Raw genomic sequence first — 60,948 nt, forward strand, 5'->3', positions numbered from 1 at the left:
TTGTAAGATGATTTTGGTAAATCTTCCCAATGGATGATGTCATGCGAATAGTATGCAATAGTACATTCAATTAGTTTATCAGCCCATTCCTGAAATAAATAATTGTTTATAAAACATTTAAAAAGGTAATAATACAATCCGGAGCTCTACTCGACATTAAACCCGACATTAAACCTTCATTAGTAACGATCAAACTTAAACATTTAAATGTAGTGATGCGTATATACACTGTTACTTTAGGAGTTACCAGGTACGGGTATATATGAAAATATTAAAAACCTAAACAGAAAAGCCAAATTAATTGATTGTCATCTTGGCATTAGAACTTGGAACCGTTGTTTCTGAATATTTTCTGAATACATGAACTAGGGTATTTTATAATAAGTAAATGTAACTACCCATGCAAGTACCAAAGATTTGACTTCCGAGCTGATGATATCCACGGAAAATAACGAACCAGCACACCAGAATCAAACCAGTGGTAGTAGATGCAATACAAATTTAACACATCTTGTACATTTTGCTATCGATATGCCAAAACAATAAATATCAACTGTTATCACACGGAAATGTCTCTCTGGATAAAACTATCACACAGATCTCTCCTGTGTTGAGGTATTACACATGCGTCACTTCTGTGCAGGTATTTGACACAGATATGTCCCATTTGTGTAAACCCATTTCATATATAATTATGTCTCTACTGTGTAAACATTTAACACAGATGTGTTTCACTTGTGTTAACCTATCACCCATTTATATATCTACTGTGTGAACCAATCACAAATATATGTCTATCATGTTTAAACCCTCCCTCAGAAATATATCTCGTGTGAAAACCTAGCACACAAATAGATTTATCTTACCTCCTATACATTTCTAGGAATATGATTGGTTAAAATCGTCCTCATGGAAACCGTGTATATTTAATATTAGATTAGTTGGGAGGCGGGGCTTATTTAGGTAGAGGAGTTACGTCCCTTTATGTTCCATATAAGGTGATAAGGAGGCGGGGCTTATTTCATACACGGTTAGTACTGGTGTTACGTCCCTTTAGAAAAACAAAACAGTACTGAGAAAGAATCTTGATGGTTTCAACAGACGAAGAAAGTGATGATAAAGTGAAATAAATTCATAAAACACATTTATATCTAACAAGTTGTCATTGTTGGCATCTGTTTTTGTAGGATCAAAAGAAGTAGTTTCTTAATCATGTATCATGTAACTGTATTGAAGACTTGCTCATTTTCTCTAAATTTTACACGTTAAGATAGTAGGTAAGATAAATTCGTTACATAGTGTGCTAGTGACGTAATATGGTATATATGGGGTCAGTAAATTCCAAATGGGGATTCGAGCTTTGCTCTCACCCCATATGGAATTTACTGACTCCATATATACATGTACCGTATTAGGTCACTAGCACACTATGTAACTAATAATGTCATTCCTAAGTTAACCTTCCACAGAAATAATTCTTTCATATGAAAACCTATGACATAGCTGTGTATACATATAATGTGTAAACCTACTACACATATGTGCTTTCCCAATGTTAACTTATCACACAGATATGTCTTTGGTGTGTAAATCTATCACACAGATATGTCTTTCCAATGCAAACCTGTTATACAGATATGTCTCTCCTGTGTTAAACTATCACATAGATTTGTCTCTCGTGTATACCTTTCACATTTACCACACATGTATGTCTCTTTTTTCATAAGCCTAGTATCACAATATTTAACAATAGCCAATTTGAAGCCACAATTGCAATAGCAGTACAATCATGAGGCTGAAATTTTAAATACAGAGCTTAAATAGGTTACAATAAACCATAGCAACCAATACAATTATGTATCTCGTAACCAATTGTTGTTTGCTATTTCATAAGATATAAAACAGTCTATTTTAAACAGGCGAATATTACCGTAAAAAAGAACATACAAAGTGTAAGTGTAGATGCTCGGACATTCAAAGTTATGCTTTTAAATAAAATTCTCAAAGATGTATGCCTGACACCATGAAATCATTTATTGTATTGACATAAAATTTTGAGGTCAAGTTATGAAATGTTTTTGTCAATATAATTGGGCCTATTTCAAAGTTACTTGATAAACTTTTGTTACCTTCTTGAAGATAACGGAAACAACAGAAAAATGAAAAGACAAATTAGCTAAATATTTATGGATTTGTACCTCAAATGCTTCGTGATTCTCTGCGAACCCTGAAAACTTATTTCGAAGATAAAGCAGGACATATTCCTAAAATTAAATTAAAAAAACGTTGGTATAATTTGTCAATAACTGCATGTTGTAAATCTTCAATAATATATTGTATATTGCATGTATTTTTCAGAGGTAGTCGCTTATTGGTGTCGTTCATATGTGTTTCTCGTTGTTGTGGGTTTTTTTATAAATAAGACCTTTGGTTTTCCTGTTCGTATTATTTTATACTAATTTTTTGAGGACTTTTATAGCTTGCTGTTCGATGTGAGCCAAGTCTGCGTGTTGAAGGTCGTACTTTGACCAATTACTGTTTTTTTAACGTATTGTGACTTAAATTGAGAGTTGTCTCATTGGCACTTATATACAACACATTTTTATTTCTACTTGAATAAATATGCAAGTACCAAATACTAGAACATAACGTCGCTTCAACGATTTGTAGGCATTTTGTTGAATTATTTAAATGTTCTGCTTTCTGATTTTGCCAAAACTTTCCCCATATTTGATAAATCAATCATCTTTCAAACTATGATTACGGTCAATGAAACAACTTTCAAGAAAATCGTATTCCCAGGATTGTCATTAATTGTTCCAGTTGAGGCTCAACACGGAGGTTACACCTCTAGTAACAATTATCTCATTTGAAAACAATGTATACCAAGATGATCAACAAAAACGTATATATATATATGATAAAGGATTGAGTCTGTAACTATATAGTAACAACATATTTGAAATTTAATTGTTTTTTGTTTTGTTTTGTTTTTTTGCTTTGTAATTCATTTGAAAAGCATTGTTGAAAATGTGTTCTTTTTAATGTTATTGCTTATTCTGGCTTTCCTCTTAATTAAATTTTAATTCATTTAATAACAAATCTGATCCAACTTACCTTACATGGCTTTGTATCGTAGCTAATCAAAACTAAATTTGGTCGGGTTTTCCGTCCACACATCTTTACTTTGTTAATTTAAATATAATATATGTAAGTTTAATTTTGAAGATAATGCAGTTAGTTTTTGCAATTTGTTAACTTGTCTCTCATATCTAAATGTTGTAAACATTATAGGCAAACTTTTATTTGACATTGATTCCAAAATATAAAAGACATCTAGCGCCTAAGGATCAGTAACTGTTGTTAACTCGCATCTTTTTTCTGTTATTTCGAATTCAAATATGGAATATAGGTCAAATATAAATTTGATAATCAAATAAAAATTGGTCGTCTCTTAATTTACCTATAGCAAGATCAAAACAAATGATTTTGTGATACATTTTCGAATCAAGTCCAGTGAATTAAGATAAAAAAAATGTCCAGTGAATGCAATATTCAGTAATTAACAGCGTAATCATATATAGGTTCAAAAGGATACGGGCGAACAACCAACTGGTACATTATCGTAAAACATCAAACATTTCGATTTCTTGTAGTGTTGTTTGACTATTTTCCACAATGTTGTCTCGATATATTTTCTTGTCAACTGCAAACAACGAAAAAAATACAATAAAAAAATACTAGAAGGCTAAATTATTTTACATTTTTGACTTTTTTAAGAAAAAAAAAAATCAAAACAGGAAGATCGACAAGAATTAATATAGAACTTAAAACATTTTTCTGATGAAGAGAAATAAGTAATTTCTCTGTACATGTAGGTTTGGGACTTGTATCTTTGTGGTTATTTAAGAGGTATTTTTTGCTATCAACTAAGACGAATGCGCGCTATGTGTTGATGGGATAGAAAAAGGGGTCGAAATTAGCGCAGGTCTGGTTGTCCGAGACCAGTAGAATTTGCGTCGGACCAGTAGATTTTGTCAGCTGGTGGTCATGCAGACCAGAGAAATTTGTCCATAAAAACCACAGATTGCATTCGACTCTCGTTTTTATTACCTGCGAAATCAATTACATGGTACTGGGTGGTACTATGTACTACACATGTTTCAGTTAATTAATATCTCGGGTAAGCGTCATTCACAACAACATAAAATGTGGAAATTTTTGGAAGGAGTTAAACCGCCGGTCAAATAAACTAAAACAAGTGACATTCAAAAGGAAGATTGGAATACAGTTTATTTAATTGCAAAAGGAAACGTTAATATCCAAATATTTTGGAAAAAGATCGCAAATGGTTAATATATATAGTCGATCGCAATGTAACGAATTGTATACCATGTGAAAAATTTGCAGTTACCCATCTAGATAAGATAAGAAATGTATTTTTTGTAATTGGATCTTCAAATGTTAAGTTAAATTCTGTACTTGCTCATAAACAATCAGAACAGCACAAACAAAATCTACGGGAATGTTATTTTGTTTGCTGGACCTTTGTAGATTTTCAGTTCACTGGTCCGACTGGCCAGTACACCAACAAAAAAAGCTTAAATGCGACCCCTGATTATTCATAGAAACCAGTACAGCTTCATGACAAATATTGCTTTATAAATTTAGAATGTGTTCATGGGCCACAGACAGACGATGCTCCAACTTGCATATACTAGTATAAAGGTGCAACACTTGAGAACGGAAAAAGTGACGCCACCCAAATTCGAACTCAATCTGAGTTTTGAGGTAATACGCATTGTGTATAAGTTTTCATACCATATATTTTGTCGATATTTTTATTAAGTTAGAGAACAGAAACAAAAACAGTGAACCATTTTACATCATTTTAAGTGTCTTAACTTTCGAACTATAAACGAGACGCTACCGAGTTCAAATTTGATATTTGTTGATTCATTCAGCATGTTCAGCATTGTGTAAAAATGTAATAATATTTGGTTTATCCTAAAGTTATATAACGGAAACTAATTTTGGGACATGCAGACGTACGGACATGTACACGGTCAAAGGTAATCAGACTTTCAACGAAACTATAAATTAGTTTAAATATAAAATGAAATGTACTGCACTGAGATTATATCGTGCTTAAAAATCTTACTTTTGAACCTATATAGCCAGCAACTAAGAAGTAAACAGTCGGAAGTAATGATACCCCTACAATGATAGGAACATACACATCCGTTCCATCGAAAGATCGGTTAGTAGCTTGTACGTATGTCAGATATATCCCAACGACCAAAGCGCTGTATATTAGACATGCAAGGAAAACTCCTATAAACTCCCGTCGCTGTGTAAAGTACCCATAAAATCTCATACCAGGTTTAGAATTTAGGGTCTCAGTGGCATCGAAACACATTTCTTCAATCTGCAAAAATATAAATATCGTTAAAATACATATTTTATAGAAAAATAACTAGACACACTCGTGATCTTCAGTGCTGTACAACTTTGTACTTTTTTCACTTTCGATCTTTTATATCTGGGCGTCACTAGTGAGTCTTGTGTGGACAAAACGCGTTTTTGGCATATTGAATTTTAAACCTGATGCTTTTTGTTATCTATTAATCATGCTTTTCTTTGTCTAATATGATCTCCTTTTTATTTGTATTGTAGTCCTGTAATATTATGTTGTCATTTCAATGTTATATTTAACTTTGCCATTAAAGTGCGAGGTCTTTCCTTAAAACCAGGTTCAACCCACCACTTTTATTCCCCTTTAAAAGTGTCCTGTACCAAGTCAGGAAGATGGCCATTGTTATAATATTGTTCGTTTCTGTGTGTGTGTTGCATTTTAACGTTGAGTCGTTTGTGTTTTCTCTTATTTTTGAGATAAGACGTGGCACGGTACTTGTCTATCCCAAATTCATGTATTTGGTTTTGATGTTATATTTGTTATTCTCGTGGTGTTTTGTCTGTTGCTTGGTCCGTTTCTGTGTGTGTTGCGTTTCGGTGTTGTGTCGTTGTTCTCCTCTTATATTTAATGCGTTTCCCTCGGTTTTAGTTTGTTACCCCGATTTTGTTTTTTGTCCATGGATTTATGAGTTTTGAACAGCGGTATACTACTGTTGCCTTTATTTATCGTGCACATTTTGTTTGTGTTTAGTTGACAAACGAGGGTCGAAATGTAACCAAGCCACATTAATAAGCATCATTCAAAAAATTTACTGACGGCATCATAGCATCTGCTACTTAGACTTAAAATAACGTGGTTTAATGTTGCTTTTTGTGTTTGTTTATCATGACATGTATTGTTTATTGTATTTTTGGCAATATCCCTTTCAGGTAGCTCAGAACTTATACAACCCATAATTGTACGGGGCGCCGAATGGGACTTATGTGATTTTGTACTCGAAATTCAATTTTGTACGGACAAAAGTGAGTTTTGTTCAACAAAAATTAGTTCAGTTTAACAAAATTTGTAGCATACTAAATTTTGTCATGCAAAATTATCTTTCAGTGGACAAAAGTTACTTTTGTCATGACAAAATTCATTTTTGTAACATAGACTTTACTTTTGTTACCTAATTTGAAAGTTGGGCGACAAAAGTCAATTTGGTAGGCAAATTAGTTTAGTTTGGATTCTGTGAACTAATTTGCATACAAAACTGATATTTTGTCACAAAATTCAATTTTGTGTTTACTTTTGTGTAGACAGAATTGAGTTTTGTTCAACAGAAGTGAAAATTTAACACAAAAGTCAATGTCAGTGTGCAACAAAAGTCAATTGTAATGACAAAATTCATTTTTGTAGACAAAATTCATTTTTGTAGACAAAATTCATTTTTGTCATGACAAAATTCAATTTTGTGTAGACAAATTTGAGTTTTGTTAAACAGAAGTGAAAATTTATTTTTTGTGTCCCAAAAGTCAATTTTGTATGCAAATAAGTATATATTTGCATACCTATTTGACAAAATTTAATTTTGTCATCACAAAATTGAAGTTCTCATAAAACAAGTTTGTATCACATAGTTTTGTAAGTCAAAAATGATTTTGTTATGACAGAATTGAATTTTGTACAAACCCACAAGAGTCCCATTCGGCGTCCCGTATAATTGTGCTTTGCTTCATTTATGCTTATGATTTTTTTTATATATTCCATTGTTTTTACAGATAAAGTTGTTTGTTTTGTATAATGATTGAGACAATGTTGACTTCTGTACCTCTATTTTGCTATTTAATCTCGTTATTTAGTTTTTGTTCACACATTGTCATCCCTATATGAATTATGTGCGAGGTTTGATGTGTCAGTAGCACATTAGATTCTACATGAATAAAATAATTTAACTTGCATGTTGCTTAGTATCTTCATCAAAGTGAGTATAATTAAGATTGAAGTCTTCAAATTTCCAACGACAACCACAAACGCACAATGAACTGTGATGGCCCTCTACGATACCAATGCGTTTTCCATTATCGTCACCTAAAACATATTTTGTATAAAATATACTCAAAGATCGACGTTGATATTTCAGACATGTCAATACTATTTACAGGTGCATGATAATGACATTGCTATCATTTCAGAACTTTGATATTTGTTTTTCTTTTCGATCGGTGTTTTATTTTGACATTTGATAAGCGACTTTCCGAGTTTCATTTGAGGTTTTTTGTTTAACTTTTGCAAATGAATTACTGTCATTTAATCATAATTACGAATTCGGTATTTCAAACCAGGACCGAACTGATTAAACTTGTAATGAACAGAAGTATAAGTTGTGTACGTGACGTGTTTGTTTGTTCAAAGCGTATTTTAATTTTGTATTGTTATGGTAACAGTACGCTCCTTCTTTTTTGTTATTACATGTACAATAGTTTGCATATGGTCGATAAATTATTATTACGGGTATTATTCATGAAATATATACTATAACAGTAGTATATTTAAATTCATTTAATCGATTTTCTTATACCAATGGCGTAATTATAATTTGTCTCTACATACCTCCAATATGACATAAACTTGGAGAAAGGCCAATCTGATGAGCTGTAAAAGAAATGTATACACAGTGTGAACTCTTGAAATCAATATTGATTATAAAAATGTGTTCATACTGTTTATACTATATTTCCTATACATATATATATAGGAATAAGAAATAGTTAGAGCTTATTGTTCTAAATATTTCAACTCATTATTGGGTTTACAATATTAAATTAAAGCATAGGATTTTATATCTATTTTGTAATGTAGATTTATTGGATTGTTAATTATTTGATCATATTCTGTGGTGAAATTCTGTTATCAAAATGTGTTTCAATGTTTTGCAACGTATCCTATTTCTGTCGTAATATCCATATGATTTATTCAATAAAGCATTATATACTAGTATAATATACATAACATAATATTGTTTTGAAAATATGTCCTAAGTCAAGACCATTTCCCCACTAAACCGTGAACTTCGTAACTTTTCTATCGATTAATTATTGGGTCTATTCCAACACAGACGAGGAAGTACAATTCGGGAAGTTCGTTAGAGTTCAGTAATATTTGTTCTTTAAATCAAAAGAAATCAAATAATAGACGTCCGTTAACAAAGTTCAAAGTACAGAATCTACATTTGTGTCATGTGCGCTATTGTTTGTCTGTTTGTCTTTTTCATTTTTAGCCATGTCGTTGTCAGTTTATTTTCGATTTATGAGTTTGACTGTCCATTTGGTATCTTTCGTCCCTCTTTTAATGAATTTGGCGGTCTTTTATTTCTATTCCTTTATCCTCACAAAGATTGTTCATGATTGTTTACTTTAATTTCATTTTTTCTTGTTAAGAGTTGTCTCATTGGAAATGATACCACAACTTCTTATCCGCATATTATCTGCTATTTCAAAATTAACTTAACATTTTCTTACATGTTCATATATACATTACACATTATCAGAGTTGAAGACTTGTATATGGTCCTTTATATGCACTTTATAGTATATTCTACTTAAATATATATCAAGGTGTCTTTATTTGATTAAAAATTTGATTGAGTCTGAATGTATTTATGATGATGGCATCTTTTGTTCAACAGTAACATGTAAAAAAAATCTTCTGTCATTTTTTTCATTGTATTTTTATTTATTTATTCACTTTAGTGGATATCATATTTTCTAAAAACAAAAATACCTGTCCTACAGTAGGCTTCACGAATTTGTGCAACTACATCTCCTGGTAGTCTTGCATCAATATATGTCATGTGACGTAATACTGGCGGCAAAGGTACGTCTTCCAATAAAACAGGAATAATACAGTTTTGTCCTGCTTCATCTGATAAGGATATAGCAAATGTTTCCTCAAGTTTGCAGTAGTAACTTTGAAAGAATCCGTTGCTCAGTAACAGCAATACTTTGACACTCTTGTCCATATATTCTCTCATATTATCAACAATCATTGCACCAGGACGGAAATCCCGCTCATGATAGACACAGCGAAAAGGGTATCGGCTTTCAAGTTGTTCCATTAGCCATTTTCCTTTCCTACTATCTAGTCCACAACATGCTATAAATATGTGGTATTCTTTTCCAGCTGGTAATTCATAAGGATTAGGGCCTGTACCTTGATTACCAAAATTTTGCATCGCCATCGTTATTTCTGTGAAACAGAGTAGACTTTGTTACCTTTAATTCTAAAAACCCATAATAATTTCAATTTTTAATAAATACATATGATTTCACATGGCTTAAAAACCATGTGTTATAATAGTTATGTATGACGTGTTCATTTGAATCGTACATGTATTGATTGTTTTTAGGAAACACACTAAGTATTAGGATAATTATGCTAAGCTTCACTTAGTCCATCAGCCGAAATTGACCTTAGATGAAATTGGCTTTTCTTTTTAATATGTAAATCTTGTTCGTATAGCTCAATACCGTTCCTAATTAAAAATCCCTGGCTTACATATGGTGGGAGCTGATAAATCGCTTTACCAGTTTGGACGCACGAAATAAGTCAAATTTGTGTATCATTAACTAACGTGTTGTGTTATAAATATCATTGAGGCAACTATCAGATATGGAACAAATAACGAAGATAAATTACAGTTCAAGAAATATTTTTAATATTTTTTTACACGTACGTTGGGTGTCTTTAATCATTGTTGATGATTATCTAGTAACAACGTGATGTTGATTGATTGGCATGCATTACTTCATAAAAATTACAAATATCTAATTACATATTCTTATATCTTTAAGCAGTCCAGTCATATTTAATTTTTGCCCAACAAACGTAAACAATTCCTATTCGAAAAACAAGCCCTGAGATACATGTATTCATCGACTGCTAAAATGCTCAGAAACTATATTACCAAAGGTGTTGATACATGTAGGCAGTAAAAGGACTTCAAAACAACTCCAACTAGAAACCAACAATGTAATAGAATATGACCCAGTTCCTCTGCAACAAGACTGGCCAAAAAAAGTCGATGATAAGGTATATATATTAATTCATACGCCTGCTAAGTCTCAGTTGGTACGTTAAATTTAATGCTTAGTATTTCTCTATTTGATGCAAACAATTATATAAATCTATCAAGCCAGTTTTAGTATTTTACCACAACATACATGTATCAATGCCCGCATGAAAATTTTCATTCAACTTTTTATTAAGATAAATGTTGAAAGGAAATATATAAGATGGTTGGAATTCGTGGATATCGGGTTCTATTTGAATTGAAACAACTATTCAGGGTTTTTAAGTTAGCCCATCACATGCATCACAACACGAGATTCGTGTCCCTTCAAAAAATTCAAATATGTTTATCCAAGTCCAAAATGTCCGCCATTCATTTTTGTCAAACAACTTTGCTTGCATATATATTCGATAAACTATATATATATATTTTTTAAAATATTCCCGCTTCCGGCATTCGGAAAAGTAATCTGTTATATTTTCCACACCGTTTTGTTTTGTAAACATTTAGAAACGAAAAGGCGATTGCATGAGCGTTTAAGTCAACGCATAAAGTGACATTTTAAACTGTTTTTAGTAACACACAGATTTCCTATCAAAGTCAAAGACGGTTCTTCACAAAATCATGTCATTTTTTTATAGAGAATAAAGAAAGACAGGTGGATGAGAAGTGTTGCTTTCAACTGCATTATCGTTTGCCGGCGGAATAAAACTATATATACCCGCTGCATTTGTATCCACCTGTACTAAATAAGGAGTCTGTTATTCAGTAGTTTGTTGGTGTTTCTGGTTTTGCATGTAGATTTATAGTATGCCTAGGTCACACATTAACGGATCACCTAGCCGGATCCGCTACGGATAAAATCTCACGGATGATCCCGGAAATGCAGTTTCCGTAGTCTGATACGGATCCAATACGGATGCACAACGGTATGACCACGGGTTCTTACGGTAAAACACGGTTAAATACGGAAATGACACGGTTTAGTACGCAATGGTACGTATCGTGACGTATGTACTGAGGATAAACAACGGTTGGCTACGGTATAATTAAAGGTTAGTACGAATGAGAACGGGTGAAACAAGATAGTTAGTTTATTTTCATAAAACCATGATAATACAAAGATTACAGAGAAGTTAAAATAATAAAATACATAATAACAAAAAATAAAAATGCATTAAAATGCATAAAATTTCGGATGAGATAACATATAAAAGAATATATATATACTTAAACAGTCAAATGTGAAAGTTAAAATTGTATAAAGAAATACTGTTTGTGTATAAGTATGATAAATAAATTATGGTTGTTCAGAATGAGTAATATTACTATTAATACATCGTATTATATATCGTACGGAATAGTACGACCGTCACATTTCTATAATTTACTTGTTATTCATTATTTCTATATTTATTCGTAATCCTCAGACCAACGACATATAGCAGTTCTTGAAAAGAGGGACGAAAGATACCAAAGGGACAGTCAAACTCATAAATCTAAAACAAACTGACAACGCCATGGCTAAAAATGAAAAAAACAAACAGAAAAACAATAGTACACACGACACAACATAGAAAACTAAAGAATAAACAACACGAACCCCACCAAAAACTAGGGGTGATCTCAGGTGCTCCGGAAGGGTAAGCAGATCCTGCTCCACATCTTGAAACATATTTAGGACTACTTTCAAATTTCTGAAATGTAGCTCATTGTCCCGCACACATTTGAGTCATGAGGGCTCAAACTGGCCACGGATAGGGAAGTCAATCTCTAGTCTACCATCTACTCTGCCTCCTGTCATCTCTACGTCTGTCATCAAGAATCTCGCCCCTGCTCTGTCATTTTGTGCCATATCAATATCCAATTCCAGCCATTTAATTGCAAGCAGCAGTAGATGTATCTAGACGTTGGCAGAACCACGAAATCAAATATCCATGAAAATCCCAGGTTTCCGCAATCCACGAAAATTGGTACCAACGAAAAATAAAAGAATCCAAAGTATTCGTGTTGTAACGTACTAAACCGTTATAGACTTTCAGAACCCTGTCTGAATACCTAGCAATCCGTATTGCAACGTAATAAAATTGTGCCGTTACGTGACACATTCGTCCCAAATCGTATTGTATCCTTATCAATACGTGGTGTAACCGTACTAGTATGTAGTTTTCCGAAACTAGCCGTAGAAATCATTCTGGCCTACGAATACGGTTTAATACGGTTTTGATAGGGACTATAACGGATTAGTATGGTCTTATACTGTTTAGTAAAGAGTTACTACGGTCGTTTGATCCGTGGTCAAATTTTGCGCATGTTCAAAAATTGTCAAGGATATACAAGTACTAATGCGATCTACTACGTTTGACTACGGCAACAATATGGATATCTACAGACTAATACAGATTGCCACGAATGATGACGGATCGTATCCGTAGCTAATCAAGCGTCAAATCCGTGAATGTGTGACCTAGGCATTAAATTGTTTTACACTAGTTACTTTGGAGCCCTTTATAGCTTGCTCATTGTTGTGAGGAAAATTTTTGGGTTGAAGTCTTTGACCTATAATTGTTAACTATGAATACATTATGACTTAGACGGAGAGTTGTTTCATTGACATTCACTCCTCATCTTATTTATTTAAAAGTGCAAAAACGACAAAGAACAAAGATGTTCCAAAAAAAACAAAAACCATGACTAAAACGACTGAAATACAGACAAACAATCAATATAACACACAAACCTAAAAAGTACACACATAAACAACAAATAGCACAAACCCCCAAAAAACTATGTGACGTTAATACAAGAAGTCATAAATATGCTGCAATTAAAAGTGGACATTACATGTGTTAATTAACAGGGGGAAACACGATGAATTAAGGGAAATTCAAAGTTTCATACTATCTGGTTTTGATTATTTTGTCAAAAACCTAGAATATTATGTTTAAAAAAACACAAATATAATCGCTCGCCTTTACTTTTCAAACTTAGCCTAATTAGTTATAATATATAGTTATCAAAGGTACCAGGATTATAATTTAGTACGCCAGACAGGCGTTTCGTTTACATAAGACTCATCAGTGACGCTCATATCAAAATATTTATAAAGCCAAACTAGTGCAAAGTTGAAGAGCATTGAGGATCCAAAATTCCAAAAAGTTGTGCCAAATACGGCTAAGGTAATCTATGCCTAGGATAAGAAAATCCTTAGTTTTTCGAAAAATTCAAAATTTGTAAACAGGAAATTTATACAAATGACAACATAAACAATTTGCTAGTTTTTTTTTAATTTAACTTTGAAAATCGCTTGATCATCCCAATTTATGTAGTAGAAGAAATTATATTGGTGTGGCTCAATAGATTTAATAAAATTTAAAGAGCATGCTTTAAAAAGTTATTGAAATCTTAAATGAATGGTGAAAAGAAAAATGTATGTTATCATGAAAGTATTTGCATGCATTTGAATGAAAAACACATTTGATTAATTTGTTGATTAGGTATTGATATTTTCATCTCACTTTTTCATATTTTTGAAATTCAACAAATTTGATAATAATTCAGATCTTATATTTTGTTTGATTAATTTCGAGTTGGCGAACAATACTGATAATAATTACATCTAAATGAGTCCAAAATTATATAAACCTATATATATTTTTAAAATGTTGGCATGTTTAATATATATTTAAATACTGTTTGAAAATGCTTAATACACATATCGAAATGTCGGTTAATGTTGAAGGCACTTCCCTAATTTGCCCCAACAGCAACTTATTAGTCCGTTCCTACTGCCAAAATAAAAAAGGTACTAACGACCAACAAGAAAACAAAAGGTATACTCACAACTTGTTTTTAATATTGTAAATCCCTTTTCACAATCATATAGTCATAGATAGACAATACAACCTACATATACATATGGAGTAATGGATTATTAGTTGAAAATGTAAATTCCCATTCATATGATTTGTTTATCAATTACATGACTACAGACATTTAAAATTGATCTGAATTTAACATTACTGTGACGTGGAGTTCATTTGCTATTTTTGGTGCATTAATTGAAATATACTAAACGCGTTCCACTTCAATAGTTATGTTACATTCAATTCATATTTAAATGTCTGTAATCATATTACTTTCAAAGTTTACCGACTCAGTTATATACAGTTCTGTTCTGCAACATTAGATTATATACTTGGTAATTGAATCAGAAATGACTTTGTGTAAAGCGGAACAATTGACACTGACAGTGAAATTTTGAAACCGAAGGTTGCTGATCAGCTACATTATTTAAAAAAAAAGAAAATAAACTATAATATATATATATATATATGTATAGATAATTTGAAATCTGTGAACGAAAGTTATCTTATTTCATCGTATTTTTATAACACTAGATCTACTTTTCGTAACCAGTTTGTGGATTATCGAAAATTACTAAGAAAAAAAGCCAATATTAAGCCCAATTATTAATCCAAATTCAAAAGTTACCATACATGATTGCATATTTTCCCTAACAATACTTCGATAAAAGGTGTTCAGCAAAAATTAATGATAATAAAAAAACAACAACACATCATTGAATAGCCATGGAAACAAACATGAAATGTGTTTTAATTACAAGAACTTCTTATTTTGCTTCGTTTAACATGCTACCTTGGAATGATATTAAAAAAAATATGAAAGTATGAAATATGAAGTATGCGCGCACTCAATAAACAACTTTTTTTGTTTGAAACAATTAAATCATCTTTATTGCACTAAATGCTGTTTAACAATTTACTTAGCTTACAGAATTGGGCTAAGTATCCCTGTACATTATTTATTAAACATCCAGGGAGAATATATAATAAAATATTACATTAATGTTAGTATTTTACAATTAAACATAATACATTATATAGATAAACATCAGTATAAATTGATTCATTCATTTTTTATTTTTTTTTGTGTCTGTTTACAAATCGGGCAAAATAACGGATCTACGCCGTACCGTTTTGTGATTATATTATGTGTGTTTACTTTCTCACAGGTTACCTGTGTATTGCAATTAGACTAACTTATTCTTTTATGATATGAAGGATTTATTTTTCCAAGCTAATATGCTTGATCGTGCTTATCGAAATAAACATATAGGTAAGTGTATACAATTATTGTTGTGAAAGTACAATTTACACGACGTAACGTTATATTTATTGCCGTACTGAATTTAAAACTTTTTAAAGCTGTTTTAGCTTTTGCTTTTACGTTCACGTGATCCTTATTTTCTAGACTTTGTAGGGCATATTTTGCTTTGGTCTATGAAATTTGTCCTTTTGTCCCGCGTTTCCCGCGTATCAAAACTTTTCAAAGCATTCATTGGCTTTTGGTTTTGACCCTTTCCCCTTTACTTCGCGTTATTTTGATTTCAACCTCAAACATATGTTCCTCCAGAAACTATACAACCAGATATAGGGCCAGAATATCCAGGAGCAACTGCTGATAATATGTACTCGAGATATGATAGACCTCGTTGTCCAGAAAACGCATATTCCAAGGTATCAAATATGAGTCGTATGTCATCAAATGAACCACAACATAGACTTCCTGTTTATAATGGCAAAACTGAATGGGAATCATTTTGGTGTCAATTCCAGATAATTTCAAGAAGTTACGCTTGGGACAATCGGAAGCAAGCACAGCTGTTATTATGTTTGCAAAATGAAGCTTTAAACTTTGCTTTAAGGCTCCCACATGCAGTACAGACAGACATTTTTAGTTTGTTTGTTGAGTTGAGGAAGAGGTTCCGGGACAATGTTTTACCATTAACACACAGAGCAGCACTTCAAGATCTTAATAAGTAGAACAAAGAAAGCCTACAAGAATTTGCTTATAGAGTTGTAAACCTGATGAGAAAAGCTTACCTAGAAATCAAAGGGACTCAGCTAGTCGAAGAATTGACTGTTGAACATTTTCTGTATGGTCTTAATGATGAAAATATGACGTATGATGTTATAAGCAAGCAGTCAAAATCTATTGATCTAGCCTTGAATATGGTCATGTGGCATGAGAGCTGTAAAAAGAGTGGTAAAAACCGTACAACTTCAATACGAGAAGTACAGTTCGATAGCCAGTGTGAAAAAAACGATATCAGAAGGTTACACCAAAAACAATACGTTACTGAAGAAAGACTTAACTAGTTTGGCAGAGAACTCAAAGATTCTATTATTGAGGGAATGGCTAATTTAAATAAAAAATTGCCTAGTTTGCTAAATACTAACAGTAATAGTTACCAGTCAAATTACGATTTTTTTTGGTACCAAAACAGAAAGTAATACGAGGCATTGTCAGACCTTGTAAGCAAAGTCAAAAACAGTATATAATTTCATTTCAACTGACCGCCTCAAAATAAAAAAGTAAATTTCGGACCCCCCTCTATTGTCGAGAGCAATATGAAGACGATTCAAATTCGTGTGGCTTCAGAATATTTATTAAGAATAATGTTCTATTAACTGTCTAGTGTGCCTTTCTTTTTTGCGCTTGCAACACATACTCCGGTGATTTTAATTGGCGCACGGCCACAACACCTCAAGTAACACAATTGCAAAGACTTCTAGGAATGTTCGCAGTGACTGAAACCAAGTTCAAAGTATATGAGACAACTCTCGACAAGAGACCAAATGACACAGAAATTAACAACTTTGTCCTCTTTTTATTCAAAGTATTGAATCGTAAACAAATATCAGTAGTTTGCATACTTCAGACTGAGTCGTGTAATAAAATCTTTTGACAGCATCTATCTAAACTGACCTTATGTTCTCTTTCTTTCTGCAAATCTATAAAGCTGCACAGTAATTCAGTTATAATTTTAGGTCAAGAGGGACTGTAATATACAAGTTACAGCAATATTGGAAAACAATGACCTCAAAATTTTGTTCGCATGAATTTATAGTGCCAGTATATCCTCTTTTTATTCAAAGTATTGAATCGTAAACAAATATCAGTAGTTTTCATACTTCAGACTGAGTCGTGTAATAAAATCTTTTGACCGCATCAACCAAAACTGACCATATTTGCTTTTTTTTATGTGAGTCTATATAGTTGCACAGTACCTCAGTTATATTTTTTTTTACTGTAGTATATATAAATAACTGCAATATTGGAAATTGAACAAACATCAGTAGTTTTCATACCTCAGACTGACTCATGTAACAAAAATATGTCTCTGCATCAATCAAAACTGACCATATTTGACAGCATCAACCAAATCTGACCATATATGACTGCATCAGCCAAAACTGATCATTTTGCTTTTTTTAATGTAAAAATGCGCGAAGCGGGTTTTTTAATAGTGTGCACCACATTTTTTATGTTATTTCGAATAGACAGAAAAAAAATGATAAGTCATTTCTTATAATTTAATTCTCAATTCCATTTCAAACCTTGCCAAACCATGAAAAAACGTTGATGACATTACGGTCACATGACTAACTTATGTCTATGGGCGCTGATAACACAATAACGACAGAAGACCCGTTACATCCAAACTTAAATTATTAAATAATGAACCGTCACAAAAAGTGACTTTTTAAGTCAGTAGTTCATGATGGTTTTTTTTTTTTAAACAATAAAATTGAGAAAGGAAATGGTGAATATGTCAAAGCGACAACCACCCGACCATAGAGCAAACAACAGCCGAAGGCAACCAATGGGTCTTCAATGTAGCGAGAATTCCCGCACCCGTAGGTGTCCTTCAGCTGGCCCCTAAAATATGCATAATAGTACAGTGATAATGGACGTCATACTAAACTCCGAATTATACACAAGAAACTAAAAATTAAAATCATACAAGACTAACAAAGGCCAGAGGCTCCTGACTTGGGACAGGCGCAAAATTGCGGCGGGGTTAAACATGTTTATGAGATCTCAACCCTCCCCCTATACCTCTAGCCAATGTAGAAAAGTAAAAGAATAACAATACGCACATTAAAATTCAGTTCAAGAGAAGTCCGAGTCTGATGTCAAAAGATGTAACAAAAGAAAATAAATAAAATGACAATAATACATAAATAACAACAGACTACTAGCAGTTAACTGACATGCCAGCTCCAGACCTCAATTAAACTGATTGAAAGATTATGTCTTCATCATATGAATATCAGGTACAATCCCTCCCGTTAGGGGTTTAGTATCATACTATCATAAAATATATGAGAAGAACATAACCCGTGTCATGCCAACAACTGTTTTTTTAGAAATAAATGTGTTTAGTTCCGATGCAAAGACCCTATCAGTGAATCAATGTTAAAGCCAAAATATGCAATCTTTAATGACCTGACAACAGTATCGTAACTATATCCCCTTTTAATAAGTCTATTTAAAGGTTTTGTTAGTTTCTGAGGAGAATACTGACATTTTTGTGCTTTATAAAGAATATTTCCATAAAATTTTGGATGTGAAATACCTGAACGTATAAGATGTCTGCATGTTGAGTTATATTTACGAATTATTTCCTTATACCGGTGATAAAATTTAGTAAATGTTTTGACCAGTTTGTGATATCGAAAACCCTGGTGTAATAATTTTTCAGTAATACATAAATTTCTCTCGCTAAAATCTAATACATTGTTACATACACGAGCGAATCGTACAAGTTGAGATATATAAACACCATAAGATGGTGACAAGGGAACGTCACCATCTAAAAATGGATAATTAACAATAGGAAATGAAAAATCATCTCTTTTATCATAAATTTTTGTATTAAGCTTCCCGTTTATGATATAGATATCAAGATCGAGGAAAGGGCAGTGGTCATTGTTATCATTAGCTTTATTTAAAGTAAGTTCTACAGGATAAATTTCTTTAGTATACATACTGAAGTCGTCATTATTTAGAGCCAATATATCATCCAAATATCTAAAAGTATTGTTAAATTTTTGTATCAAATGTTGTTTTGATGGGTCTTTGCTAATTTTAGTCATAAATTGTAACTCATAACAATACAAAAACAGGTCCGCAATAAGTGGTGCACAGTTAGTCCCCATTGGAATTCCAATAACTTGACGATATACGGAATCTCCAAAGCGAACAAAAATTTTATCAAGTAAAAATTCAAGTGCATAAATAGTATCAAAGCATGTCCAATTGACATAGTTCTTTTGTTTATTGCTACTAAAAAATGATCTAAAAGAGTTTGAACATATGTACTCGCATTCCGACTTTTTAAATGCCCAGTTAATTAGGGATGTGAATTTTTTCTTAATAAGAATATGAGGCAAAGTGGTAGAAAAATCAAAACTTTGGACAGATTCAAAATCACCAATATATGCATGCAATTTATCAAGTACTTCCAACGAGTTTTTGACACTCCAAAAGTAATTAATTCCACTATTTTCAAAGGCCTTATTTGAACAATTTATTATCCGGTTTTTTATTGTACCAAGTGTACTAGTAAGTAAAACAGACAATTTAGTAGTTGAACAATGGCTGGAAGATGAAATAAATCTATATTTGTAAGGTTTTTTGTGCAGCTTCGGAAGCCAGTACATAGTTGGGACTTTCATTGTGTTTGGTTCTGCTTGTAAAGAAGTAGCTAAAAGTTTATGTTTGTTACAGATGTCGTTTTCTGAAAATGAAGTCAGTTGGAATGTTGGTGAATTCGTGATTTCCTTTTGCAGAACCTCTATATAAAATTTACGTCAAACAATAATGATATTATTAGCAGCTTTATCAGCCGGGACAAAAACAAATTCCTTGGCTAGTTCTGTTAGTTTATTTTTGATACGCGAAATAGGGTTTTTATAGTTTTTGTTGAGGGTAAAATGTTCTTTTAAATGTTGTATTCGAATATCAACTATCTTCATTACTGAATTAAAAAAAGAGTCCAAAGATTTTTTGTCAGCTTTTTCCCGTTTTACCCATTTCAAACAGTAGGCGCGGAGTGAGTCGTTGATGATATTACGACACTCATTCCAGTTAATAGTTGACGGGGGACGATATTTAGGTCCTTTACTGAGGAATGATTTTAACTCTCGGTCGCGAACGATGTTAAGGTCTCCTGTTATAACATGGGAAATTGGTCCATAGGTGTATTCTGAATTACTGCAATTACACGACATAGGTGTATTTTCAGTGATATTTACATCTTTACACAATTGGCTATAATTAAACACATATTTTCGGGTAGATTTCTTGTAAATATAACAAATGAGAGGGAGTTCAGTATTATCAAAATATCCAGGAATTTGGTCTTTAACAGAATGGTCGTTAAAAATACCGGCAATATTTACAAAATCAAAACCTTTATTGACATACTTTATTTTAATAAAATGTTTTTTATGATCTTCAGGGCGATCAATTTTTGGAAACAGTTTAGAATAACAATATGCCATTATAATTTGGACAATTTCATACTTAGGACTGTAATATGAAATTGTGTTGCAATCCTCTAAAATTTTATTTAATTTATTTATAGGTAAAGAACAAAGCTTGGTTAACAGATAATGTCTGCCGTTGTTTTTTGAAATGGAAATTAGGTCCGAAATATTTGTATGGTTGGTCCGAAATTTTCTTTGATTGCGATTTTTTCTGCGTCCATGAGAACGATTTTTACGAACAGTTTTAGAAACTATATCCAAAATGTTAACAGAATCGGTTCTTGATATATTGCCAATTCCCATGATATTATCATTAAGACCGAGAGGGTAGACTGTCTGTAATTTTTTAATCCAATTTAATTCATTTATTTTTCGTGATCGTACAAACTTGGAATGAGATTCACCAGGCTGCTTATTTACTACTTCTAAAGGTTGAACTGTTAAATATTTAATAGGATGACTGTGCTTCTTAAGATGTTGATAAATGATACTTTTGAATTTATTGGGTCTTTTAAAACGATACAGGTGTTCTTGCGTGCGTTTAGATAAATATCGCCCAGTTTCACCTACGTACTGAATACCGCATCCCGGTTTGTTTCATGTGAGTAAATAAATAATACTGTTTGTTTTTCAAGTAATATCAGTTTCAAAATTTAGAGAAAATGTGCGACCATTAAATGTGGACCTTACTGTATTGTTGGTGGAAAGACGGGGACACGTAAGTCATTTTTTGGCATGACACTTATCGATAGAAGGGTAACCACGATTTTTATTGTTAAAAACGTTAGCTATTGTAGTATTTTTAGATAAGCGATTCTGAAGATTGAGACGTGTAGATACCCTTTGAACGAGTTTAGTATTTAATATTTTTCCATTTCTAAGCTTCATATTTGTTTTTTGGTATGTAGATTTATTACAAAGGAGCAAAGACTGGCGTCCAGAATATGAACCATCACACAGTAGATTAAATTGTGTAAAAATGATAAAACTGTTCGGCTCAAGACGTCAAATGCTTATTGTCATAAGTTACCCGACAAATTTAACAAAAGATAGGGTATATCAAGGTAGCGACTGACGTCTGACTAAATAGATGAATGGGGCTGAATATTAAAATACTACTTTTTGATAGATATTCCTAAAGTAATGAACATAGAGAAGTTCTCGCTCGGACACACACTCCATAATCTAGTATAATATAAGAGCATAAACCTTAAGCACGGGGAGGCACTCTACTGTCTCCACACGGCACTAAAGACAAACTCTGTAAAAAATAAAATTGAGAAAGGAAATGGTGAATATGTCAAAGCGACAACCACCCGACCATAGAGCAAACAACAGCCGAAGGCAACCAATGGGTCTTCAATGTAGCGAGAATTCCCGCACCCGTAGGTGTCCTTCAGCTGGCCCCTAAAATATGCATAATAGTACAGTGATAATGGACGTCATACTAAACTCCGAATTATACACAAGAAACTAAAAATTAAAATCATACAAGACTAACAAAGGCCAGAGGCTCCTGACTTGGGACAGGCGCAAAATTGCGGCGGGGTTAAACATGTTTATGAGATCTCAACCCTCCCCCTATACCTCTAGCCAATGTAGAAAAGTAAAAGAATAACAATACGCACATTAAAATTCAGTTCAAGAGAAGTCCGAGTCTGATGTCAAAAGATGTAACAAAAGAAAATAAATAAAATGACAATAATACATAAATAACAACAGACTACTAGCAGTTAACTGACATGCCAGCTCCAGACCTCAATTAAACTGATTGAAAGATTATGTCTTCATCATATGAATATCAGGTACAATCCCTCCCGTTAGGGGTTTAGTATCATACTATCATAAAATATATGAGAAGAACATAACCCGTGTCATGCCAACAACTGTTTTTTTAGAAATAAATGTGTTTAGTTCCGATGCAAAGACCCTATCAGTGAATCAATGTTAAAGCCAAAATATGCAATCTTTAATGACCTGACAACAGTATCGTAACTATATCCCCTTTTAATAAGTCTATTTAAAGGTTTTGTTAGTTTCTGAGGAGAATACTGACATTTTTGTGCTTTATAAAGAATATTTCCATAAAATTTTGGATGTGAAATACCTGAACGTATAAGATGTCTGCATGTTGAGTTATATTTACGAATTATTTCTATTTAATGGCATCATCCAACACTCACATCACTGATTCATATACTTTATTTTAAAATGAAAAGTACATGTATGAGAAGTTCTCTTCTTGGAAAGGTATACTGACTATACTGTTAATATAATTTGAAGAAGGAAAATGATTGGTTTTGTTTGTAGCCTTAAGTCCAGTGGCAAATATTTCATTCATGTTCAGATCGAGTATATTTTTCTGACGTTCCAGACTCCCAGATATTATTCATTATCGTTATGGATAAGTTTGGCAACGAGATAATGCAAATCTGAGACCTCAGTGCAAATGTACATAGTTTTCTTGCGTTTAACAACACTGTGTTCATTACTATGATATCCCATAATTCATCCACTGTACAATTTTTGTTTGAACATTTGTCAAAACAGAATCTTAAATCATGAATGTAAATCCAAGGCAAACAAGGTAAATTAAGATTAAATTTACTTGAATTAAATGCAGAGTTATATTTACGAAGAGACTGTTAAAAACGGGGAACGAAGAAACGTAAACAATGATGTTTCATTTGCAATCTCATAAAAATATTTCTCCGATGAGTTGGATAACCTCCTATCCACTTCGATATTGTACATGTACATTTTGATCAGTAAAAAATATAGAAACAGCTGCTATTATATATATAGTAAAGTAATTGAAACTGTTTTTTTCTTCTAAATTCTAAATTGCCCTTTCTGCAGTGACGTCATTTAGAACTGTTCTACAGTCCTGACTGATTTAGTCAGTTCTGCTGACAGTTCTACGGTTAGAACTGATTTGGTCAGTTCTACCTAGAACAGTTTTAGACAGTTCTACACTAGAACTGATCCTGACAGTTCTACCTAGAACTGATTTAGTCAGTTCTACCTAGAACTGATCCTGACAGTTATACCTAAAACAGTTCTAAGGTAGAACTGTTCTAGCTAGAACTGTTCTAGGACAGGTTAGAACAGTTCTATGACAGAATATTCTATTAGTTCTAATGAGAGGTTAGAAGTGATCTCCACTGTACATACATAATGTGGCGGGGTTAAACGTGTAAGGGTGATTCCATCCCTACCGCTTAACTATCACAATGGTGTTACAGTACAACATAAGAACAAACTATAGGTTGCACTTTTATAAATACAGCTGTTTCTCAAAACACGCCTCTTTTGGAGAGATCTTGAATATTCAAAGACAATTACTTTTGTTTACATACTGGTTCCAAGTTATGCTCTGTGTGCTCCATCTCACAGAGACATAACTTGGGATTGTTACTAGTAAATATACATGTGCATATTGTTTACATTGAAATCTGTGGTAACCTTTCATTCGAGGTAGGGGTAGTTAAGAAAATTTGTGTAAGTTCAAACTCTGAGAAGTTCAGGGCATATACACGTTGAAAATATGCCGCACAGCCCTATATTTTGACCTTTGAAAAAAAATGTGGTGCATATGAACTTTCAATTGTAGGATAAGATTTTTTTCAAAACTTCATAATAAAAGTGGTACAGTTTTAGCCATAAAAGGAGTTCCTATGGGAAATTGTATATATTTATATTTATATCTGTTGAACAAGAATTAAAACCCTTCAGATTGATACAATTAGAAATACAAATAACAAAAACACAAAGTGGACACGGAAAGTGTAAATTGGTGCTTGTCTTTCTTTGTACGTATATTTGGTTGATGTTTAGAGAGGTCCGTTGTACTGTCTTATTATTTTGGTAATTCCTGTCTACTTTTTGTGGTTAATTTAACAAAATATAAAACAAATTTAAGAAACTTATACTATTCCAATCAGGACATTGCTTCTGAAGTAATAATTGAGTCTTTTTTTTTATATTATAAATGGTTGACATTTGGCGTTGGGCACACAGTCATTTGTATTATAACATCAAGTATATAAAATGTTGTCACTTTCTGAATAATTCAGTTGATAGCTTTGACGATGGCATATAGCCACAGATATAACCATGTTCAACCAATCACTTAAAGATCAGTAGTGTTGTCAGGTTTCTCGTATTTAGTCATTTTGGAAACTTTTATAGTTGTTTTTTTTGTGGCATTGAGTTTGCTCATTGATGAAGGTCATACGATGATGTCTTATTCATTTGTATTTTCACTATTTTAACTTCTACGTCATTTCGTCTCTGGTGGTGAGTTGCCTCATTGTCAATTGCCAATGAGGCCACTCAAAATAATATGTGGTATGATTGCCAATAGCGTGCATACCACTATGACATCTTATTTTGAAGCTCACTTAAGCATGCTATGACTGCCAATGAGCCATAGTTCTAAATTTTTTTAACCTGGACACATTTTTTTTGGTAACTTGTAAATTGTCATACTGTGACTTCCAAAAATGGAATTTATTGTACGGTATGACGTTACTGAGTGGAAGTTGTAGATCAAGATGGCCCATTGTAAATTGTCATACTGTGACTTCCAAAAATGGAATTTATTGTACGGTATGACGTTACTGAGTGGAAGTTGTAGATCAAGATGGCCCATCACCTAAATTATCTTTACGATTTGTAGAACAGATATCTTTTTTTTTATAAACAAACACTTGAAGTATTGACACAATCATTTTTATCATATAAATGTGTCAAATATTGATTGCCATATATTTCATAACCCGGCAATAACATTAAATCATACATAAAATAATCAATACCCAGCAACGTTAATTTGGCTTATGAGACACATGGCACATTACATGTATATACATTTGTTTAACAATACAACGATAGTTACTTTGAAATTCTATATTTAAAACAAATATATATGATCATGGAGTATTTTCAATATGAACAAAATAGGGGGGGGGGGCATATTTGGGAGAAAAAAGATATTTTTTAATTTACATTTTAACTAAAACTGTAAATTAATGCGTTAACATATCACGATAAACGAAAATACTGATCATGCAGTACTGGTTTTGTTCTATGTTGTAGTAGTACTGCAACCAGAGTTCATTTTTTAAAACTTTAATGGTCCGGAAAAACACACACCTAAATTATATATCGATGGAAAGAGGATAACGTGTACAATAAGAAAAGTTGGGTCGTAAAAATCCAGAGTGGTCACAATTTTGTGAAATTGAGGTCAAAGGTCAGACCTAAAAATATCAATATTTCAAACACAAGAACAAAAAGGAGAAATATTCTGATATTTATTCAATAAAATGCTACAAAAACGATTCAATCATGAGCATATGCTATAAACAATGTTAAAACGACAAATTTGACTAATTATATGAAGAGCTGCCATTACAAAATGGCGTTGATTTGGAACTTCCTGATTTTTTTCCATTTAAGACATAGCAAAAGAAGAAGTGGCCTTGACCTTTTCACATCCATAAACTTTCATATTGTGTATAGTATTTCACTATAGTATATTACAGAATTATTTTCTAAAGTATAAAACACCAGTTTATCAAATTATTTCAATATTTTTTCTATCTTTGAAAAAAAGCAAAATTCAAGCGCTGAAACAGTGTTTTTAATTTTGCATCTTAAAGGTTTTGTATTTTGTGAAAATTTGGTATCTAGTTATAGATAAATACATATTGTGTATTTGCAAAGTCTGGACAGAGCAGTAATAACACAAAATATACTATAGTGACCCGAGGCGAATGCGAGGTTTAAAAACAAATTGAGTGTAAAACAAAGTCAGTTTGGTGCATGAACATTTTTTTAGTAGGATAATCCTGGTAAAAAAGTTAACTCATTGATTTTTTAAGGGATGGATGAAAAATCATACAATACAATGCCAACGTTCTAATGTTGTAATTCAAATTCAGTCATGATCCTTATATAACTTTTAAAAGCGACACACAATAGCTCAAGTATTCATAAAATAGGGACATGAATCAATCTCATAGTCATCATATGCGGATTCAGTACGCGTATTAGCATTACAAGACACTTCCCTTTTTTATGAGAACAAGTTCGGCGCAGGACAGAGTTTGTTCAAAGCAAACAAAGTTTTTTTTAGTACAAATGCTATCTGGAGCGTAAATACCGTCATGATTTGGTCAAACTCGTCAGATATAGTCTTCCCTTTGCATAGGAAACACAAAAGAAATGTGAGTACAAAGTTTCGATCAATGTTCGTGACCCATATTCCCATATGCATATGCATGATGTATCTGCAGTGCCAGTCCCAAATGTAAAGGGGCGAATGTTGCTACAGAAACGATTGATTTTGTAATAGCCATACATTTACGAATTTTTGTTATCTTTAGGGACAATATACGGTTCAGAAGCGCGTTTGTGTTATTTTTCATCGATTAACTATCAAAGAACTTTTGAGCCTAGGCTCTGTGTTGAAGACCGGACCGTGACCTATAATGGTTTACTTTTATAAATTGTGACTTGGATGGTGTGTTGTATCATTGGCACTCATACCACATCTTCCTATATCTATTAACAAGCTATGCGGGCATCATTTCCATAGCAATACCAAAACGAGGACATAGCTCATAAGACCACTGGTGGCAGGATGAAGTAATTGTTCTTCTTTTAATGTATCCTTGATATTTTCAGACACACCTTGGTGTAATTCTGAAAATCTTAATATAGACTTCAATTTTCCTGCAGCAGATATGGCATCCCCTAAATTGAGTTCAGATCTAAACTCTATGATTCATATCCCTTGGCCCCACTGTGTCTGAATTGTAAGGTGTCACAATATCTAGTTAGTTCTGGAGTTTGGTAGTTTGGTAAGCATCAGAGACAATCTTGGGTAAAATTGATCGGTATATATAGAGGATGTGCTACATGAGAAAGGCTTTTTCTTATGGAAAAACAAATCACATCACTAACAATCGTTATTAATGAACTGACAGCAAGTTCAAATTCTATTTTTTCAGTGACTGTTTTACTTAATTGCACAGGTGTTGACTTCAATAAGTACTTGGTTATGCATGGATAAATGATTACTCACATTAATAAGCACAACTTAACAACTGTTAACACGTTTAGGGGACTCAGTTTTGCGTAGTTTTCTGGGTTTTTTTAAAGGTTTTTCTTTTACACAAAAACCCTGTTTTCATATCCAAACTACAAGGAAGAAACTGAGCGCGAGATCGTATAAAAGTGTCAGGTTGTGAGGTTACATGTCGATCATGTTGTTTCTAATTTAAAGTTCCCTAAAGGTGACTGGGGAAACGAAATATGGTCACTTGATCTTCCCCCGACCGGCAGTAAAACGAAGTTGGGCGTCCGTTTGGCTGTGCGGGATGTATCAAGTGCGCAGTCACGTCCGGTCAGAATGGGGACGTTAAATCCGCTGCCTCGTGTAAAGGGAGTGTCACGTTCTTTGCACGTTAAAACCCTTTGCATCAATTCTTTAAGGGGTCCGTAGGTGGCATGTTGTAATGGAAAATGTCTGTCCTAATCCAATATCCCATCATTTTCCAGTGGCAGTCTAAATTTTCCCGATCATCATCCCGAATGGCCTCTATTATGACAAAACCTACCTATTGTTTTTATTGTTAGCTTGTTCTCGTCCTGAACATGCATGAAATATTTGCCACTGGACTTTAAGCAACCAACAATCAATCAATCAATTTAATTTAAAGACGCACCAATTTTGCCTTCTGGTGCAAGTCTCATAACATCACTGATGATTCGCCCACGGAAAGCAGAATATCAAGAGAAGTTGGTTTTAGCTTTACCTTGTCACACACCAAATCTCTGCGAAACTTCAATAGTACTTTTCCCCCGACCACTTGCATGCATATTAATTGCTCTGAGGTTAAACATTGACATACAATGTATTTTCACACAATGTCAACTATTAGTCATTATCCGGAAAAACCTCTTATCCGAAGGATTTGGTTAACTTTTATATAAAGTCAAAATTTTATTAACAAAAATATAACTTATTTACAGAAAATACACGAAAGAACTACTATATATATTCAAATCACTCAAAAATAAATTAACTTCTCCTACAAAATCTACATAATCACATCGAATCTATCAAATTGATTGTGAATGAAAAAATAAATGGTGGAGCTGATTGACGGATAGGAAATTTCCGTAATTAAAAAAGGTACAAATGATGTTTTTATTTTTGAGTTTTTGACATAATTGTTTGGAATTTGCCCAACAAAATTTGCATGCAGTATTGCAATAATATGTTGTGTCCTCTCAAATGTCAAATACTGTTTTTGAATCATATGTTTTCTCGTTTTCAAAGAAAAACGCGTTAAATTTCTATCTAAAAAACAGCCAACTTTAAGTTTGAAAGTTTTACTTGGAGATGGTATAATATTTATGTCTTCATCATTCCGATGATCCTTGATGATATGTGCATAGAAAATATTTACGAAAATAGCGGGAAATTTAACAAAAAAATATATTTTTGGATTTTAAGGTAACTACCCAAAATCGTAAATTGAGGGGTACCCCCATTAAAGGGATAAAATACAAAAATGTGACCATAGAAACTTTTTACGACCCGACGGAAATTAAAATATAGATATTATTCTATCATTTAAAACAATTTGCAGCCGTGTGTTATTCCGGACCATTAAACTCGTTAACTAAGCGTCTTTTTCGATGTCAGTTGCAGTACTATAGGCACTACTGCGACCTTTATTTGCTTACATCCACTTCATTTGTACTCTGATGGATAGTCACGTGTCTCCTTAATTTTGTTTTGTGTGGGAAATTGTCTTAAAATCAAAATCTGAAGTTTAAGTGTGTCCTTCAACACCCAGTAGCAACAGCTATAACCTCGAGGCAATTCTAAGACGGCCACTAGCAGCGCGTACGCGAAATTCTCGCAAGAACAATTTCCAAAGCCTTTGTTTGATGAAACACCACAAAATCGAAAAAAGAATATACTGGAAAGAATCACATATTTTAAACAAAATATTTCTAACGCATAGGTGTCGATATACATCTTTGTAGAATATATTTTTGTTCAGTTAAATAAAGTATCAAATGAAAAGGGAAGGAACTACATGTATAAATTTCAATTTGAGTCTTCATTTGAATTATCATGTTCACACATCTTAGTCTTACTCCTGCTTTGCGGTAGCTAAGAGCTATTGAGGCCAAATTTAACTTGGGTTTAGAAATACGGACATCCCTGATGAATGCATATTCTCCGATCCGATCCTAAAGTAAAAGCGGCGATCGTTTTGTTATGCAGAATGTACAAATACGTACACATTTAGCTCCACCTAGTCACATGGGGACTTACATTCTTGTTTCCTGTAAAATCGTATATTCTCTGCATGTTAAAGTTCTTTTAATTTGCAACTATTATTGGAGGGTACCAGGTTCTTATAAAACAACTGCTATAAAAAAAAAGAAGATGTTGTATGATTGCCAATGCGACAACTCTCCACAAGAGACGAAATGACACTGAAATTAACAACTAAAGGTCATCGTATATACGGCCTTCAACAATGAGCAAAGTCCATACCGCATAGTCAGCTATAAAAGGCCCCGAAATGACAAATGTAAAACATTTCAAACGAGAAAACTAACGGCCTAATTTATGTACAAAAAAATGTAAGAAAAACTAGTTTATTATATTTATTTGAGATACACCCCTTTAAAATTTGAATTAGAAGTTAACAAAACGTACATTACAAAAGCCATGATAGATTGACCACCTTTGAAGAAGTTCAAACTCAGAGAAAAAAAATAAATGAACATACGAATTGCACTTTTTGACAAACTGATCTCATCTTAATGTTGGCTATAAAAGACCTCGACATGAAAAATATGAACCAATTCAATTGAGCTAACTAACGTCCTAATTTATAACAAAACGAAATTGCGAAAAACAAATATGAACCGCCGATGACCACTGAACAACAGGCACTTAAGGATGTCTGCTGGTGTCGTTTTTGACACTTTTTGCGCACCGTAATTTATGAAGAAAGTCGTAAAAATGTAAACAGTGTTTGACAAAACTAAATCAATAAAATGGTTGAAATATGAATAATAGTTATAGATTAATCATTTTATAACGTATATGTATGCTACTATTAATAAAAATAAACATAGACGACATAATTATACGACAATATTAAATCCCGCGATTTCCGGTATTTGTTTACATGGAAGCAGCCGACCACTTGACAGCTTCAACGGAGAGTCTAAAAGAATTTATAGATGTCATTTTACACCGTTTTGATAGTATTTTATATTTTTTATAGTCTTTGAAATTTTTATATATTATTTATCATGGGAAAACTTCGCAATAATGGCTTTAGAACATCGAAACAAGTAAGAAAACTCGTGTCCATTCGAGAGGGTCAACGAAAACGGTATTTTGAAGAGGATCAGGATCTAGCTTTAAAGTCACTTCATGCAGATCACTCATATGATGTAACAAGTAAAAAAATAGTCCCAGATATTTCAAATATTGTTCATGAAGAAGTTTTAGACAATGACGGAAATAACTTGACCCCAACAGATGACTGGCGCATTGGTCGTAGAGTAGTGGAACTTGGTGTTATTGCTGACCACCTACAACAATGTAAACACTGTGGTCTACCACTGTCTCTTCATAACATTATTGATATAAAGACATATGGCTTGGGGTCAGTGTTGAAAGTGTTGTGCACAAATAAGTCGTGTGGGAACATCAACGCTATCCCAACAGGAAAACAACATGACCACAAGATTTGGGATGTAAACACAAAGTTAGCTTTAGGTAAATATAACAAAATAAGGAATGAACACAGAAACACATGAAATAAAAATTGCAAAAAAAATTGCATGAAAAAACATAGTGAAAAGATCCCCTTTCCTGAAAACGTGAATTAAAAAGGTAGACTTAATATGTAAGGTTCACTATATAGTATATATGAGGGAGGGTAGGAGGGGTCCTGATCCCGAAATCCCGAGCTTAAAAACACGAAATCCCGAAATCACGGGCTTAAAAACATGAAATCCTGAGGTCCCGAAATTTGAAAAAGAAAATTCCCGCATCCCGAAAAAGGTCCTATCCCCCCTCATATATATACAGAAACTAAAATGATAAAAAGCTGAAGTCAGCCGATATCCCCTATAAATCAGAAACTTTATATCCATGGACGAAAGAAAATTTGGAGAAACTCCATCTTAAAGAAAAGTATTTGTATGTTTGGGCATTTGACTTTCTAGGAGGGGGGGGGGGGGGGGTGGTAGTTTTTTCATGTCGACCAGGATATTGTTTCACCCGCTATGCAGATGATTTTTTCCCCATATATGTTCAATGTGGAAAGTTTCTTTTCTTTTATTGGCAAAATGCGGGCCTGATTATTTTTTTTAATCTAAGTGCGGGCCAGATATTTTATTTTGACAAAAATTAGGGTAGGGATATTTTCCAAAAAAAAAATAGCCACTCTCCCTCCCCCAGAAAGTCAAAAATGGTCTGTGCTAAATCTGTATTTGATCATAAAACATTATTAGATTGATCAGACCCCATACCAATTCAACCTGATTTGGGCTGATTAAACTGTGGGTGTAAGATTTAATTGAAACAACAAAGTGTTTGGTATATTTTCATATTGGGTAAGAAGGTACTAGAAAAAATACATTGTATTTTTATTTATACAGCCACTATAAAATTAAAAAAACCAACATGTATACATGTATGTAATAAGCTTTGAACATGATGAATGTGACAGTCTTGTCGGCATGCTGTCTTGTTTAATAGAAAATAAAGGAATATGGATTAAATGTACATGAGACAAAATCACACAAAATACATAGAAGAAAAAAATGAATAATGAATGAACAGGATACTGACCAGTAATATCACTTTATTTATAACATTGACTCAAGATTTCTGTACAAATGTTTCTATGACCTTAAACATGAATAGAACTGCACTCAATTAAAATTTTGACTGTGTTGCAGTTCTGATAAAATATAGATGGACACCTTTAAAATTTTCAAGAACTTTTTCAAACCAATTTTGATAATTATAAAACTTATCAGTTATCTCTTATTATATACTGTTCTTACAAATTACCAAGTTTGTTGGTATTTTGTTTAAAATGCCAAACCTATAGGTATTATAGGTATAATGATTTAATGAATAGTTAAAAAAGCTAAAATGTTCAGTACAAACTAAATTCAGATGGTCACCTTTAAAATTTTTCGTAACTATTCCAAATCAACTTTGATTTTCATAAAACTTATCTGTAATCTCTAGTATATACTATTGTTTCAAATAACAAAATCAATTAAAAAAAATTACAATAAATAGTTAAAAAATATAATTAAGATTTACATGTTTTTCAAATATATTTTAGCTGCTATTGATCTTGGACTTGGAGAACACCAGATAAATGGCCTTCTTTCCATTCTTAATATCCCTACAGTCAGCCACTGCATGATTGACAGCAGAATAAGAGAAGTTGGAGATGTCATTGAATCTGTTGCAGACCAGTCAATGGAAGAGTGGACAGAAAGAGAAAAAGAAATGACTAGAGAGTATGATCATAATTATTAGTTTATCACTCCTATTTTAACATGTATACAATGATATGAAAAATATCCATATTCATGATCTGAAAATTTTATTCTTTGAAAATAAATATACAATACATATTCCTTTTCCGAAAATATAAAACTTATTTGGCAATCTTTAAAAAAACAAGGAAAGGCCAGTTTTTAGCATGTTTTGTAGCAAGCACAAATACATCTACATTCCATATCATTCCTTAACATTATAATGTACCAGAATGACCTAGCTGATACAACTTCATGTAATAACACTATAAATTTTATTAGGTGATGATGATGGGGGTGATTAACCACCTTGACTGGCTGTGAAGCCCTCACACGGTCAGCTTAATAAGGTCGCAAAAAGGCGTCATTGCAGGATAATTTATATTTTACCCCTCCCCCCCCCCCCCACACACACACACACTGTATTTTAAATTATCTGATTTTTGTCTGATTTCAAGGGAGATAATTTAATTTATTTAGTTTTATATAGCAATAAATGGCAACAAATCTTGTAAGCACAATTACTTCTAAATTATGATTGTCCTGTTTTGTACAATGCCTTAGATGATTGTTCCTTGCTTGATGATTTTCAAAGCAACATTGTTGGCTTTGTTGATACTTTAAAATTGTTTAAACTTTCCTTTCCCAATCTTGGCTCATATTCACAATGTAAGTTGTGTGACACATTAATTAACCTTTCTTATGATGCTCACAATGCTGAAGATGATGTTAATGCACTTTTTAGATTGGTCAATGAAAAAATTGACAATTTTACAGATGTTCAGAAAGTTTTTCAATCAGAGCTTAGTGTATTTTATAATTATGTGTCATTAAAACAAATGAATAAAAATGTGCCTTCACTAAAACAGATGTTTGATGAAAAAGTTGTAACTAAAAGAACGGCAAATTGTATTGCCAGAAGTGGACTTAATTTAAGTCATTTACGACTTGCTTATTCCAGAAATGGTAGAACAGGTATTAAAGATATTTTTAGTGAACCCTGTGGGTCCAAAGCCAGAGTAACCAAATCAGCAAAAATTATTGACAGTGTTTCAGACTTTTTGAAAGAATTGTAATGTCAGAATTGTTTACTGTAAATTCAGAAATCATTGTGTGCATTTCTTATTATGATTTTGTCATGACTGTCCAAAATGCTTTAATAATTATTATCTGCATACAAATGCATGTACATGTATCAGATTTCAAAATGTGAGATCTTTTTATTGTGATATACCTCTGATCGAATCATTCCATTGTTCAAATTGAGTTTTGATGTATGCCAATATTGTTATGACTTGATAAGTGGATCAGGATGTAGAACATTTGTAATTTGATACTGAGATTCATTCATGATATTAATTTAGTACATGTCTTTTATGCCAAGTTTTTCTCTAGAGTCCAGGGGGGGGGGGGGGGATGGGTTTTTTTTGTGGTCAGAATATTTTTTTTGCGCGCTTCGCATGCAAATTTATTTATTTTTTAGAAGTAGCACAACATATAATTTTTTTGGCAAATTTAACATTATTTTTTATGTTAAATATCCTCTGTCAGAATAATTTTTTTTGTCCCCTTTCTAGCCAAATTATTTATTTTCTCAAAATTCAGAATCAAAATATTTATTTATGAAAACACCTTGCAACCCCCTCCCTCCCTGCAAGTTAAATGGTTCGTCCCTTATTTATTCATTTCTGGAAATTTTATCATTTGTAATTTTATCTATCATATCAACCAATGTTACTTGATAATTTTTGTCTCACCTGTAAAGAAAATCACAGATAGAAAGACACATGGATTGCTTTTCTGACGGCTGCAGTGTAAACTTTTATCAAAGTTTTGTGATCAGGTCAGTTTTGAGCAACTAGGCTACTTTCAAGTTTTGTCCCTGCTGTTACTCAGTAACTATACTTAGTAGGTCGATATTATTTTGTCTATGGGATAAATGGAAGGTTATCAAGTCAGTGTAACACCTAGCTGTCACCCAACCCTGACCTCATTTTCATGGTCCACTGACCACATTTAGGTTTTGGGATAAGGTCTTGTTTCTTTGTAACTATACTTGTAAGTTAATGATATTTTGATTATGGATTCGTCCCATGGTAAGATGTACTGGTAAGTCAGTCTGACACCTGTCATCCAACCCTGACCTCATTTTTATGGTTCAATGATCAGGTCAATATTTAGTGACTTACCATCCTTGACCGGGGGACAGGGGATTCCATCTCTTTGGGGTAGGCGAAGTGTGAATCATGTAAAATCATTATAAAAATAGACAAAAGAAAATTTTCCGCATTGTTTTTTTTCCATTTAGGTCAATGAGATGTTTTGTTGGCCTGTTGATTGAAAATTTCATGTTGATGATTGCCCCCCCCCTTTTTTTTTTGCTTGTACAAAATCATAAGAACTTAGTTATAGCACCCTAGGTGATACAGAATTAAGTTAATCTGGCCTACATTAGCTGCTTAGACATTGATATGAAAATATGATAGAGATATCATGTGTCTCATAGTCACATTTTTTAGCTTTTTGAAAATTTGTTATCAAATTGATAAGATATATAGTTGGAAAAGATGCCATTTAATGTGAGAAAAAAAACTTAAAACAGTACAAGACCATTTATATATGAATCAATATGGATTGTAAATTAAAAAATTTTAGTAGAGGTTTAGTAAAAATAACTTGTTTATTGGTACAAAATACCAAAAAATCATACATTTTCCCGTACTTTTTTGTGAAATAAAATTATTTTGGATTTAACTCAAAATTTGCACACGAACATAATTTTTTTTTTTTTCTTTTTGAAAAAGACTCTATGGAGCATCAATTTTGTAAAGGAATAAGATTTTCTTGTTATTTCTTATTAGTAAAAAAATCAAAAATATGTTTTCAGCAATGTTTTCCCGTACTTTTTATTTACATTATTTATTGCCAAAAATAGAATAGATCACTATTAGTATTGTAAAAAAAATTCCAACATTGTTAAACTTGAACATATATTGTTGCTTGTCATTGGAATAAAAATTCGATTTATGTAGTAACATTAAATGTTTATTGTATTTCAAACAAGGCCACCCCTTCCTGAAAAAACTGCTGATTTTCCAATGCATGTTATTGTGGACGTAAAGATGTTACTGCCGCAAAAAAACTGCACACGAAAATTTTTTTTTATATTATTTTTTTTTAACTAACATATCAGCCCTATCAATTAATGCATAGTTTGAATGATTCTTGTTATTTTGATTTTGAGCAGCAGACATCCTTAAAGAATGTGACGGTGTTTAAAATATAAACTGGGACAGTATGTTACAGCACAACATAATAACAAACTAAACCAAATTAGTTAAAAAGACTTAAAGGCATACTCATCAGATCGATACAAATATACGTGTATCTCTTTTGGAATTTGTATGTCTTTTTTTCAAATAACATACATATTCCTTTAATTAAATTCCTTCTTACTCGACAAAAAAGATAATCGTACTTTCGTACTTCACATTGAAAACGCTCATAAAAAAATGGTGTCAATCCTATATATATATATAAATGTACTATCTGTTGGATTGACATCTTCAAATATTCTTCAGTTTTCTATGTTGTATTCTTAGATTGTTTTTTTTTTGTCTTTTTGTCGTTCTTCGTTTTGCCATTACGTGGACAGTATTTTTTCGTCTTATGAGCTTGAATATCACTTTGATATCATCTTTTTATCTTTTTTTTTTAATTTGACAAATGGACATCAGTTTGTATTGAGCATCCGCTTACGACTCATATTAACCAATCAATAAACAAGCTTTGAAACTGGTTTGCAATTAATTAGACTAACATTAATTAGGAAAATATTAATCATCACAAACAACAAGAAACCTGTATAAAATGTATAGATATTTACTGATGTATGAAAACAGCTGTGTAACTTGTAGTTTCTTTTGTATCACACCCTCATTTACCAGTGGCAGTCCAAATTTCCCCGACCATCATCCCGGATGGCCTCTTTTATTACAAGACCTACCTATTGTATTTATTGTTAACTTGTTCTCGTCCTGAACATGCATGAAATATTTGCCACTGGACGTTAAGCAACCAACAACCAATGATGTAGCATTGCAAAGTAAAAAATGCAATATTAGCTAGAGATACATGGGGAGGGTTGCCGTAGTTATCATAAAATGTTTAAACCCTGCAGTCTTTTGCACCTTTCCTACGTCAGTATATCATCTGACCTTTTTTGTCATGTATTTTATTATATTTCGTTTGTTTTGTTTTGTTAGACATCCGTTTTCGTTAATCTAGTATACAAAAATATTATTGTTTATGGGCTAACAGAAGCCCGCCACCGGGTGCAGATTTTTTTCGCTATGTGAAAGACCAATTGATGACTAAGGCTGTTTTCTGCTCTCTGATAGGTCCGCGGGTGACGTGTTGCAACGTATATCTATCTAAAAAAAAACACACGCCCAAATTTCAAGTAAATATCAAAATTTCCCGCCCTTCGGTTAAATTGTTTTCGTCTTAAATATGCTAACAGTGATAATTTCACATATGCACTAATTGATAATTTCACAGATGCACTAATTGATAATTTCACAGATGCACTAATTTACGATTAAGCAATCAAATCTTATGACACTTTTTAAAAACCATATGATAGCATCTAGAACTTTTTTGTTATATTGAGTTTTTTTTATGAACTCAAGTTATACCCGAAGACCATTTTGTGGAATTATAGTCACAGGGTACGAAATGTTTTTATAGTGGGTACGAAATGGTAAATGTTGGGTACGAAATGTCCGAGGTATGAAATTGCCAAGGTACGAAATGACTTGCTACCACTTCGTGCATACTGCATGTCAGATAAAACATATTCAGATCTATGCTTTGTACAAAATGTAATATGCAAATTAATCAAATAATAAAAATAACTATAATTTAATTATAATATATAGAAATATAACAATATAGCATAAATTAGATGTAAAACAAATATTAATATATCGGGTATATAAAAATAAAATAAAGACAAAGTCTGTATACGAGAGTTACACAGGTAATGTTAATGCCACATTTAGCATCAGCCGGAATCAATCTGCATTAACAAAGAGGTTTCATTATCATCATGTTCTGAGCACAAGTATATGGAAGTTGTAATATGCGCACCAATTGTTCATTTATTGATCTAATAGGGTCTATACATGCTCCAAATGGCAGCAGGAATATGTATACAAAGGAAAGTAAAAATGCTAACGGCCATGCCAGAAATATAAGAAGAAACCATATTATAGCTGATAGGCAACCTGCTGCTCCACCACCTTGACCTCCTCCTCCTCCTTGACCTTTACCCATAGCTCTTTAATGTGTATTTTCTGAAAGGATAACACAATTACATCAAAATTGTTAAACAAGGAAATTATTAGAAATTACAGATTAATCATCTAAGAAATACCAGATATTGTCAAATCAAACACGACGATTTTTAATACATAAATGGGCTTTAACAGGAGAGGGACAGAAGATTAACTATTGTGTGTAATTATAAATTCTACAATGTACTAACCGGAATTCGAAGCAGGGTAAGATTTGTCTTTATTTAACAATGTTTAAGAAAATGCTTAAATTTTAGCGAGTCTTGAATTTTTATAACTTTTAAATTTTCAGTATATTATACTTGGGCCTTATTGCTCCTTCTCCTGGTAGTTTTTTCTAATTTTTTTCCTTATTATTCTTTTTTTTATCTTTTGTTTTGCCATTAATCTCGCATATTTTGTGTCCCATTTTTCTGTATTCTTCGGCCAATTGTTCTTGATTTTTGTTTGTCCATGCAAACTATATCTTAAGCTCATTACAACAAAAGAAGAAGGATGGCATTCAGATAACTAATAGTAAAATAGAATGATTTTAATTACATGAACGTTAAAAATTATTTGCTTGATCACAAGATAAAAAAAAAACAAAAAAAACAGCGCGAACTTTATAGTGTATACTCATGTTCTCTTTTGTCATGTCATGTCCCCTCGTTTGTTTTTCGATAATGTTACGCAGCCTACCCGAATTACTTATCTTTTTTAAACATAAAAATAAGTTGACCTTAGATGGATTTGCCATTTTATCAGGTCTTCAAATACAACACTTAAACTCTTTTGGTTCTTGTACTTCGTTGGTTTTCAAATATTCGACCTTGAAGGTTTCTGGTGAATGTTAATCCTGAAAAGCGCTTCGGATGCATGGAATTTATCACGCGTCGTGTTTTTTTAAGGTTAATTTATAAAAATAAAGGCAACAGTAGTATACCGCTGTTCAAAATTCATAAATCGATTGAGAACAAAAACCAAAACTGAGGGATACACATCAAATATAAGAGGAGAACTACGACACAACAGAAACACAACATTAAAATGTAACACACACAGAAACGAACTATAATATAAAACAATGACCATTTTCCTGACTTGGTACAGGACATTTTAAATAAACAAAAAATAATGGGTTGAACCTGGTTAGGGACATGCTTTTTACCTATTGCGTAATCTAACATTTATTTCAATATTTTGTCTGAATGTATGCAGTGTCCTTGTAATTTTCAATCAAATAGTCGGTTTTATATTCATACCAGTATAATTATGTCTATCATATACAGTTCTTGAAAGTCAAGGACGATAAAACATTGTAACCTCGTATAATATGCTATAAACAATGTTATCCTAAGTTGAACATATGGTCTACAAGATACATATTGATTTTTTTTATAAATGTCACTATGTATTGTACACTGAATACAAAGGTCTTGCTAAAATCCATTTTTTTCCTTATCACTGTATATATTTTCACGAAACTGAAAGTTGCGGCTTATATATATAGCGATTCATGTCTACTATTCACCCACCCACCTTATACCTTAAAGCATTTTGTATGTACTTTAATGACAGGGGTGAACATCTAAGATATCCAACAACTGACCAAAGGGAGCTAACTTCAGCAATTATATGCCACTGTCTAACTTTGAAAAAAGAAAAATTTTAAAAGGCCTCGATATAAAAAAAATTCGATGAAACCACCAACCTTATTTATGACAAAAAAGAAACAGAAAACAAATATGGTAGACACCAATGCACTAAACCCACTTAATTACTGGCTCCAGACCTCGGACCATCCTTTTATACATAATGTGGCTGTTTAAAACATAGTGACTTCAATGGAGATGTCTCATTTGCACTCATACCACATCTTCTTATTTATAGTGAGCGGTCTATCCTCGCCTAACCACAGGCACTGGTGTTAAGTAACAAAACACTACTGTTAACGTTGGTTATAAAAATGAACATAATATCGGCAGGATGCATTAAACTTGTAAAAAACTGAATAACAAATTTTAAACTTGCTTACTATGTAAATTTGATCAATTCAGAATGTGAATACTTGCAATACCAATACATCCAATCCCTAAATCACACACACAGACAAACACACATCTTTCCCATTCTTGACTAACGACCAAATGTTATTATAGAACATTAAAATGTTTGATGTAAAACAAGATGTTCTGAATTTAGATAATTTAAGTGTAGGATGCTGATCAACAAAAACGCATGATTCTTTACCGGTTTAAATCGATAAATGTTTTGACACGGTCCCCATAGTATTTATACCTTAGCGATGAATATAGTATACCTTTTCGTAACACATCTAATTAGATAAATTAGAGTAACTAAGTGTTTATAAAAATATTGATCTTACCTTTTAGTGTTATGCTAGAACAAGTGCATATATTGTCTTCCTACTAATGCACAACACATGTTACACATTGTCACGTGTGTTTACATTTTTAATCAATACATGCACTATTTTGTCCTTGGCACAGTAGTTTATGTTCAAAATGATGAATTCAAAACTGTATTGATAAATCAGCGCTAAAAGAAAATAATTTGCATTTTATGAATTGCCAAATATTCTACCAATTTACTATTTCGCTTTTATATGGATATCCATGTGGTTTTCCTATGTACTTCTGGAATCTTTTTTATAATTTTGTTATCCGTAACTTTATACATTTTGCCCTTTAGATTTTCATGTTGATAGACGATGTTTATTATTGTCCCTGTTGCATTTTCTTAACGTATAGTACATACTCCTGGCCAATGTTTTTATACTGTATGATTTGGACTTTTGTCTTTGGTTTGCTGCCTCACTGGCAATAGCAATCACCTACTTGTATTCATGTATAGGAAATCGTTTTCTTTTTTAATTATTGTTACTCATTTTTATTCATATACATCGTTTTGAATAGTCTTTAAATGTTTGCCGCTGGACGATTTAAAAATGTTAACGATGTTCGTTTGCTACTAGTTTATTCCTTTTTCGTCTTTAAAACAAATAAAATCAAGTTGTTTAATAGTAAGGTGTAATAAGAATTAGTATTCCTTTATAAATAGTGTGGTTTCGTAAAAAACAAGTCAACAGTCGGGTCAAGAAACACACTATAAATGTTATTCCTGCTTACATGACGAAGATCCTCATTCTTCAGGAAATATTCGAAATCTCTCAAACCTATCATCACTGACGATTAGATTTTAATATTATCAGACCACTGTACTGGAGTTATTATTTAATGTGAATAAATTAGTCCGTTTAGATGAGAGAGAACAGAACAGAGATTAAATTCGAACTTTATTAGCCCTCATGTATTCGTCAATTTAACTCTTTTGCTATATATTAAACAAGAAAAAAAATAATAGAGGAGAAATGTGTGGATTATTTTTAATCAAATTGGTATCAAAAGAAGCAGATTTGACACAAATTTATTTATTCATATAATATCATGAAATTTCTAATATAGTTCAACCAAATTAAAATGTTTAAATATATTATTCATTTGCACATCAGGAGAATTCTAAAATAACCCATGAAAAAGTGGAATTTGGATAAACATTAATGTCACAAATTAATTTTAGCTAAATATCTCACTTGTATGACAGTCGCATACAATTCCATCAAATTGACAACGATGTGTGAACAAAATAAACAGACCTAATAGGTAAAAAGGTCAAAAAAGGGGTTCAACAGTCAACATTGTGTTATAATCTTAATCACAATAAAACAAACAAATATGTTACAAAGAAACACAAAAAGGAATATAGACTAGAACATAAACAGAAATGAAAGACAATAATACACAAATTTACCATAACACAATGACGGGATGTATAAGTACCGAACCACGTCATAGGATATTACCAAAAATTGACTAAACAGTAAAAGTAATATTAAGAAAGACAAATAAAAGTATACCATGTATAGATTATCAGGTTTTCTACACATTGATATCGTAAACTATCAGCCACGAGCCACAATGTAAACCTTTTTGGCGAGTGAGCAAAGCGCACGAGCTAAAAAAAATCGCATTATGTCGAGCGGCTGATATTTTATACGATATCTATAAGAAAATCGATTATCTTTTTATTCTTCTATTACTGGTTTTTTCCCTCTTCCTACGACAGTTTTACGCTTGACGAAAGCAAGCTTGATAACGTCTCCTCTCGCATTGTGACGTCTCTGATAACTTCTCTCACATTGTGACGTCGCTAATAATGCCTGGTTTCGTTTTGAAGCCTTGATACGAGAATTACGGAGCGACAGAGCTGTTACACTGAGGTTTACTGTGCGTTTTGTTGTGTGATTGTATGGTAGGTTGCAAACTTACAAATCTTGACAATACCATAATATAGTCATCCTTACTGCATAAAGTCATTCAGAGATAATATATCTAAATTATTTATTCCTAATTCTATCCATAAATGGACCACATGCTTCTATCTTTCTCTTTATCTGACCTTTAGCAGATGCTTATATATGTATTAAACTGATCCTCCTCAGACGTAAAAACATAATGGTATCACGTATTTTCTGCACCAGATGCGCATGTGGCAATCAATATCTCTTCAGTTATACTCAAAGCCGTAATATTGGAAAATCCAAAGCATAATAAAAAGATGAACCAAAAAAGGAACCAAAAAATTAGAGCAAAAGATGTCTAAAAGTAAATTATATTTTTATAAGGTTATAGCAAAAGCGATTTCATATGAACACATAATTATTCATTCTCATTATCAAGACATTGACACTCAGGCAGACCAATTGTTCAGTCGAAATACTTGTCTGCAACTTGTACGTATTTACTCGTTGAAAAAAGTCTTAAGAATTTTCGTTTTTGTTTTAATTTTAAACTCTATTTGTCCAAACTATGAATTTCTTCTTAAAATGCAGGAAATCTTCGATAATAAACCAAGGAAAATACAATAATAAAAAATTAACAATGAACATATATATAATATTACACAAAGGGTTAGAAAAAAAAGAAAAAGAAAACAAATTTTATATACCCAAAAAATTCTTTCTTAACTTCAACTCTAAAATCCAATTTTTCTACACAGCTACCAACTAACAACGTAAGAAGGACACTTAACGTTAATAATAACTCTACCTTATATATGATATGTATAAAAATAAAAGAGGATGTGTACTAGTATGATTGATAATGAGACATCGCTTCAAAAGAGACTAAATGACACAAACATTAACAAATGTAGGTCACAGTACATCATTCAACAAAGACCAAACTCATACCGAAAATCAGCTATAAAAGGCCACGAAATGACGAACGGTTGAATTAACGTACACAAAAATAAAATGAACGAGAAACAAATGTATTACACAGCAACAAACAAAAACCATTTAATGACAGGCTCCTCAATTGGGACGGGTACTTATATACAGAAAGTGGCAGGGTTAACCATGTTAACCAGCGGGATCCCAACCCCATTAACTAATGACATTGGTGTAACTATACATTGAACGATATATATAATTCAATTGAAAAAGGCTTTATTAATTTACGTTTTTTGATTGAGTTAAGCCTGTCAATTGATATTTTATCGTGTGTTTTTCTATGTTGGGATGTTATGCTATTGTTTCAGAAAAAGGGAGAAGGTTTGGTACCATTAAAACGTTTAATTCCGCTGCAAACGTTTGCACCTGTCCTAAGGCAGGAATCTGATGTACAGTAGTTGTCGTTTGTTTATGTAATTTGTACGTGTTTCTCGTTTCTCGTTTTTTTTATATAGATTAGACCGTTGGTTTTCCCGTTTGCATGGTTTTACACTAGTAGTTTTGGGGCTCTTTATAGCATGTTGTTCTCTGTGAGCCAAAGCTCCGTGTTGAAGGCCGTACATTGACCTATAATGGTTTACTTTTTTAAATTGTTATTTGGATGGAGAGTTGTCTCATTGGCACTCACACCACATCTTCCTATATCTATTGACTCATCAGATGGCTACAAATAGAAATACATCTAACATAACTCACAGTGGACAGGGTTTTGGTTAAGCTAAAACGTTGAATTTATTTCAGTAGCAGATTGAAAAGCATCAGTTGAAAAACCACAAAGGTTAGTGAAAAGGTGACTTGAAAGCATTTAGTTAAATATACGGGTACAATAGAATTCCGTTTAAACCATTCTTTCCTTGACTTCTTTCTATTAACCAAATGAAAGTCTAATAGTATTAATGAATCCTCTTGAAAATGTCATATGTTTACTCAAAATAACGGGCAACCATTGATAGAGAAATCAAATCATATAAGATATATCTTAATGCATTCACATGTCTTTGTCTATGTCTCTATCTTTTTACACTATTATGGTCCTCCAATACGTGATGGTGCCTCCTGAATAGTTTTTGGTTTCACGCTTGGCAAAATTGTCATACCATATATACTGCCGTGGCTGGAGTTCGCTTAGATATTGTTCAACTAGCTGACATATGCATTCTTTTCGTCTCCACATTCCGTGTCGGTTAGAGGCAGAATTTGGCAGATCTTTCCAGTGAATTATATCATGGGAATAGTATGCAATAGTAGCCAAGATAAGGTTATCTGCCCGGGCCTATACAAAAAGAAGTATAATCACACAAATACCGAACTCCGAGGAAATTTAAAAACGGAAAGTCTCAAAGATCAAATTGCAAAAGCTCAAACACATCAAACGAATTGATATCAACTGTCATATTTCTGAATTAGAACAGGCAATTCATATGTAATAAATGGTCGATTAAACCTAGTTTTAATACTAGCTCCACATCTCACTTGTATGACAGTCCAATCAAATTCCAATACTAAATGATTATAACTTTCCGTTTTCAATTTTCCTTGGAGTTTGGAATTTTTTTACTAGAATTTACTTTTAAAAACGAAAAACATATTTACTTTTATTTGTTACGATATACACTTTTGACTTGATTTATGATCACAAATGAATTCATCAATAATAATTTGATGTTTGAAAAGAATGCATATGATCACATTTTAGTAAATAATGTCGAGAACTTGCACGCATCCAGTCACAAATAACTTATATATTTATGTGGTCAGATCATTCCATATAAGTGAGAGTGAGGTTGAATATTTGTCTATATAGAGATAAATGCCATCAATTACAACTTGCTAGGTTTCGATATGTTTTTGTATCTATTTCAATCGTCCGTCATCAATTTCGTCGTCTGTAGTCCGGCAAAACATTTAATGTTTTTCCTCAACGTCGTATTGTCTTTATAGGAGAACACAATACCCACTACGTACAGATTACTAAACTAAAGAAAGCGCACAAATTCCATTGTACACGGTCTACACGCTGTCGCTTTAAACACATAATATTCATATACATGTATAGGATGCAAGATAAAACGATATACGCCCATGTTTTTTTTTTATAATTTGCTAGCTTTCCGTTAGTAACACTTTATTATGTTCGAGTCCTTATTATGAATTTAGTATATGCCGCTATATCATAAAAAGTAAAATCACAAAAATACTGAACTTAGAGGAAGATCAATTTGGAAAGTCCATAATCACATGGCAAAATCAAATAACAAAACGCATCAAAAACGATTGGACAAAAACTGTCATATTCCTGACTTGGTACAGGTATTTTCAAATGTAGAAAATGGTGGATTAAACCTGGTTCTATAGCGCTAACCCTCTCACTTTAATGACAGTCTCATCAATTTCCGATATTTTTACATTGATGCGTTAAATAAACAGACACAATAAATATAATAGTCAAAATATGGGTACATCAGTCATCATCGTTTAACAATTTTAAAAGGAACAATTTAACAGAACACATAGTACTGTGTCATTTTATAGTCCTTTAATATTGCTTTTTTAACATGTTTGATTCTATACAATTCTAATGTATAACTTTTACCTGATACACCTCTATAGTGATGTCTGGGATATTTTTATACTTAGTCTGTAGATACAGCCAAACAAATTCCTAAAATTGTATTACAGTATACATAAGTTACAGAAACTTACGTTTTTAAGTATATATGCTATAAATTTCATATGAATATACAAGAGTTAATGTATATTTAATATGTTTATACAATTGAATCAATGTTATACAATTATTATTATTATAATTATACATGAATTTATACTCAGAAAAACTGTGTCTTTTGCTTTCCATTATAATTCTTAAATTAACTCAGTGTCAGCAACACGTAATGTTTTATGTATTACTGTTATTGCTGTATTCGTTTCTCCCGCTTAGATTATGTTAAATTTGAGTTTATAGTCATTTGTAAGATAGTGAAATACAGTTTATTTACACTTTTCATGTTCTTTATTTCAATTTTATGTTAATGTCATTGGTCCTAATATTTCTTCGACGTTAAAACATGGACATATGTTATATAGCTTTTCGTAGTTCTATATCGATGTATAATTAAAAGTCTTTGCACACGTTCCAAACACAAACCCATGATAAAATCAGACCGTAGGGTACACCGAAAGGGTAAGCAGATCCTGATCCACATGTGGCACCCGTCGTGCTGCTCATGTTATTACAAACCCGGTAAATAGTCCAATAGAACTGGTCTAAAACCACAAAACGAAGGAAATCTAAACACTTATAGTATTTTAAGTACAAGACGTGCGAAACTAATCATGGGTTGTGACACAGAAGTAGATATACGTCTTACGCTTATAAATGACATAAATATACTTGACAAAACGGGGAAGATGTGATAAAAATCATTAGAGATTGACAATAAGGAATTCATATATTCACTTACCTTGCAAGGGTTTGTATCATAACGAATAACCACAATTTGTGGTACTGTTCTTTGTGTCCAATACTGATTTTTTGTTAAATCAAATAAGCATGTAAACAATGATACAAAATAATCAACTTAGAATTCTTAGAAATGCCCGCCATTAAATCAATATCTTGAATCAGAGATGTTAAAACAATTAAAATGCTGAAATACATGAATTTAATGTAATTGCAATAAACGAGCAAATATATAACAGAGTGGTTACTTTTCAGACTCTGTTGTGCTGTAGATTGTTGTCTAAAAACTTTATTTCAAAGTCTAAATTTTCGATTGTGGTATAAATATGATAACCACTGCTGACGAAGGATCTATCATATTAACTATTGATCAACATAATTAAATATATAAATCTGGGTATGAAATTATATCCTAATATTTACGATGAAGTTATCTTTATGTTTAAGGTCACAACAAATGCATTTGACAAGTCATGTATGCTTTGATTCATGTTTGCAGTACCAGGTGTATTTGATCAAACTAAAGCATGGTACTTATTTATATGTGCAGATAAACCGAAATCTGATGCGTCAACAATTCATAGAGCTCACGGTAATGTTTTGACATAAGACGATATACAGATATAGGAGATGTGGTTTGAGTGCCAATCAGCCAACTCTCCATCCTAGTAATAATTTATGAACGTAAACCATTAAAAGTCAAGATACGGCTTTCAACACAGAGACTAGGGCCACACAGATATGTATGGTACATGTAAGTATCATTATGAATGATACAAAGTCATGCTTGGTATAGCATCTAGCCCCGACCGTACAAAGCATAAGCTTATACACATTCGACACGAACACAAGTAAGCCGGCGATTAAAAAAAGGATACTTGAAATATTCCAAGTGGTAAATTGTCATAGAATATCAAACATTTCGATTTCTTGTAATGGGTCATAAGTATATTCCACAATGTCGTTTCAATATACTTTCTTGCGAGCTGAAAAACAAAAATAATATTAATACAATACTAAAAATATATTTCAAATTGAAAAGACAAATGCGTAACTACTTATTCAATTATTAGAAACACAATCGCGGTAACAGATACCGATGCAACTTTATGATTTGAAAATAAGTTTCAATACATTAAATAATGATTTCAAAATCTCTAAAAAAATATAAAAATCAATGGGCAAGTAAACATTCCTTCAAATAATGAAAACAAATTCATTTTACATTTACAGTTCGGACCAGTAGTACGTCTTTTCTAAACTGGCAGAACAGGAGTATCACTACTCATTTAATACCCCACTGCTTTCTATTTTAAAGACTCCTATTCTTAAAAAGTATCATACATGCATTTAAATATAAGAGTGAACATTTACCTTGAACCTCGGAAGTACCAAAAACAGTAAATATAATAGAGAAACAGGAAAAATGAAACTTTTTTTAATTCAAATTATAAGAAAAAAGTGTTCTACAATAACCACCAGACATTCAGCTTTTATGTAATGATAAATTAACCAACAAATATTCTACATATTTGATAGTAGGAACTATTTCGTTTTAGATATACAGTTACGTCATTATTACAATAATTTTTTAATTTTTGTTTTATCTCAAAATATTTAAGATAAACGAAAAGACTGTGAACATTTAACATTGAATTTGTTTCATGTGCTCTACTTCTATATTTCCGTCACATTTAACATGATCTTCATAATTCTACCTACAAAATATGGTGCTAAATAAGACTCCAAATAACGTTAACTACGCATGAAGGGTTGCAAAACAAAATAATAATACAAAAATGATTGTACCAGAGGAGCTGCTGGCAACCTCTTGTTATCTGTTCCCAACTTTGATTCTGCTTTCTTCCAATCATGTTGATTATGTATACTGAGGGAGGTGTATAAAACACAATTGAATTGTTTCTGAAAACGTACTCTCAAAACACTACGTTTTAGCCCTTTCTCTGAGGTTGTGTATACCCTTGATAAAAATCTGATAATACAGTTAAATATTGTCTTACCTTTTTCCCAACTGCTCCAACAAACACGAGGTAAAAAAATGGAACTACAAGCATTCCGACCATGATTGGAATCCATATAATCATTCCATTAAACACTTCCCTTTTTGCTACAACATATATTCCATATATACCCACAACCAGAACACCAAACACCACAGAAGCAATTAGCATTCCTATACACATTCGGCGCATTGTAAATAAACCATAACATTTCATACCGGAATATGAATTTAGAGCTTCTGTTGTATCGGAACACATTTCTTCAATCTGAAATAGAATACATTTTTCTTCAGATTGATACTTACAGGGCGATTATATCTCGAATAAAGGAGTAGGTTCAGTAAGACCCCTTTTTGGCCCCAAAATATAGCAGCTTTAGAAAATTGTGAAAATGTTATCTTTAAGGATGTATTCTTCTGACGTTTCAGTCTCGTTCAGTCTCGTTGAAATCTCGTTCTTGAATTATTTCCAAAACATGTCATACAAGTGGAAAATATCAATGAATTTTAAAAATATTATAATCAATTATAACTCTGTGAAAAAATTGTGTATTTACAATGAACGGTTTTTGAGTTTTCAAATTTTACGATCAATCAAGTCATTATTTTTAGCAAAAATTTTCAGAAAATGGGTGAGGGATACAAAAAATGATTTTACGAAAATCATGTACATCCCATGTCATTATGGTCTTTTCCAATTTCTTAGATATGTATTTTTCAATCATTTATAACAAAAAAAGTTGAAATAACTTGCATTTTTTTCTTAAAACTGAGAAAAATCACAAAAATAGACAATTGGCACCATGGTAAATTTTACACAAAAAAGCGTCAAAATATGATAAAACTTTCTTATATTAACACCTACCTATTGCTTTTCTAAGTAAAATTTATTCAGATTGGCCCACTTTATCCTTATAGAAAGTATGAAAAAAAGTTTAATTGTGGAACTGTGATTTTTTTCACGATAATAGCCCAAAAATAGGTAAAAATCTATGAAAAATGGGAAAATCATCAAAATTGGGCATTTTCAAAGGGCCGTAGCAAAAAAAGAAGTGCACCACCATATTATTTTTTCTTCACCAATTATTTTGTTACAGTCTTATACACCCAAAAAACAGGTTAAGAAAAAAAGTTTAATTCTAGAAATTTTTGGCTCCTATATTTTGGAAAGTAAAATGCTTCTGCTACATAGATATGAGCTGTTTTTGAAACTACAATGCACACATATCGCGTTCTAGCATCATTAAGTCATGCTAAATTACTGAAATCTTCAAAATTTTAGCATTTTGGTTAATTTTTAGACGGTTTCCGTCTAAAATGAAAGTGGCCGCATTCGTGTTCATTCATAATATTGAAATGTAAGTTGTATTTGATGATATTACAAAACATACATAAAGGTTGAGGATGAACACGGATGCGGCATTTTTAATGACTAGATCAGTTCAAATCTTTCACACAAACTAATCAAATCAATTGAAATAGACACTCAAGTGTTTAAAAAGTGTCCAAAACTTGCGTTAGATGAACCTGAAATTTGAGGCCAAAATCGGCCCTTACCGGACCTACTTCTTTCTTTCATGCATAGTAAATCTAAATCGAGGATTTAAAGGATAATGAATTAAATTTACATCAATGAATTAAGGACACTCAAGTTCGAAGTATTTGCTTCAGAACCTTTTCATAGACTATTGAAATAAGAAAAATGTATCTTGCTTCTCTTCTGTTGTTTTTTTAATAACTACTACGTAGTAATGTACGTGACGTCATATATAAGTACTTTTAATTTGAGAATTTAACAGCCAATGACAGTAAGGATTGTCTATTTCCCATACTTTCACCTCGGGATAACAAACTGCTCTATATAAAACCCTCTTATCTATGTGTTATTCATATAATACCACATTTTGACAAAGTAACACACTATTCATTAACTATTTGTATATCTCCAATACTATTTAAATAAAATTATAAAAATAAGACTTGCATGTCCTTTGGTTTCTTGATCGATATCCTCAAAGTTAAGGTTGCTGTTTTCAAATTTCAGCCGGCAACCACAACAATTAGGTGAATCGTGATAACCCTTTATATAACCAATAGGCTTTCCGTTGTCATCACCTTAAATGAGTGTATTTAAAACAAGTGCTGCAGATGCATAAAAATATATGTATTTATCATACTAACTTTAAAAATTACATTTATGCCTTATATTACACGTTAACTAGAAGATTCTAAACCTATATAATTAAGCGTAAAAACGCGTTGCATCTGTTATTGTATTCATAATTGAGTGGCAGTTCTTGATCATCCATTATTTAAGTGAGGGTTGCTGCTCACAAGGAAGCTATTAAACTAAGAGTTCCAAATGGTGAAGTTGAAATCACCGCATTGTAAATCACGAGTTGGTTGACCGTTATTGGATATCCGATTTAAGGAAGATATCGGATATGTTCCTCATGTCGTTACTACAATCCCGATCCATGTTCGCGAATGTGACCTACCAAATTACATTATTTACGGAGTATATATATGTTATAACATGAGTAACACGGCGGGTACGACATTTGGAGCAGGATTCGCTTACCACTCCGGAGTACCTGACATTGACACTAAATTAAATGAGGTTCGTGTTGCTAAGTCTTTAGCTTTTTTGTTTGGTGTGTTTTATTACATGTATTATTTGCCTGTTTGTCTTTTTCTTTTATAGCCATGTCGTTCCCAGTTTATTTTCGATCGATGAACTTGAATTACCCCCTGGTATCTTTCTTCCCTCTTTTATTTAAGTATTCTAGACATTTGTCGTAAACAAATTACATACTTGATTAAGACTTAGATGTGTCACTCAGCCACAAACAATCAATATTCCCAATTTAAAAAAATCTATTAAAAGTCGGATGTTTTTTTAATCTGAAAACTTTCAAATAACATGTAACTTGCTGTCATATATCAAAAAAATAACCTGGTATGATTCTTAATTAGCAACCTCTCGACCAGAGACAAATTACATAGAAAACAATATAAGTCATCTCTGAATTACACATTTTAGATCTGTTCATGTCTTTTCAGAGTTACACTAATTTGGTTTGATAAGTCAAAACGCATAAACGAAAATATAAAACGCATAACATATCAAAACAAGGATCGTGTACATTTCATCGACAATTTATTCAGCTTCTAACATGTCTAAAGTGTGCAAATAAACGATTGCTACGTGAAATTTTACTTTCAATCTTAATATATGAATTTGTTACACTTTCTGTACAAGGTATATAGATCCCATAAACATGATAAAGTGACCATGTTGTGTTCTTTGCATTTATCAATTATATGCACAATTTGTTTGATAGATCTTAATGATACACCTTTAATTTGACGAATTGACCTATTAAACGAATAAAAATACAAAAACTATTATAAGTATATGCTTACCTATAAATTGATTTAAATTTGATGGCAGTCCAATCCGATAAGCTGAAAACAACCATTTGTAATAATTTTAAGTAGGTATACATTTTATTTAAATATAAGATATTTTATAATCTAATAGATATGAAATAAACTTGAAACATAAGTTAGGACCACCTGCTCAAAAGATCGGTAAATAGCCCAAATTAAAAACTATATATGGAGAATTATAATAGTTCAATAACACTCTTTTTTTTTTTTTTTACAAAAATACAGAATTCCGATGGGAGCAGATAACAATGTAACTTCATAAGGGAGGTCTTTTAAATTAACATTGAGGTTCATCCGTCATAGTTCTTTTAACAAATGGAAAATAAGACCTCGACCTGACTATGTAGGCTACCGTTAACAAATTGTAACCTTTACACATGGTGAAGTTTGACAGTATTCTAATACTAGTTTGCGACTATGCCAATTATGAGTAAAATATTATAGGGAAAAAGGTAAGAATTAAAAATCTGGATATCATATATATCATAAATAATATATTTTGTCATGGTTAGTCTTTTGGGACTTATTATGATCTCTATTATATATAACTGTTAGTAGATTTAAAAAAATGATTTTGAACATTATTTTTCATCTTTAGTTGTGCAGTAAGAGATGTAAATAGGTCGAGTTCGGACCAACCACTATTAAATAGTTACTGTATTATATGTGAAAAAATATTCGAAGCACTGAACGCTTTTTAAACCAAACAAATAAAATCAATAACAGTATCATGCACTGTGGTCGAAAAAGATTGTTTTTACGTTTTCTACCTTATTTACGTGGTCTCGTTACTACTGTGGATTCATTTATTTTCGTTGGTACCAATGTTCGTGAATCAAGGAAAACTTACATGTTCGTGAGTATTTAGTTTCGCAGTTCAATGTTTTCATTGAAGCCTATAGAAAATTTGTCATTCCTTGAACATTTAATTACGAGGTTCGCTTTTGGCCACAAATCCACGAAAATGTGTATCCTATAAATATTAATGAATCCACCTTTTTTTACCTGCTTTTTGGTGGGATTTGTGTTGCTTATTCTTTAGTTTTCTATGTTGTGTAATGTGTATTATTGTTTGTCTGTTTGTCTTTTTTCATTTTTAGCCATGGTGTTGTCAGTTTATTTTCGATCTATGAATTTGATTGTCCCTTTGGTATCTTTTGTCCCTCTTTCGTAAATTACCTGAATGACAATACGCTTCACGAATTCTGGCCACAACATCCCCCTGAATATGTGGTCTCCAATCGATGTATGTCATGTGACGTAATACAGGAGGAAGAGGTACGTCCTCTAAAAGAATCGGGATAATAATATTTCGTCCTGTCTCATTCGATATTGATATGGCAAATGTTCGTTCTAGTGTAAAATGGAACCTGTCTAAAGATTTTTGACTAATTAACAGCAAGCATTTGACACTTTTGTCCATGAACTCCCTTATGTTATCGACAATCATTGCACCGGCCAGAAAATCTCGTTCATGATAGACACAGCGAAAGGGATACCTGCTTTCAAGTTGTTCCATAAGCCATCGTCCCTTTTCACTGTCTTCTCCACTGCATGCAATAAATATATGGTACTCTTTACCAGCTGGTAGGTCATATGGATGAGTTCCCGTTGCCATACTTCTATTTCCTCACTGCTCTCACCATGTATGAGATTATTAATCTTAAATCAGACAAAACAGCCTTTGCAATAAATGTTTGTACATACTTTTTTTGTTTTGTTGGTATGAGACTTCTATGAAGAAAAAATGCATTGCAATAAATAAAATAAAATGTATTTGTTTTTCGATCATTTTTTTACATAAATAAGGTCGTTAGTTTTCTCGTTTGAATTGTTTTACATTGTCTTATCGGGGCCTATTATAGCTGACTATGCGGTATTGGCTTTGCTCATTGTTGAAGGCTGTACGGTGACCTATAGTTGTTAATGTCTGTGTCATTTTGGTCTTTTGTGGATAGTTGTCTCATTGGCAATCATACCACATCTTTTTTTTTATATTCACCATTACTAATTACATTTCTAGCCATTAAAAAGAAATAGGCGAACAAATATTAGTCCATATTTGCAGTTTACATTTAAGCAAACTAGAGTATTACGGTGAAAAAATGTGAAAGATACCAAAGGAACATCCCACTCATCGAAATTAAAATGACAAGGCAAATAAAAACAAGATGACCAAAACAAACACAACAGTACACAAACATGACAATAACATCTGCAACTATCTAAATGTTTGTCCTTTAAGCTAGGTTCACACTGCCGATCAGATCAACTCGATCAAGCCCGATGAAGCAAAATTACGTGATCGAAAGACTGGTCTGACTCAATCGACAAGAATGTTCGGGATAGTCTACCTTGCTCGTCATCGATCTGACTTTCTTTGATAATGCTCCAGCTAGCATATATAACATTATAAAGGGTCATGTTGGAACGTACGTGTGTACAGACGGTCAAGGGTAACACTTAATGCCCACTCCGAAGCGGTGGGAATAAAAAAAAATGGACGTTTTTATACTAAAAATGTGCATACCCGACCAATCCCCGATTATCCCTACGAACCATATACGAACAGGCCGATCTGGTCTGGACGAGATCAGGCTGAGATCGTGAATAGTTGATTTTGTCTAGCTAGTCGAGTAAAGATCGTGAAAAGATCGTGAATTGATCGGAATTATCGAATAAGTAATCATTTTGTTGTCGGGATGGAGTCGTGATGGCGTCATTAAGGAGTCGTGAATGGTCGAGTTAAGGTCGTGTACAGTCGGATGGTGGTCGGGTAGAAGTCGTAAACAGGTCCGATCAAGAATTTGGTTGAGCTTGATCGTGGAAATTTGGACAATCGGGATAATCGAGTTTAGCTTTATGTGATAGTAAGCCTATACCCGATCGCACTAGGCCACGATCGTACTACGATCTCTGAAACAAAAAAAAGGTTGTGTTAGGTCGTGGTGAGGTCTTCGTGATCGTGTTGAGCGTTGCCAACTTTTAACATGTTCAAAACACTCGTGGTGCGTTCATATGATTTGCACCACGTGACTTTGGACCTTTTGGTTAAATAACTTCACTTAGTTTAAAATTTAAAATATGAATTATATCAAATTTGCGGATAATCCAGTCCTTTTCCGTCATGGATCTACAATGTGTATTTGAAAACCTCCTTTTGCGGATATTTACAAAAATGTTGTGTAATTCTAAGGGAAAATTCTAAAATTTTGACTTTAAACGAAATGGGCAGGTTGAAACCATCATGTTTTTAAAAGAATTTGACCGAAAACTTAAAAAAAGCAGGTAACTTATAAGTTATGTAACTTTAAAACTCAATATACAAGGTGCTTCCCTATATGCGGACAAATCATGAAGAAAAACTTCTTGTGTCATGATTTCTGTTTTGAACCCTGTTTTTTGACGTTTTTTTGCTATTTTATATAGCAATTATGCTACAATTATTTTCAAACTAAAAGGGCCGAAAGTTTTTAAAGTAGACAATGTTCATTTATACACGAACAGAACCCTAAAAACATGTACAATGAACATATATGCGGACAAATTTTTGATACAGCATATGAATTGGTATAATGACATTTTTATTTAAAGGGCATATATAATACTATGTAATGGCTGCCGTCATGATAAGGCAAAATGATCGCTATGCGAATTAAGGACCCCAAATTTGGCCACATGGCGAGAGCGCAGTTGGGTCGGGGTTTGATCGCCAAGGTCAAGTGAATAGAAAACGTGATAATAGTCGAAGAGAATGCGATACGATCTTACAGCGACGATACTGCGACCTTACTACGACAATCACGCTCTCCCCGCGACCCAAAAATGAAACTGCTACTACCATTATACGTGTATACTACGCTATGCGAGTCCATATTACGATTCTATCACGCTTGTGCCGTCTTCATCAAATTCGACTTACGACCTCACCACGTTCATACTACAACCATTTCGAGTTCTTGCAATGCTCATTGTCATTGTCACATAAATATTTTACCTTAAGAAATAAATTGCAAACATTCAATGCAAGCATGAACTAAGTTAATGTTAGTTACCTTCGTCAATGCATGGACTAAGTTTGTTGTGTTAATCCATGCAAGCATGGACTACGTTGACGTTAGTTGCCTTTGTTCATGCATGCATGGACTAAGTATTTTGTGTTTGTCCATGCAATCATGGACTAATTTAACGTTAGTTGCCTTTGTCCATGCATGCATGGAATAAGCTTAGGTCCGATTTCAGGAAACATAAAAAGATTTAGTCATACTATCAAGAGTGTGCAATTTATTTGTTTAATCATAATTAATCGGTTGAAAATGAAAAAAAATGATAGTTACATCAAATTAAAAAAATAGTCTTGCTAACATCATTAAATTGAGCGATAAGAATAAATGGAGGTTTCTAAACTTGATATTGATTTCCAGTTTTATTTAATACCTTGTTTGGATCAAATTCGTATCAGAGGCCCCTGTGATTCCCTTTGTATCCCTACCGTAGATAACCTGCGCATTCTGGTAGATTTTGGTGGCATGCCTGTATTGTTTTCCAGAACTCTACTTATTAATTACAATCAAAAGGAATGGAACAGTATGTATATGGTAGATGATGTTGACGTTATTGCTGAAAGTGTAGATTGATTGTGATATGAACGTGGTAAGATTGTAGAATGATCGTAGTAAGCGAATACTATAATCGCAGAGGAAGTGTTATAATGGGATAAATTGTGGTATGTTCGTAGTGAGAACGTGATGAGTGTAGTAAGATCGTGATAATCGTAGTGAGGTCGTAGAATAAGCTTGGTGAGAACATGGTATAATCGTAGCGGAATCTTGGTAGAAGCGTAACAAGGACGTAGAATCATCGTGAAAACAACAAAAATCCACATGTTCATGCCACTCAAACAGCGACCTGACCACGATCTGTATTTATTTAGGATCGTAATGAGCCTGTTGCGATCGTTGTCTAGTATGACTTGGCCATTACTGCGACCTCACCACGATCTTAGTTTATGTTAGGTCCCGATGAGCGTGGTGCGGTCGTAGTTTAGGCTGACAATGGCATTAGTTTTTATTTATATAACGAGTGATGGATGCACAGATGGAACAAATTACCCTGCAGACACATCCGCGTTATAGAGCATCTTTAACATTTGATTCATACAATCAAATTAGATTAATCAAATATTCCCGCTTTGCACAACATAACACCTATAAAATTAACATTTTATACGTTTCATTTCGATGACTTGCTTCTTAACTCAGCCACATTTTGACATACACATGTATATTTTTTGTTTATCAGAGTAGTCTGGGTCGTGCGCATACACATGGGTTGAGAAGGCTAAAAAACATATTTCAAATCAGTACAATTTAAAGAAGCAAATTATTATTCCTTCATTGTGTTACAAGATCGATGAAACAGATCCATAGAAACAAAAGAAAACGGATTTTTTTGCTGTTGTTTTATCTAAACTTTTGACTAAACAACCAAGCAGAAAAACTGCAGACTGATAATGAACAAGTATACTTACATCTTTAAGTAGTTTTGTAAATCCTGTTTCTGATTTGTTGTAACTATAGGACTCATTGGTTTATTTTCTACCGTGCATTCGTTTCATGTGCTCTACTTCTATAATACCGTCACATTTGTTTATATGTCGGTAGTCATGCAACTAACATATAAACATCGTAAGACTTGGCATTAATATTTTTCAGGCCGTGTCTTTATGTAGGTGTTTCCATGTGTTCATCCGGTAACGCTTAAGAGTTATCTACAGCTCTTTTTTCTACATCAAGTTGCAATTCTTGCTCTTTGTTGCTTATTAAAAGTATAAAAAGGCAAATATTTTGTAAAACTATATATATTGATGCTTCATAAAAATAGAGTTAGGCATCTTCTCATTCATGCATAAATACAAAGCATTTTATGTTTGTTTTTTTTTTTTTTTTATCAGCATTGTAAAATCACACTGTATTTTATTTTATCTTTTGTCTCTTACAATTTATTATAAGGGTACATAGTCCATAACAAATATAACTTTAATTTGTGTAAATCATTGTAGTCATGATCTAATTATTATATTAAATCAACTTGATATCATCAATATTTAAGATATTTATAATCTAGCAATACCGTCGAATACGTCTAAATTACAACTCTGGAACCCTACCAAATTGAAAAGTCCTATTCATCTGATAGTCTTATCATATATTAAGTGCAACATCCATTGTTTATTTTATACGACAAAAGACATAATAACAGTTTTGCTATTTAAGACATAACTTTGAAATGTTGCAACATTCCAGCAGCACTTTCAGATGGCGTATTTTTTTCCCAGTTAACACGATAGACAAAGCTTGCGTGTACAATAATTATGTTTTCATTTCAATGGTTCTTCTAAAAAGATCTTTAAATCTTAGGGGTGCAGGTGCCTATCATAAAGCTCATACTTTTATTGTGACAACGTATCACTTGTACATGTTGTAAGCGAATATTACTTGCTCTAAACCAAACGACTTTTCTCACCAATGAATGAAAATATTCGATGAAATTTCCTGTTTGTAAATGAGTCAATCACGAATTAACAGACCAGCAACACGTTCTAGTAATATATCTTTACAATTTAAAACAGCCTGTGCTTATTTTTGACAAATTCAGAAAACCCAATGGTTGAAATCATCCCTTCGTAAATTTACGGACGTCAACACCAGATGATTGAGCGTTATGGAATATCCTATGCGCAGGTGATAATGGATAAGTACAATCCTTTTCTCTTTTCACGAATGTGACCTACCGAACTAGACTCATTACCGGTATTGTATCAATATTTGCAAAACGATTGGAGCCACATGTAGAGCAGGAACTGCTTACCCTTCAAAAGACTTCAATTAGTCTTTAATTTTCTATTTTGTGTTTTGTGTCAGCACTTCTATGTTGAAATGAATTATCTTAGATATGGTAACATACTTATAAATTAAATGTTTACAAAACTTTGCACTTTGAAAAAATAAGGCTTTTTAGACATTTAGACGAAACACGCGTCTGTCGTATCAAATTATAATCCTGGTACCTTTGATAACTTATAACACCACTGGGTCGATGCCACTGCTGGTGGACGTTTCGTCCCAGAAGGTATCACCAGCCCAGTATCCAGTATTTCCGTGTTGACATGAATATAAGTTATATGGTCATTTATAAAAATTTCCTGTTTAACTTAAAACTTAAAAGTTATTGTGAAACTGCCTATTTTAGAGGTGGCGTGAATCAGATGTGGATACTTAAAAATTCCAAAGATCTTTTAGAGTACATACAATCTTACTCTCTTTCATCTTGTAACAGTATTAAAACATTTGACTTTTCTACTCTTTACACAAGTATTCCACATTCCAAACTAAAAGACAAATTGAAAGAGTTGGTATTACTTTGCTTCATAAAAAAGAATGGCCAACGTAGATACAAGTATCTTGTCTTAGGGAGGGATGCATCCTACTTTGTAAAGAATCACTCTGATTCAAACCAAAAATTCTCTGAAACTGACATTATCAGGATGCTTGATTTCTTGATTGACAACATATTTGTTACGTTCGGAGGACGTGTTTTTCAACAGACTGTCGGCATTCCAATGGGAACAACCTGTGCCCCTCTACTTGCCGGCTTGTTTCTTTATTATTATGAGGCTGACTTCATGCAGGAACTTCTTAGGAAGAAAGATAAGAAGTTAGTAATATCCTTTAACTCTACTTTCCGCTATATAGATGATGTTCTTTCACTAAACAATTCACAATTTGGTGACTATGTGGAACGCATCTATCCCGTCGAACTAGAGATAAAGGATACTACAGATACAGTTAAGACGGTTTCATATCTTGACTTACATCTAGAAATTGACAATGAGGGTCGGTTGAAAACAAAACT

General features: G+C 32.5%; 3 protein-coding genes and 1 long non-coding RNA gene across 5 annotated transcripts in view; 1 reads left to right on the forward strand and 3 right to left on the reverse strand.

The window, feature by feature from the left end:
* The window catches only part of LOC139495866 (uncharacterized), a 14,739-nt gene extending 230 nt beyond the window's left edge, over nt 1-14,509 (reverse strand). Inside the window, exons 1-9 of one of the 2 annotated variants that reach the window (XM_071284272.1) lie at nt 14,310-14,509; nt 9,179-9,677; nt 8,009-8,050; nt 7,356-7,486; nt 5,162-5,428; nt 3,599-3,706; nt 3,118-3,180; nt 2,199-2,264; nt 1-89 (exon numbers count right to left, since the gene is read on the reverse strand). The exon at nt 1-89 is cut by the window's left edge and continues 230 nt beyond it. In XM_071284272.1, the coding sequence (XP_071140373.1) occupies nt 1-89; nt 2,199-2,264; nt 3,118-3,180; nt 3,599-3,706; nt 5,162-5,428; nt 7,356-7,486; nt 8,009-8,050; nt 9,179-9,635 (1,223 nt within the window). In that variant the 5' untranslated portion in view covers nt 9,636-9,677; nt 14,310-14,509. The remainder of the gene's footprint in view (nt 90-2,198; nt 2,265-3,117; nt 3,181-3,598; nt 3,707-5,161; nt 5,429-7,355; nt 7,487-8,008; nt 8,051-9,178; nt 9,678-14,309) is intronic. The other variant, XM_071284271.1, reaches the window with a different exon arrangement.
* Nucleotides 14,510-30,824: 16,315 nt separating this feature from the next.
* On the forward strand, nt 30,825-33,825 carry LOC139495867 (uncharacterized). Its single transcript, XM_071284273.1, has 2 exons — nt 30,825-31,658; nt 33,247-33,825. The coding sequence occupies exons 1-2, from the start codon at nt 31,187-31,189 to the stop codon at nt 33,444-33,446; spliced, it is 672 nt and encodes a 223-aa protein (XP_071140374.1). The 5' UTR covers nt 30,825-31,186; the 3' UTR covers nt 33,447-33,825.
* A 4,527-nt stretch (nt 33,826-38,352) lies between these two features.
* LOC139494895 (uncharacterized) lies at nt 38,353-41,261 on the reverse strand. Its single transcript, XR_011657202.1, has 2 exons — nt 41,171-41,261; nt 38,353-38,802 (listed from the first exon to the last, which is right to left on the reverse strand). It is a non-coding gene; the product is annotated as an uncharacterized lncRNA (long non-coding RNA).
* Nucleotides 41,262-44,675: 3,414 nt separating this feature from the next.
* LOC139494407 (uncharacterized) lies at nt 44,676-54,652 on the reverse strand. The gene is made up of 6 exons (XM_071282571.1): nt 54,214-54,652; nt 51,566-51,696; nt 49,583-49,849; nt 48,440-48,547; nt 46,692-46,760; nt 44,676-44,762 (listed from the first exon to the last, which is right to left on the reverse strand). Exons 1-6 carry the CDS (start codon nt 54,650-54,652, stop codon nt 44,676-44,678), a joined length of 1,101 nt encoding a protein of 366 aa, XP_071138672.1.
* Between the last annotated feature and the right edge of the window lie 6,296 nt (nt 54,653-60,948).

This window comes from Mytilus edulis, chromosome 11, assembly GCF_963676685.1.
Source record: "Mytilus edulis chromosome 11, xbMytEdul2.2, whole genome shotgun sequence".
Taxonomy (NCBI): domain Eukaryota; kingdom Metazoa; phylum Mollusca; class Bivalvia; order Mytilida; family Mytilidae; genus Mytilus; species Mytilus edulis.

Excerpts from the sequence above, each read along its gene's own strand:
- LOC139494407 (XM_071282571.1), bottom strand. The coding sequence starts at position 54,652 with ATGGCAACGGGAACTCATCCATATGACCTACCAGCTGGTAAAGAGTAC. Across the intron at positions 51,697-54,213 it reads TGAAGCGTATTGTCATTCAG|GTGATGACAACGGAAAGCCT; the intron begins GTAATTTACGAA and ends CACTCATTTAAG. Across the intron at positions 44,763-46,691 it reads TCACTATAGAGGTGTATCAG|CCATCTGATGAGTCAATAGA; the intron begins GTAAAAGTTATA and ends TTCTATTTGTAG.
- LOC139495867 (XM_071284273.1), top strand. The coding sequence starts at position 31,187 with ATGGGAAAACTTCGCAATAATGGCTTTAGAACATCGAAACAAGTAAGA. Across the intron at positions 31,659-33,246 it reads AAACACAAAGTTAGCTTTAG|CTGCTATTGATCTTGGACTT; the intron begins GTAAATATAACA and ends AATATATTTTAG.